Below are 72,089 nucleotides of genomic sequence, written 5' to 3'. Positions count from 1 at the left end.
TCATCCCCATCTAGATCTATATCGACTTTTCCTTGTTTTGTCTCCTCCTCACCGACAGAAGGACTAACACCATAGATGAAGGTTTTGATGTCATCCTCTGCTGGTAAGTCATTAAAGACTGTCCATGTTATAGGGATCCTGAGGTTTTGAAGGGCATAACCTTTCTTTTTAGAGGAAACTGGCCACCTTTTTACTTACAAACCAACTACCTCTTAACCTCTACAACCTTTGATCAAATTGTCGTGTGTGAAGCATGATTGTTCAGAGATCTTTGTTTAAGTTGGATGTATACCCCAGGAAGTTTGTACACCCCTCCATGCGGGTGGGTGTGGGGGGGACTTGTCCCCCCTGCGGGGGTCCAGGGGGGCCGATACTCCCCAGTTGGGGGGTTCGGGGGCCAGCGGTCCCCTGGCAGGAGCTCGGGGGTAGTGCCCCCGAAGCTAAAAACAGATGTAAAATTGCCTTGTAAAAGTATAGTAATTTCTAGTCAATCTGGGCCATTCATTAGGCGGATGACCTGATGGTAGAACTTATGTTTAGTTTAGGGTCTTTTGCCCTAGAAGGCAACCCCTCTCTTTGTATGAGGGTATTGTGTTTGAGGCTGTGTAATAGGTGTGTATTCTCTGAGCGAGAAGCAGAGAGGTGAGACTGTGAGAAAAAACAAATGATATTACAGCAGATCTGTTGTAGGTTGTATCTCTTCATTTTGTTGGATAATAGAAAGGAAGGACTAGCTGTTCTGGGTGGACGTAGCCCAAATTGGGTGAACCACGTATATCTGTGTCTCTCTTGTTTTATGTGTTCCATTGCTCTGTAATATATAATTTTCTAACAACTGGTATTAGAGTAGAAGGTCTATTTGGCTGATAAACTCGTAGGAAAGAACGGTTCCTCATTCAAGTGGGAGCAATGGCGGAAGATGGTAAGTTTAGGGTTGAGAAATTTAACGGCCAAAACTTCTCACTATGGAAGATGCAGATGGAATATTATCTGTATTAGAAAGATCTATAACTACCATTGGGTGGAAAAACAAAGATGCTGATGGGTATGACAGATGAAGAATGGAACCTTATCGATAGAAAGGCACTTGGAACAGTACGGTTGTGCCTCACAGCGTCGGTCACCTTCAACATTTCGAAGGAAACAATGACAGAGGGTTTGATTAAGGTGTTGGAGAAACTATATGAAAAACCCTCGGCCTCAAACATGGTATTTCTTATGAAACGGTTATTTAATATGAAGATGTTGGAAGGTGGATCTGTTGTAGACCATTTAAATTATTTTAATACTGTTACAAGTCAGTTATGTTCTGTAGGGGTAAAATTTGATGATGAAGTTAGAGCTCTTTTATTCTTATTCTCATTACCAGAAAGTTGGAATGGTTTAGTAATGGCTATTAGTAACTCTGTTTCTGGATCTAGTACTTTAAAGTTTGATGATGTTGTCGGTGCTATCCTTAGCGAGGAAATGCGACGGAAAAGCTTCGGTGAGACATTGGGTAATGCTTTGAGTGCAGAGTCTAGTGGAAGAAAATGGAAAGAGAAAAGAGCTCAGGATATCGTAGTAAATCAAGGAAAGACAGATCCAAGTCCAGATCGGGGATAGTCTGTTAGAAATGAGGAAAGAAGGGATGACTGTAGATCTTGGAAGGGAAAAGAAGGAGATGCACAGCAAGAAAACAATCATGAAGCGAATGTGACAGGTGAGGTTTTACAAGATGCTTTGATTCTTTCTTTCGAAAATATTACTAATTCTTGGGTGGTAGATTCAAGGGCCTCATTCCATGCCACACTTGATAAGAAATACTTTCATGACTATGTTCAAGGAGATTTTGGACAAGTCCGTTTGGGTGATGATAAACCCTGTAAAATTGTTGGAATGGGTAAGGTTCTTGTAAAACAGCAGAATGGAAACCAATGGCTACTAAAGGAGGTAAGGCATGTTCCAGATCTAAAGAAAAATATGATTTCAACAAGGCAGTTAGGCAGTGAAGGTTGTGTGACAACTTTCACAGATAAAGCTTAGAAGGTCACCAAAGGAGCCCTAGTAATAGCAAAAGGAGAAAAGGTTGGTACATTGTATTTATGCAATGGTATTTCTAACTCTGTTAATGCTTTAACTTCCAAAGGAGAAGATGCAGCATTGTGGCATCATAGGCTTGGACACATGAGTGAAAAGGGGATGAAGATTCTTCACTCAAGGAATTTGTTGCCGGGTTTGAAGAATGTTGATTTGGACTTCTGTGAGAATTGCATTTATGGAAAATAGAAGAGAGTCAGATTTCTCAGAGTTGGGAAAGAAAAGAAGAGCGAAAAACTAGAGCTTGTGCATACAGATGTATGGGGATCTGCTCAGGTATCATCTCTTGGTGGCTCTCATTATTATGTTACTTTTATTGATGATGCAACTAGAAAAGCTTGGATTTACTGTATTAAGAATAAATCTGATGTATTTGATACTTTCAAGAAATGGAAAGCTTTGGTTGAGATTGAGACAGGAAAGAAATTGAAGTGTCTTAGATCAGACAATGGAGGTGAATATTGCAGCAAAGAGTTTGATAGGTACTTTTCAAAGCATGGAATTCGTAGAGAGAAGACAGTTCCAAGAACACCACAAGAAAATGGTGTGTCAGAAAGGATGAACAGAACAATCATGGAGTGTGCAAGGTGCATGAGATTGCATGCAGGTTTGCCTTTACAGTTTTGGGCAGATGTTGTAGATACTGCTGTTTATCTAATAAACAGAGGGCCTTCAAGTTCCTTGGATGGTGGTGTTCCAGAGGAAGCATGGATAGGTAAAAAGGTAAACTACTCTTTTTTAAAGCCTTTTGGTTGTGAGGCCTTTGTCCATATTAATAAAGAAAATAGAAAAAAGCTTGAGGCAAAGTCAAAGAAATGTACCTCTATTGGATATGGTGTTAATGATTTTGGTTATCGCTTATATGATTATGAAAATCACAAAATCATTAGGAGCAGAGATGTAATATTCAATGAAAAAGTCTTGTATAAGAATAATTTGTAGGAAAATAAACAGGAAAAAGAAAACAAGGAATACGTAGTTCTTGATGAAATCACTGAAAAAGTAAAGGTGCCTGAAAATAATAATAATCAACAACCACAACAACAACAACCACCACAACAGCAACAGGCACCCCAAACACCTAAAAGTGGTGTTAGAAGATCTACCAGGATAAGTAGACCCCCTGAATGATACTCTCCTTCATTATATTATTTATTGTTGACTGATTCTGGTGAACCTAAATGTTATGAAGAAGCAATGCAGGTTGAAAGCAGGAAGAAGTGGGAGGTAGCCATGGAAGAAGAGATGGACTCCTTAATGCATAACCAGACTTAGGACTTAGTCAGGTTGCCTGCAAGAAAAACTACATTGAAGAATAAATGGGTTTACAGGCCGAAGGAAGAAGATGGAGGAAAACAGAGGTACAAAGCTAGACTTGTGGTGAAGGGGTTTGCACAGAAGAAAGGTATTGATTTTGATGAAATATTTTCTCCTGTTGTTAAAATGACTTCAATCAGAACTATTTTAAGTCTAGTAGCAGTTGAAGATTTGCATCTTGAGCAGTTAGATGTAAAGACATCCTTTCTCCATGGGGATTTGGAGGAAGAGATATATATGCAGCAGCCACAAGGATATGAGGTGAAAGGGAAGGAGAAACTGGTGTGCAGGTTGAAGAAGAGCTTGTATGGCTTAAAACAGGCTCCAAGGCAGTGGTATCTAAAGTTTGACAAGTTTATGTATGAACAAGGTTATACTAGATGTCACTCTGATCATTGTGTCTATCTAAAAAAGCAAAATGATGGCAACTATATTATATTGTTATTGTATGTGGATGACATGCTTGTTGTAGGGTCTAACATGCAGGAAATAAATGTGCTCAAAAGAAAATTGGCAAATTCATTTGCAATGAAGGATTTAGGAGCTGCAAAATAAATCCTTGGTATGAGAATCACTAGAGACAGGAAAAATCGCAAATTAACATTGTCTCAGAATGAGTACATACAAAAGGTGTTGAAAAGATTTAATATGCACAATGAAAAACCAGTTAGTACACCTTTTGCTAGCCATTTCAAACTTAGTAAGGAAATGTGCCCAGACATGGATTATATGTCTAAAGTTCCATATGCATCAGCATTTGGAAGCTTAATGTATGCAATGGTCTGCACAAGACCTGATATTGCACATGCAGTGGGAGTTGTAAGCAGGTACATGAACAATCTAGGAAAGGAACATTGGATGGCAGTGAAATGGATTCTCAGATATTTGAAAGGTACCACAAATCAAGCATTATGCTTTGGTGGTTCAAACATTTCTCTACAGGGATATGTTGATGTAGATATGGCAGGTGATAGAGATAACAGAAGGAGCACTACAGGATATGTATTTACTATAGGTGGAACAACTGTCAGTTGGGTTTCAAAAATCCAAAGTGTTGTTGCACTTTCAACAACAGAAGCAGAGTATGTTGCTGCTACAGAGGCTAGTAAAGAAATGATTTGGTTACAAAGGTTTATGGGTGAATTGGGTAAGGAGCATGATATGGGCACATTATACAGTGATAGCCAAAGTGCCATTCATCTTGCAAAGAACTCAGTATTTCATTCCAAGACTAAACACATACAACTCAAGTACCATTTCATATGATCAGTGTTGGAAGTTGGAGAGTTGAAGCTGGAAAAGATACACACTAGCCAGAATCCTGCAGATATGCTAACAAAAGTTGTAACTAGGGAGAAACTGAGAATATGCTCAGTTTCAATTGGTCTTCAAGGATGACGATGAAGATGAGAAATAGCCAGGTCCAAAGAGGAGTAATTGTCCAGTAAATGAAGCAGCGATGGAGTTGCTACAATCATTCTCCAAGTGGGAGATTGTTGTGTGTGGAGCATGATTGTTCAGAGGTCTTTGTTTCAGCCGGATGTATACCCCAGGAATTTTGTACACCCCTCCACGCAGGGGGGGTCTGGGGGGGCCGATCCCCCCCAGATGGGGGGTCCGGGAGCCAGCGGTAGAACTTATGTTTAGTTTAGGGTTTTTTTCCCTAGAAGGCAACCCCTCTCTTTGTGTGAGGGTATTGTATTTGAGGCTATGTAATAGGTGTGTATTCTCTGAGTGAGAAATAGTGTCAGGCCAGGGTAACTCCAGAAATTAATGAGCGCAAGAAAGAACTGATAATTTTATTCATTAGCCAACTATTATTTATACATACATAAAATGGATCAGTTCATCTTCTAGATGACTGTCCAGTTCACCCATCCGTTTCGGATTAGGTGTCAACATTCCCCCCCTTAATCTGAAGGGATGTTGGTGAGTCCAAGCATCGTTCTGAATCTTTCAAGTTTTTCTCTTCCAAGCGCTTTGGTGAAGATGTCTGCAATTTGCTCGTTTGTGGAACAATGACGGAGATGGATTGTTTTGGCCTCAACATGATGTCGGATCAGATGATATTTAGTATTGATGTGCTTAGTACGATCATGGAACTTTGGATTCTTGGCCAACTTTATTGCAGAGGTGTTATCAATCATGAGTGGAGTTGATTGTATTTGTTTTACTTGCAAATCTTCAAGAATTTTCCTGAGCCACACAATTTCTTTCATTGCTTCAGCTGCTGCCACATATTCTGCTTCTGTTTTGGAATCTGCTGGTACTGATTGTTTGCATGATCTCCAGGAGACAGCTCCTGATCCAAGACTCATAGCATATCCTGAAGTAGATACCCCAGTTTCTTTGTCTCCATCGAAGTCTGAATCAGAGTATCCAATCAAGTTGAAGTCGTCCACCTGTGTATACTTGATTCCAAGGTCTTGAGTTCCCTTCAAGTACCTTAGAACTCTTTTTGCAGCAGACCAATGTCCCTCATAAGGCTTTTGCATGAATCTGGAGAGGATTCCAACAACAAATGAAATGTCTGGTCTGGTAGTAGTGAGGTAGATGAGACTTCCTACAAGCTGTCTATACTTTGTTGCATCCTCAAATTCCTTTCCTTCAATAGATGTGAGCTTCAAGTTTTGTTCCATTGGAGTACAAAGGGGATTGCACTCTGTCATGCCAAATCTGTTTAAAAAATCTCCAATGTATTTCTTTTGAGAAAGAAATATGGACTTTGGATGTTGGGTTACTTCAATGCCAAGATAGTAATGAACATAGCCCAAATCAGTCATTTCAAAAAATTTTCCTAATTCTTTCTTTATGGATGCAATATAGCTTTCATTGTTCCCTGTCATTAAAAGATCATCTACATATACCACAAGATATACAACTGTTTTGCCAACTTTCTTGACAAATAAAGTTGCATCATCAAGATCAAAATGGTTGAAGTTGAGTTTCAGAAGATGCTCAGTTAGTTTTTCATACCAGGCTCGTGGTGCTTGTTTGAGGCCATACAAGGACTTCACAAGTTTGCATACTTTGTGTTCATGTCCTTTCACAGCAAATCCTTCAGGCTGGGACATAAAAACATTCTCTTTTAGGTCTCCATTCAAGAATGCAGTTTTTACATCCATTTGATGGACTTTCCAACCGTTCTGAGCAGCTAGTGCAAAGAGTGTCCGGATGGTGGCCCATTTTGCTGTGGGAGCAAAATTTTCCTCATAATCGACCCCTTCCTTCTGTGCAAAACTTTTTGCCACAAGCCTAGCTTTGTGCTTGTCAAGTGAGCCATCAGCTTTGTACTTGTTCTTGTAGACCCACTTGCAGCCAATTGGTTTGGTTCCAAATGGAGGATCAACCAGCTTCCAAGTGCCATTCTTTATGAGGGCATCATACTCCTTCTGCATTGCTTCTTTCCATTCATCATGAGAAGTAGCTTCTTTGAAGGAAGTTGGTTCAAAATCTGTAGACAAGTTCAATTCACAATCATAAGTAACATCCATATCAACAGGTGAATTAGAGTTATCTACATCACCTCCATCTTGTCGGTTTGTATTTCTGGTTCCTATTTTTCCAATTTCATCAGGATGAACACTTTCAAGTGTCTTTGTCAGCCACTTTGGGGGACCTTTCTGAGATGGTCCAGGCTGTTCTGTTGATTGAGTTGGGACTGAATCAAGATTAAGTCTCCCAATTCTATCAATTACATCACTTAAAGCATCATCCGTTGTTGGAGTGTCATGCAGGGGAGATTGTTCTTCAGAAGGAGATTCCACATGTTGATCTAGTATAGGAATCCCCCCTTCAAGATGTGGAATCTGATTATCAAACTCTTGGAATGATTTTGGTTTTGTGAATCTATCCAAGCGATCAAGTTGCCGCTCAACAACACTGTCAGATTTGGATGATTCAAGAAAAATGACATCTCTAGATAAAACAAACTTTTTATTTACTTCATCATAGAGGCGGTATGCTTTAGATGTGTTTGAATACCCCAGGAAGATACACTTACGACTTCTAGCACCAAGTTTGTTTCTATGTACCTTTGGTATTAAAGCATAACAGGTGGAACCAAAAATCCTGAGATGTTTTACCGAAGGAACATGTCCATACCACAATTCATAAGGAGTCTTGTTTCTTATAGCACTAGATGGACATCTATTCTTTATATATGCATCACATAGAACAGCATCAGCCCAAAACATTGTCTTTACATTTTTGAAGAAAATCATGGATCGTACCATATTCAAAATTGTTCTGTTCATTCTTTCAGCTACACCATTCTGTTGAGGTTTATAAGGCACAATTGTTTGATGTTTAATCCCATGTTGGCGAAGATAGTGTTCAAATTCATTTGATGTATATTCTTTTCCATTATCAGTGCGAATAGACCCAATATGAGATTGTGCATCATTTTCAATCCATTTATGAAAATTCTTGAATGTTTGAAAAGCATCAGATTTGTTCTTCAAAAAATAAACCCAACACATTCTGGTGTAATCATCAATAAATGTCATGATATATTTATTTCCATTTGCAGAAGGAACAGGCATTGGACCACATAAATCTGAATGAATAAGCTCAAGCTTCCTATGTGCTCTTAAATGTGAATCATGAAAAGACTGTTTGCTATGCTTTCCTAGAATGCAAGCATCCCATTGTTTATGTTTTCTAGGAATTGTAGGCAAACCAGCAACACCATTTTTCTTCAACAAGCGGAGACTATCATAGTTTAAATGTCCAAATCTAGCATGCCATAATAAACTTGATGGAAGTGCACCTTCTTCATGATGAGAAATATATGAGAAATGTTGTGCATGAGCAGAGGTTCCTTGCAGTTTAAGAAGTCTTTCTTCTTCTATACCCCTCATGACAAGTGAGTGGTCAGATGCCTTTCTTACCTCAAGCTTGCCATCAAACATGTGAATGGAGTGACCTTGCTGGCGGATGTGGACCAGGGACATCAAGTTTCTCTTGAGCTATGGGAGATATAGAACATGATCCAGAAGAAAGTCTGGAAGACCAGGCAGTTTAAGCCTGATTGTGCCAAGCCCTGATGGCTTGATTTTTGACTGATCTGCAAAGTATACTGCTCCATCAACATTGTCAGTGAAATCTTCAAAGAAATCTTTCCTATGAGTCATATGACAGGTTGATCCTGAATCAAGCAACCATTCATTTTTCGAAGAAGCAAGTGAAGCATTAAACAAATCTTCATTTACTCCAATGTTACATTGTGCCTCAATATAGTGAGCGGATTCAGGTGCTTTACCTTTGTCTGTGTCATCAGTTTTACCTTTCTGCTGATTTCTTCTCTGCTCAACTTTGTCCCATGGTAGCTTGCATGTAGAAGCATCATGTGATCCATTTCATTTGCAGCGAATGCAATGCAGATCTTCCTTTTCTGCTTGAAGATGTCTGCCCCCCCTGCCTCTGAAGTATCTTCCTCTTCCTCTTCGTCCACCTCTTCCTCTTGTAGAATCTTGAGCAGGATGCTTTTCTTTATGAGCAAGGCAAACAGTCTCTTCAGAAGATTCAGGGACTGTTTTCTTTCCAAAGGCTTTCTCTCTTTCAGCAAACTTTTTCACAAGAGAGTCAAAGGTTATATCTTTAAGATTTCCATTTGCTTGTAAAGACTCAAGATAATTGGAGTAGGTAGGATAGAGTGCTTTGAGAAACGCAATAAGAGAGATATCCAGCTCAACCTTAGTGGATTTAATATCATGCATTATAGACTTTATTTCAGATGCAAGAGCAAGAGGATCATTATTTTTCAGTTCAAGAGTGAAGAGTTTAATCATGAGCTCAACAACTTCAAGTGCAGAATGTGTATCATAGAGTTCTTTCAGCTTTTGTAAAGCTTCAAAGGCAGTGGAATAGGATGAAATATGACGACTTACTTCCTCATTTACAGATGCTGCGATCAATGCATAGGCTTTGCTATTCTTGTTTTCCCAAATGGCGAGTTCTTTGTCTGATGTAGGCTGCACTGGGTCTTTGTCTTCTTCTCCGACACACACTCCTTTCCACAACTCATTGTAGATGAGGGTGTGTTTTACCTTCCGGGACCATTCAGAATAGTTCTCCTTGCCAGTGAGAACTATTCCGACCATAGAGATGATTGAATGCATTCTGTAAAAATACTTCTGCTGATAAAAAAATCCTTACGTTACAGCCTTCAAATCCCTCTAATATTTGCTAAAAAAAAATATCAGCATTTCATCACTGCAATACTACTGTTTTGAAAAAAATGCGCAAGGCATCACTTTAATGTATTAATATATCACTTCAATATATCAATATATATCATGTAATACTATAGATGCTTTAGACCCAAAACTGCTCAACCAAAAACTACTATCATCGCATAAAACTGCTCAATCAAAAAGAGGCTGTGTAATATTTAAAGGCTCATGCTGCCAAATCAACAACTCATAAAAAACACAACGCTTACATATGTTGATGACAATACTCTGCTCATAAACCAACCAAACAGACATTATGTATAAACATTTGTATATACTGATGATAATACTCTGCTCATATACCAACCAAACAGACATTATGTATAAACATTTGTATATACTGATGACAATACTCTGCTCATATACCAACCATGTTACAGCAATTCCATGTCACGAAAGAGGTCATATTGTTATGAAGAAGATACAGAATTTTCGACTTCCAAGGAATTCCACCCTTCTAATTCGACACTCCATGTTTCTCCCATTAAGAGTCCCGCTCATCCAGATCCAAGAGCAATCCATCCATGGGTGTGTATAAGTACATAGAGGAGTTATGGAAGAAGAAGCAATCGAATGTGATGAGATTTCCGCAGAGGGTCAGGTGTTGAGAGTACAGGTAGCTCCCCGGCAGCGATGCCAGCGGCTAATCCAGTTAATGGTTGTCAATGGGTCGAGTTTCTTTTGCGAGAGATGCAGAGTTCACCAAATATGGATAATGCAAAATCACGTGTTTCAAAAATTAATGGAGGGACTTGAAAAGGCCATAGTTGATGGCACAGGAAGAGATTTCATTCATGCTGAAAACTTGCAAAAAAATGTGGTGCTGAAGCAGCAAGTCGAAAGTCTTTCATGTGATAATACTATTCTCAAACGAGCAGTAATCATACAACATCAACATCACAGTGAGCACGAGGAACGTGAATGGACTCACTAAATTCTCAGATCTAGGCACAAACACTTCTGCGTGAGGAGTCCGCAGAGTGAAAAAGATACAAAGAATTGATCAAAAATTCAATGCCAATACTTACGCATCTCTCTTGCAGCTCTGTGCAGATAGAGAAACGCAAATCCATGCAATGTGCTGCCGTTTGGAGGTGGAGGCGGAGAGGACAACAAAGCCCTCAGTTGCTGGCGCTTCTTCGTCCTTCCAGAGAGCAGATTTGTCAGGAGAGCAGAGATGTCAGGAGAGCAGAGAGCGTATGCAACGCTGGTGCGCCAGGGAGCAGAGGAGCAGAGGTGTGTCAGGCAAACATTTATACAAAAAAAAAATGCGCAGTCTCTCAGAGAAAACGGATGTGCAGTCTCTCAGGACAGAGGTTTCATGAGGCAGCAGAAACCTGGCAGAGGCAGGAGTTACAGCTATTTCTGGGACCTGTGCTCTGATACCATGTCAGGCCAGGGTAACTCCAAAAATTAATGAGCGCAAGAAAGAACTGATAATTTTATTCATTAGCCAACTATTATTTATACATACATAAAATGGATCAGTTCATCTTCTAGATGACTGTCCAATTCACCCATCCGTTTCGGATTAGGTGTCAACAAATAGAGAGGTGAGACTGTGAGAGAAAACAGAGGATATTATAGTGGATATGCTGTAGGTTGTGTCTCTTCATTTTGCTAGATAATAGAAAGGAAGGACTGGCTGTTTGGGGTGGACATAGCCCAAACTGGGTGAACCACGTATATCTATGTCTCTCTTGTTTTATGCGTTTTTTGTGTTTATATTTCTGCAATATTTTATGTGTTCCATTGCTTCGTAATATATAATTTTCTAACACAAACGATGCAGATGAGTGAGTGAGTAAAATACTTACCTATGGCCTTAATGCCATGCTGAAAGTGTCAAAGATCAGAGGTGCTGCTGATGGTCATTCTTCTTCCTCCTCTGCTGTCTGCTGATGGTGTCTGTGACTGTAGATCTGATGTTGCTGCTATGTAGTAATCTTTCTTCCTCCTCTACTGTCTGTTGATGGTGTCTGTGACTGCAGATATGATGTTGTTGCTGCTGTGTAGTCATCTTTCTTCCTCCCCTACTGTCTATTGATGGTGTTTGTGAGGATGTTGCAATGAATGGACAAAGGAAGTAGGAGTGTGTGTGGATGCAGGGATGATGGTCATGGATAGGGTGATTCTGTAGAAAACACAATCTTCACCTGAATTGAAGCAATGAAGTGAAAAACAATGGAACTGATGGATGGGTGCATGGTAAGGAGTGAAGGTGATGAGAGGCAAGATTTCATTTTGATCTTCTCTTTGCTTCCTGATTCATCCACCTGCAAAACAATTACTTTTGTTCTTTGATTATTATATTTTTTCAAAAACGCCTAGGCTTCCTCAGAGAGGTTTTCACCCTAGGTATCTGCCCTGGGCGCCTCAAGGAAGGTTTTCACCCAGGGATCTTCTTTTTTTTTTTCCATTTTTCTCATCCTTGGGCCACATCATGGATGTTTTCAACCCAAAGATGGGACTCAGGTGCCTCATGAAGGTTTTCACTTGAATCTTTTTTTCTTTTTTCTTTTCAGTGACCTGATGAGGGAGGAGCTGAAACTTGCTCCACCATCATCACTATCTTATTGATGCTGTCAGTGAACTCTTGTTTAGATGAAGGCCTCTTGTACATTTTCAGTCTGTGTCCATTAACTAGTAATGGAATGGCTTCTTCATCTATAGTTCTGATCTGCATTGAACCATTGTCATGGCATCTTTCCACCACATATGGTCCGAGCCATCTTGTTCTTAGCTTTCCCTTGAAGTCTTTGTACCTTGAATCATATAATAATGCCCAGTCTCCTTCTTGAAATAGCTTCTCCTTGATATGTCTGTCATGCCAGATCTTTCTCTGAAGCTGAATTATCTCTGTATGGAGGAGGGCCTGCATTCTGAATTCATCTAGGCCATTCAAATGGAACAACCTTTCTTTTTGTGCATGATTGAGATCTAAATCTAGTTGGGCTGCCATCCTCAATGTGTTATATTCAAATTCAATGGACAACAAAGCCTTTTTTCCATAGACCAACTCATAGGGTGTAAATCCAGTGGTGGTCTTCCATGTTGTATTATAGGCCCAGGTGGCCTCAACTAGTCTCTTAGCCTAGTCCTTTCTGCTGTTGTTCACTACCTTGGTCAGGATGTTCTCCAGTGCTCTGTTGGTCACCTCCACTTGCCCATTATCTTGTGGATGATAAGGAGTGGAGGTCCTATGCTTGATCTTGTGATGCTTGAGCAGTTCTTCAATCATGCTGGAGGTGAACTGGCTGCCTTGGTCTGTGACTAGTTCTCTAGGGTACCCAAATTTGTAGAATATATTTTCCCTTAGGAACTCAGCCACCTTTTCTTCTGTTGCTGCCTTGATTGCTTTGGTTTCTGCCCACTTAGTCAGATAATCAGTGCACACAATGATGTGTTGTTTTTGCTTTGAAGGAGGGTTGATAGGCCCAATGAAGTCCATGCCCCACTTGTCAAATGGCTCGAAAGTCACTTGAGGTTGTAGGGGCATTTCATCTCTTGGAGTTGGCTTTCCCATCCTCTGGCACCGATCACACTGACTAACATACTTCTTCACATCTTGATGAAGAATAGGCCAATAATAGCCCGCTTGTAAAACCTTGAATGTTGTCCTTTTTGCTACAAAGTGACCTCCACAAGGCCCATCATGACAGGTCAGAAGGATGTCAAAGACTTCCTCTTTCCTTACACATCTTCTCAAGATTTGATTTGGTTCAAGTTTGAACAGATTGCCCCTAATCTAGGTGAAGGGGGCACTTTTCCTTATTATCTTTCTTTTTTCTCTGGAGGGTAGGTTTGGTGGGAACTGTGCTGACACCAGATAATTTTATATATCAGCAAACCATGGGGAGAGCACTGAAATAGCAAACAAATGTTCATCTGCGAACTGATCATCCACCATTCCTTCTTCACTTGCAGGTAGATTCATTCTAGATAGAAAGTCAGCAACAACATTTTCCTTACCAGGCTTATCAACGATAGTTAGATCAAACTGCTGTAATAAAAGTAACCATCTTATGATTCTAGCATTTACATCTAGTTTGTTCATCAAATATTTAATGGCAACATGATCAGTATGCACAAATGTCTGATAGCCTATAATGTAATTCCTAAACTTGTTCAATGAATGCACAACAGCCAGGAGTTCTTTTTTTGTCACAGTATAGTTTAGTTTAGCCTTTGATAGGTTTTTACTGGTAAAGTAGATGGCATAAGGCAATTTCTCTTCTACCTGTCCTAAGGCTGCTCCTATGGCTTTATGTGAGGCATCAACATGAATGTGAAAATGGAGGGCCCAGTTTGGGCCTCTAAGGATTGGTGCAGTGGTTACCTTACCCTTTAGAATGTCTAGGGCCTCTTGACAGCTCTTTGACCATATAAATTCATAATCTTTGGCCAATAATCCAAACAAAGGAGAGGCTAACTTGTTGAAGTCTTTTATGAATCTTCTGTAATATCCAGCTATCCCTAAGAAACTCCTAACATCTATCAGCTTTTGTGGAGGTGGGGCCCTTTGAATGATTGCTACTTTGTTTGGGTCCACCTGTAGTCCTTGTTGAGATGTTGAGTGACCTAGCATAGTCCCTTCAATCATTAAGAATTCACATTTTTCTGGACTGCGAGGCAGGTTCGTCTCAATGCATTTATGTAATAATTTTCCCAGGTTAGGCAGGGCCTCTTGGAAATCATAGCCATAAGGTGTAAAATCATCCATGTAGATTTCCACTGCGTCATGAACTAATTTAACAAAGATACTTAGTACTGTTCTCTGGAAAGTGGCAGGAGCATTGCACAGGCCGAAAGGAAGGACCCTATAGGCAAAAGTACCCCAAGGATAGGTGAAAGTGGTCTTATCCTGGTCTTCTGGGTAGATTTGGATCTATTTGTACCCACTGAATCCATCTAGGAAAGAAAAGAACTTCTTCCCTGCCAGGCCATCTAACACTTGGTCAATGAAGGGTAAGGGAAAATGATCCTTCTTGGTGGCTTTGTTAAGCTCCCTATAATCGACACAAATCCTCCACTTCCCATTTTTCTTGGGAACTAACACTAAAGGAGAGACCCACTCACTATCAGAGATAGGGTAAATGAACCCTGCATCTAACAGTTTCTGCAGTTCTTCCTTGACTATGTCTTTGAGGGTTGGATTCATCCTCCTTTATGGTTGCCTAATTAGCTTGCAACCTTCCTTGATGTATATGTGGTGAGTACACACCGAGGGGTGTACTCCCTTCATTTCCTTGTAGCTCCAAGCAAAGGCTTCTAAGTTTTCTTTCAACAAGTTGCATAGTTGTTCCTCTTCTAAAGTAGAAAGAGATGAATTAATCTTCAAGGTTCTTTCTAGGCCAAATTCTATGGTTTTGACTCGGATTGGGTTGGAATCGGCCAAGCATAAGTCAATTGGATGACTGTTCAGTGTTTCCTTTACTTCTTCTTCTAGTGATAATGGACTAGGAGTTGGACTTTGGAGCAGGTGTTCAATTACATCATCCTCATCTTGCTGTCCTCCTCCTATGATGGCTTCCAAAGTATATAGTTTGGTAGAATAAAGCTCATCTTCTTCCTCCTCCTCCAACCATAAAGGTAAGTCATGTTCTAGGGAGGGTTGAGTAGGAGGGTATAGGACTAATTGTTTAGACATATGCCCATTCTTGATGGTCATATTCCCAGCTCTACAGCTAATGTAGGCATCAGTTGTGGCCAACCATGGCCTCCCAAGGATGAGAGGGTAACCAGTTAGCTTAACCTTAGGCTGGAGAACTAGGAAATCTATTGGGTACTCCCAAGAATCAATGGAGACCATCACATCCTCCACAATTCCCTCAAGGGTGACTGTGGAACGGTCTGCAAGTTGCAATACTGTTGTGGTCTTCCTTAATGACCCTTGGAGGTTAAGCTTGAGCATGGTGTCCTTGGTCATCACATTAATGGCAACCCCAAGATCAATCAGAGTGTGTGGGACAATGGTGCCATTGATGTGGACATCGACTACAGGGCTTCCAGGGTCTAAGTATTTTGGACATATTGCCTACCCTAGCATTAAGTCAGATAACTGCCCAATGACATTAATGGTAGGGGCATCCCTTTTTCTTCTTCCTGGATGCTTAAAGCACTTCTCCTTAATTAATTTATTGTAAATAGGCACATCTTTGATTGCCTGGAGAAGGGGAATCTTTACACATAGGTTTTCCAATTCTCCCAGAAGTTCAGTTTCTTCTGGGGTAGGCTAGTGTGGTTATGCTAATCTTTCAGGAAAGGGTGGATTTGCTTTAAGTTTGCTTTCCTCTCTTTTTTCCTCAACCTCCTTATGTGGAGAGGGAGGTTGGTTATCTAGGATAATTCTCCCAGATCTCAGGTTGATCTCCTGAATTTCAACAACATAAGCTGGGTATGATGTCTCTCCACCGTATGTTTGTTGGGCCTACCTATTTTTTGGGTTTGGATTTGGCTAGGCAGGCATCTAGGGTTGCCTAGGTGGAGTAGAGTGCAGGAGTTGCGGTTGGGTAGGTGATGGAGGCAATAGAGTTGGAACATTGTTGAATTGGGGCCTCCACCCCTGGGGTGGGGTATTCCACTGATGTTGTGGCTAATTGTAAGGTTGAAATGACTGGCTGGGTGGTTGGGAATGATATTGAGATGCATAGGACCAAGGAGGGGGTGTAGACCAGGAAGGATGAGTAGGGGGTCCCCAAGAAGGTGTAGCTGTGGTTTGGTTGGGTCTGTAATATGCATGGGATGATCCTTACATACCTTGTTGGTATGGTCTAGGCCTAGGAGGTCTCCTTTGGTTAATGTAGCAAAGATGCTCAATGACCCCTTTAGCTCTTTGATATACAGCTTTGAGTCCAGGTAAAGAAGGGCACTTGTCTATGGAGTGGTTTACTTCATAGACTGAGAAAATCTCAATATAGTTTAATAGGCATTCATTCCTAGGATGCCTCCTAGTGCACATAGGACAAAAGATGGCCAAGGCTCTCTCTGTTTCCTCTTGCTTCCATATGATATTCATGGTATCCAATTGCAAGGCAAGGGTTTGAAGCATCTCACTTTTGAAGTTCTCCAACATATTTCCAATTTCACCCTTGTTGGATGAGTTGGAAGATGGGGTACTGGCCATAGGTTGACTACTTCTACCCTTGTTTTCAGTTGCTCTAAAGACAGTCTTGATTTCCTCATAAGGTAGTTGGTAGATATCTCTTCCTGCTAACATATGTAAGGTGTCTAGGATATCCTCCCTTACTCCTCTAAGCAGGACCAACTTCAGCAACTCAAGGTCAAGTGTGCACTTGGCCCTTTTGTAACTACGTTGGAATCTCTCTTCGTAGTCTTCTAGGGATTCATCCTGGCATATGGTCATCCTGAAAATCTCATTTTTAGTGTCCTTTGACCTACAGTAGTCCCTATATTTGTTGTTAAAGGCCTGCTGCATCTGAGCCCAAGTTGTTATACTATCTCCAGGTAAACCCATGAACCAGCGTAATGCTGCATCCTTGAGGGTAGATGGAAACAATTTCAACTTTTACTCATCATCTGTATAGTCATAGGTTCGGAAAACAACAACAAACTCAAATAGGAAAGTGTTAGGGTCCTCTGTGGTCAAGCCATGGAAATGAGGTAGAGCAGAGGGGCTTATATTCTTCATTTTAGTGTCCCCATTGGTTTCCCTAATGGGGAAGGCACTCACAATTCTCCCTCTATCTCCTCTGTCATTTAAGTGTTCAGCCATTGGTTCAGTAGGAATGGGTTCTTCCTCTTCTTCTTCCCCTATAGGTTCCTCAAATATGTCAGGTTTCTCACCCAAAGGGGCTTCCAATTCACCGTCAATGAAGAAGAAAGAAGGTTGACTGTTGGATGAGGTGGGGGTATTTGGAAAGAATTTTCTTGAATTATCCCTAATCCTACGAGGCATGAAAGGAAATGTTTTTGGGTTTTTTGTGAGATTTTCTTTAAAGCTAGAAAGTACTCTATAGAAAGGAAATTGCTGATTAAATGAAAAACTACTAACATAATGGAAACTACTTGTTGAATTGAAATTGCTGACTGAATGAAAAGAAACTACCGACAGAAAGAAAACTACTTGCTAAATTGAAATTGCTGACTGAATGAAAAGAAACTACTGACAGAAAGAAAACTACTTGCAAAATGGAAAGGAAACTAGATTAACTTGTAGAATGGAAAGGAAAGCAGATAAATGACAAAATGAAAGAAAGAAACTAGATTACTTTTGCAGAAATAAACTAATGGAAGAAAGTTGGAAACTAGAAAATAGAAGAAAAGAACAGTAATCACTACTACTCTGACACCTCCCTGGCAACAGCGCCAAAAAGTGATGAGCCTAGGTATTGCAGCAAGAATGTTGCAACTCCCAGGGCTACCAACTTTACTTATCAACCCGAGGTTCGTACAAACTTGGAGGTGACTATGTTATATACACAAGTAGAAGTGAAGGTACTGCCTATTGTCACTACTCATCTGGCAAGAGACCCCAGGGGTTCCAAGCCAGACTTCTATAGGGTCAAAAGAAGCTTGATTTTGATGGAAGGAGAGCAAACCTAGTCTAAGGAGGAGCTATTCTATTGCAGAAATGAAGAAAGAAATCATGTAATGCTAATTTCCTAAGTTGCAGAAGTAAAAACATCAAAACTTAGACTAAGGGTTAAACAATGGAAAATAGGCTAGGTCTGTGTCTAAGTGGAAGAACGGTCGGAGATCAAAATGGTGGAAAGGGGATGTAATAAGCAACATTGCATAAGAACTGTTGGATCAGGCGAGTGGAAAGCGAATGAATGGTTGAGATCGGGTTGCAGGAGGGAACGTAGGCAGATGGCCGACCATGGTCAACTAATAGGATGGACAACTGAGATTATATCACGGAATCAATTGGCAGATGGACGACGAAGATTGTGGGCAAAAGGAACATGCAGAAATGGTATCGGGTGAAGCGACATCCATCAGATCAGGAGATAGATTGACGACAGAGATGGAAGCAGGCAAAAGAAAACGTGTGAAAATGGGAGAGCGGGTTTAGAGGGCGATAAGCAGAATATCATGCGCCCTCAAAGCTGTAAGTAGTTTTGTAGAATTTCACATGATTAGCCTCCCCGACCAACACGTAGCATGGGGAAACTGCTCATATCGCGTGCCCTCGGCCAGATAATGGTCAGATAGGAGATCCACGCGATATCGCGTGAAGGCTGTCGGATCTGGCAAGGCAGATCTACGGTGGGGAATGGACTGAGCAGGTTGGTGAGCGGGTGTGCGATAGCCATCGGATCAGCTGAGGCAGATCGACGGTGGGGATTTAAAGGTGAAAAGTCAAACGCAAAAAGGAATCTGACCGGTGATTGGTCAGTTTTGCTGTGTAAAGCGATTTACTGGCAAAAACCGTTTAAACATGAATTTAACAACTTCTGCTCAGGCGTTTCGTGCTGAAGGGGAATGACATGGGAATGTGAGTGAGGTCTGAATGACAGATATAGAGTGAATCGAGTTGATGACTATTAAAGGGGAAGAGTGACAATTAACTCAGTGACTGTGTTTAAACGACAAACCCTTTGTGAAAACAAAAAACCTGTGTTTTTGGGGTTGCTGCAAGGTTTCTTCCTCACATCATGGTCCCAAAGGGAGGAGGTGAGGCCGAGACACCTGTGAGCAACCTTGTGGATCTTTTCTTTGCTATCAGGATAATTGAAAGCATGAATGAAGCAAACTAAATCACAACTAATCTGTTCTGCACTACTGTAATGAGACTACAACTATTCAAGCAAATGAACAGAAAACAGGAAGCTGCTTAAGTACATGAACAGGAAAGACATAAATATGTGTTGAACCACTGTCATGAAAATGCATCTATTTAACCAAATGAACAGTTAAACCATGCATCTATGCTACTGCTGCAATGGAAATGAATTGCTTAAGTAAATGAATAGAAAACAGGAATCTAAGCTAGGATAACAATACAATAAAGAGGAGCTTTGGCTGCTAGGGTTGGGCCCTAACCCAAGAGCTTTAGTTCTCTGAGTTAACTCAGTGCTGGCTCAAATCAAAACTCATCTTCAATATAAAAGAAATGTATTACATCAAACTGTTACAAAGAAGATTTCCACAGTAAAAGTTCGAATCTTGACTACCTGACTGACTAAAAAAAAACCGAGGTCCTAAGCCTCTCTATTTATAAATCGAAGTCTCAACAACTTCCCTCAAAATTAGGGAGGTACAACTCCCAACTTAATGGTAACTTGTCCTTTCACTTTCACTAGCTCGACTGCCTTCTAGTAGGGAGGCTCCTCGTACTTCCACTTGCTTGGTTGTCTTTTAGTAGTCCTGAATTGGCTGTTTGTAATTTTAGTTGATGGAGGGATATTCAAATGAATGGGCAGTAAATGAGGAGGATTTACCTCCTGTAATTCCTCTTCCTTGTACCATCTGAGTTTTTACCAAGGTCTTTTACCATAGTTCTTTGCTTTTACCTTTTATCCCTACATTTCCCTTTCTTTTATACTTTATTCCTGCATTACATGCACATTAGAACACGAGGCAAAATATCCAACTCTAACTCATCTCATAAGCAAAATATAATCAAAAGTATGCAATAAGTTATGAGAATAGTTGGTTTGACTAAGCTAGGAGGTGAATTAAGGCCAATTAAGGCCCATATAATTACTCAATGATGAGACTCATCACTCATCCTCCCATCAAGAGTGGATCTCAAGCCTAGATTGGTAAAAGGATATGAATTCATGAAATACCTCCTTCACCTATATATTTACTTCCATCCATAGGCAAGGGGTTGGATTTTGGAGAGTGATTTTACCCTTATGTTGTTGTTGTGAGAGATATATTTCCATTCATTAGGGTGATTAGAGGTGGACTTTGTGACAAGCACAAGATAAGTCAACTTGGAGGATATCTTTTACAAGATCAACACCTATTTTTGGTTGTAACTCACTCCATTTCTATTAATGGAAATATAATTTTGTTTTCCTATATATGATGTTTTGGTTTCATATATTTCAATACCATGTTGATCTATTGAATAAAGTGATTAGATGATGCTACATAGATCTTGTATATCATTGGCTTGTGTTATCTAACTATGCAGGTTCTAATAATAGTGATTAGAGCTGGGATTGGAGCATTCAAGCCAAGGAAGGAGTGAAGCATATGACCGATTCTAGGTAGGCTTCATTTGATTATCTATTTACTTTAAGGAAAACATTAGTCCCTTTGTCTTTATGTTGTTCTAGGTCAGTCCACCAGGCATAGGGAAGATACTTATGTCCGCAGTTGTAGATTCTGCATAACATTGAGTATATTTTGAAGACCGTGAAAAATGCTTAGATTGTAATGTTGAGTTACAAAAGTTATAGTTTTGAAATTATTGTCATTTCAATCACTATATTTGGGCTATTACTCCTTAAGTTGCATGAGACTTGCATTCATGATTTTCATCCAATACTTGTGAATTTTTTTGTCACAAGGATCAATTTTACAATATCATATTGTCAGATGTTTCAATGAACTAGGGGTGCATTTGTTTTTTGGTTTAGAGATGATGCTACCTTTTTGAAGATTCGTTGTTATGATGGCTAATAGTATATATGGGATGAGATGTTCTAGTGTGCTCATGTTGATGTAATTGATGATAGCATGCACCTAATGGTTAAAACTCTTAATGATGTAGTGCACCCTGATAATTTGGTGGTGTTAGCTATGTTTGTTGAATTTTGGCTTGCAATTGTTTGACACTTATGGTATTTCATGGATTGAAAACCCATCAACTTATGGTCTCCCTAAGTTTCAAAGTGTTAATAATTTCTCCTTCATGGGATGGCTAGGTTAAAGAGTGTTTTACCATGGTTTGCACCTTATATGGTGGATATTACTCTTTTATGAAGCCCTTCTCCCCTTTCACATGGTTTAAATAATTTTAATGACATAATTGAAGGAGTTGATTTTTTCAAACTTAATGAGATAATTACACATTGGAGGAAGTTTTCACCTTGTTGCACATGTATTGCAACATGTCACATTATTTGCTTAAGTAGAAGGGATATCCCCTTGGTCTTAGAATTCATTGGGTGGATTTTGTCAAACTTAACAAGGTGGAGTAGGGAAGGTTTATATTCATTGTATATATCCACTTACATATATTTTGAAGAGGTTTTAACCACCTTGGAGCATATTTTAATATTATTTGGAGGGGTCAGTTTTTTGAAATGTAATAAGATGATTGCACATTATTTTTGAGAACTTTTTGAAGGTCACTAAAACATTTGACTTATCATGCATGTGAACCATTCCACCTACTTGGAAATTTGCATGTTTCTCTAGGTCATTCTCCTTTTGTGCATATGGTTTTAAAAATCAATCAAAGTTTTTGGCTTATGGTTTGATAAACCACATTGGCACTTTTTATAGGGTGCACTCTTCTTGGAGGTTATTATTTTATTAGTTGAAGGAAATTCTAACTAAAAGTTCACACTTATCAAGGCACACCTGATGCATAGGCTATTCATTATTTGGTAGCAATATCAAGGCTTCCAAAGGCACATGCTTCAAGAGTATACACCTCAGGATAAATATTGGCTTGGTCAAGGTGGTTATCATTGTACATCTTTCAAGGTTGTCTCTCCTACACAAATTTATTATATTATTAGCTTGGTGAAGGTTGTTTCTCATGCACATGCCTCAAGAAAAGTTGGTTAGAATTTGGTTACAGCCACATGTGTGGATTGTCTCTCTTAAAGGGTGCACTTATAGAGGATAAATTTATCATTTTTTAAAAGTGATGTCTCAGTATCACTTGAATACCTAAAGGAAGCATCCCACCTTATTGGCTATTTTTGAAGGTGGTTTCCAACTAACTCATTATTTTACTATTGTTCAATTTTCTTATGAAGTTAGTTAAATGAGAATATTATTATGTTATTTCCCTTGGAGATAAAGATATATATTTTTTTGTTTCTTTTAGGATAGGAAAGTGGATCCCAACAACTCATGACTACTTTTAATAAGGAGCTTGTTGAGGAGGATAGAAATGTAACATTTTATTATATTTCATGGAGAAATAATGAATATAAGAAAACAATTAATTGCTTATTTTAAAAAGAGTTAAGCTCAAGCCTATATACGGGGTTTCTCTCTCCATTTGAGAGCATAGTTGGAGATGGAGATTTTTCCCCTGAGCATTTGTTGAATATATCAAAGGATATGGAAAGCTTGGTGCATGTACTTATTTTTTGGATATTAATTTGTTGAACATGGAAGCTGAAAATACAATTTCTTCAAGTGTGTCATGATGTTTAAATGTGGTAACTATATTCTTTATCTAGAGAAATGTGAAAGAGTTAATTGTGGCCATTCCTTTAGAACTATTTGTGTTAAATGTTGGAAATTGTTAATGAATGCTATCACTTCTTAATTAGATCTTGCTGAAATTTACATTTTCTTAGTTGTAAACATACCTCCATGCTCATTTATTAGTGGTCCTTCATTAAGTACTTTCAATTCAAATTTATTCATTCATAAACAACCATATAAGAATGTTGTAATTTGTTCATTCCATCTCTAACATTGCCTTATTATTTGATATTATAGCCCATAAGTCATGACCTTATAAAGTCCATATACATAATCGATAGGTGTTGAGCTTTATCTACCCATTATCTCTTTAATTTTCTATACTAAAACACTTATTTCTTTAGCAATCCTACTTTAGGGAAACCCCCTTGAGTTAGAGAAAAGTCAACCTAAAATGTGAAGAGGGTTGGTGAGATGACATAGGCCTCCCTCTTAATTTCCTATAAACCAATACCAAACTTTTCAACTTCAATCTATAAACCAATACCAAACTTTTATACTTTAATGTAAAAATGCCAATTTATAAGATAAAAATACCAAAAACAAACTAAAAAACACTTTTGAAACTATATATTTTAATAAATGTTTATTCTAGGTCAATTGCGATTCAATATTCTCAACTAGTTATATGCAAAATTCAAAATATACTAAAATTTAGCAATAAATATATTATAATTATGTATTTAATAATATATATATAAATTAAAGATTTAATTGTTATAGAAACTCTACATAAATATTTACCTTAATTTATATAATATTAAATGCATCAATGTTCACTGCTTGATTTTACTATGAGTGGATATTTTTTCTTTGTGTGAAAAAGTAATAAATGATTGGTTGTTTTTTTATTATTATTGAATTGGTAATTTGTAGTTGGGACAAGGCTTCAAATCAAAAATATCCTTTGCATTATTCACATTTCTGTCACTATTTTTTTTAAATATTATTTTACTAGCAATTGTCCCAAAAGGTACAAAGAGAGGCCGATAGGATTATTAAATTGGAATTGTTGAATTTTTTTAGAAGAGTTAATTCGTTTGTGGAAAACCTTATTTTCTTGGACTGGATCATTGTGCAATTACTTTTCTTTAGATGTTTTGTTTATATCTATATTACAAGGAACACATTGAATGTCTTATTTCATTTTAGAGTAAGTTAATTACCCAAAATCAAGAAACCTCTATAGATGGCCAAGCATATACGAAGCTTGCTAGTGACCAAGGCAATAACCACCATGACTATCCCCTACCAATATATTTCATTGAAAACCATAATTGTATATTGCATTTAGAAAGTCAAAACATAATATTAGAAAACATGTTGATATATTGCTATTAAAAAGTTAATTCCATTAGAAACCATGATATTATTATTATATTTTATAAAGAATAATATACATATATAGAATGATACTACATTGAAAACCATAATTGTATATTGCGATTAGAAAGTCAAAATATAATATTTGAAACCATGCTAAATATGACATTACAAACCTTAAATGTCAAAGGGAGAACTTAGAAGTTGGAAATTAAATGACCACAGCCATTCCGAAGACCATGTCTATAGAGACGTTAAAAAACCATGGTCAATGCCAAATTAGGAGGCCGGAAGGCAAAAACAAAAATAAGAATATACCAAATCATTGCTAACATTACATGTAGAAAGGATAAAATAAGCACTTCTTCCCCATGGATGCCTTCCTGATTGTGATCTCACGCTCGCCTAAAGATGACCATCTAAACATGAACACGCACGCTCGCTTGAAGACAACCATGCCTGAAGACGACCATCTAAACATGAACATGCATGCTTGAAAGGAGGAACAACACACCGAACACTATTCAGATCAGCTAATGAAGTATTATAAATTCTTGAAAATTTTGGAAGAGTTTATAATGATGGTTTTGATCTTGTTGGAGACTGGTTCATAGCACATGCTATTGTGTTAATAATATTTGACTAAATTAAATGTCACACAACAAGAATCAATCATTATCTGCATGCATAATGAAACACCATGGCAAATTATGCAGTGCGGTCAAAAAAGAACAGCATGCAGTTTTCAATAAAAAAATTGTTTTATATTGTCTGCATACAAGAAATGATCCAATGGGTGTAGCAAGACCTCTACAAAAACTTTAAATAGAAAACTTGGGTCAGCTAGCATGTGGTTGCGTAAAGCAGCGCTTCCTCGAATGGCTATCCCTAGAGGCCACGCCGCTTCCTATACAATCGAATCAGAATATAGCTGAGAAAAAAAAAGGCATCATTATGCTAGTAATAAAGGCAAAATAAATCCAAGTACCACAAATATAATATTAAGTATGATTTAAACACACGAGCATACTTGTAAATCCAAGTATCTAGAAAGGAGCAATTGGCATAAACCAACAGCTTTGGCAGCTTCTGCCATATCAGATGGAAGAACAGCCCCTCGAGCCTCTGCCTTTTCGAATACTTCCTCTGCATTTAAAATGGGTCCAAATTCATCTTCACCATCATTCCCACCTTGATCACCCTCATTGTCCCTACCACCACCTTTTCCCCCTTCTCCTCCTCTAAAGTTTCCATTGTCATTCCCTCCAAAGCATCCTCCGTCACCACCATTATCAGCATTTGAACCATCTTCTTTAATATCTGCACTGTTTCCTATTCTTGACTGAGATAGGCTTAGATCTCCTCCAACCATTTTCAAAGGAGCAGTGACAACTTCAGGATCTTTAACTGATTCAGAATCAAAATCCATCTGGCATTTAACCCTGAAAGGCCTACCTGCCTTAAATCTTCCTATTGGAAAGTTTATAATTAACTCTATTGTATTTTTCTCTCCTCTACAACGATTAAATCTTTCGGTTCCAAATATGAGGGGCCTTTGAATTTCAAAACTGAGGGCATTTGAAACTCCATTTTTGCTTGAATTTCCAAATTTAGCTTGACTTGTAAAAAGTGAAAGGCTTGCAGCCTCCATGCAAGTACTAAAAAGACAGCCAGGCATATTTAAACTCCACAATATGAAATAACGGGGAAATGAAAAAGAAAGACAATCCACCACTCTGAATATCACAATTTATTCCAAACTCTTAGCCTCCTCGAAGTCTATAGTTCTAGACCTTAAGCTAGGGGTGAAATTTATTTGAGCACCAACTTCAATAGCCTTGAAGTGTTTTGTTGGAGTACACAAGATTTACAAGGGCCCTATCATACCGCCAAAGACAGCTTCTCCCGAAAAGGAATACAACGAATCCGACTTTGGCCTTGTGAAATAAATGCACGAATACACCTGCAACTCGACACTCAACTCTGAGTAGAAAAATAAGGGATTTGATGCGCATAAAGTCACTGACTATCCCGTGTCGACTCGAAAGTGCTGAAAACTTTTTAACAAAACGATGCGTGATACTATAATTTAAATGTGCAGATTAGCTGGGCTTTGCTTCCTCTCAAACAACCTGAAATTCGAGATTTTGCCTAAAATGAGACATTCAAATCCAAAATTTGAGAAATGCTCTATTAGTTTAGTTCAAATACGATAATGAACGACCCATGCAACTATAGAGCTTAAAAGCACAAATTTCTTATTTTTCATTATTTAAAACTTCAATGATGCTACAAAGTAAAGCTCAAGGAAAAAAGCTACCAGATGTCTCAGGAATGATGTGGAGAGAAGAATTGGACCTCTCTTATGCAGAATCACTCCAAAATGCTTTCCACCTTAGAGATTTTGAAGGCGCATGGGAGGGCACAACTGACTGCCTGTCAAACTCAAACCATGCTTTACACAATTGTTTCTGAAGGATGGAAAATGAAGTTGGGAAGGCCACAGATTTGATCGATCGCTCGCTAACGCCGCAGCATTGCCTCGATTGTCTCCTCTACAAGCCCAGCCTCTCGAGGCAAATCAGAGAATGGAAGTCAAATTTTGAAAAGCTCTTTACAGAGCTTCAAACCGACATTTCTGTGTTTTAGAATGCTCGAGGGATTGTTACGTCGGCACCGCATCAGAAAGAGCTATTACTTCAAGATGCACCAGATCACGGCTTTGGGGGTTTGGGGATTAAGTCTGTGGAGATACAGCTAAAGAGTTGGCCGCAGGTAGTTTTAATTGGTGTATGGGGTATATAATTTAATACTAATCAGTGCTTGCCAAAAGCCAGGGAAGAAGAATAGTGCTTGCCAAAAGCCAGGGAAGAAGAACAGCAACAACAACTGGCAGACCAAAGAAACGATTAACTTTGAGGCCAAGAGTGACATAAAAGAATGGGAAAAAGCAGTAAAAATATCTTGCATTGCCAAGAAGGCAACTCAACCGATATTTGGAAAAAGCATTCACACTTCAAATCAATGGTTGAAAGTGTCTCAGCTGATCGAACGGAGTAGGGTAAAAGTGTTGATGATTGTTGATGCATAGGGAGGCCTATCAGCCTAAATATAAAAATAAATTTAACAATTAAATCGTGTAATATTAAAATATAATATTCTATTTTTAATATTTTAAAACCCCTAAAACTAATAATTTTATAATACAATTTAGCTTCTTTCCATTTTCAACTACTATATACAGCTTCTTTCCATTTTCAAATTCAATATAATTTTTGGAATATTGCATATTTGTGTTTAAACCATTATTGCTTAATTTGTGTTTAATTTCCATTTGTTGAAAATACAAGACACATTTAGGATCTTTATATCTTCTGCCCCTGAGAATGAGACCGAGGCATGGTCTCAACACACTGTAAGTTTCAAATTCTTAATATCTTGCTCTATACTTAAATAAAAAATTATATACACACAAAATTTATATATGGTTCACACTATTACGCTCTTATAATCAAGAATTTGACATTACATTTTATACTTTAGGCAAAGAGTATTACATGCATTGTATTCAATGATTTGACCTTTATTATTAAGGCCTTACATTTGACACTCCTTGAAGTTAGGGTATGCCATTTTTAATTTTTAGGGGAACATTGAGGTGATTCAAGGGATAAGTAGAGAAAAATGCATCTTATATTTTATCCACCATCTTTTCATAGTGCTAATTGGAATTCAAAATCATAATCACGATAGTGGCAACAAAGATGTTATGTTAGCCTATTAGATTGATTTTTTTTATTTGATTTTTTCAATTAATATTCATGGCTTAATGATTTGTCATCTTACATATTTATGGCTTAATGTTTCTTAATTTGTTAAGTAGGTTGAATTACAATTTGTCTATTATCACGTTTGTTGTTTGTTGTTGTTTACTTGTTTCAGGTGCTTGAAGAAGGAAGTGAGAGATAGCTGGAGTGAGCAAGCGAGGATATCATCAAACAAGATAAGCGGATTAAGAGGTAGGCCCTCTTAATTGGTTCTAACCTAAGGAAATATTCCATAGAATGTACCTGTTGTGGCTAGACCCATCATCGAGCTAGAGGAATTTGTTTGTGTCCGCACTTATAATTTTACTTCACCACAAATTGGCGACTCCACTGGGGAGTCCCAACCTTTTGTTTGTCTTAGATTTCATGGTTTTGTGAGAACTTTTCTAGTTCCACTTTTTCCCTTTGGTTGTGTCTTTCCTCTTGCTTACCGGTTTGAGTCTAAAATTCATAGTAGCAGATTTGGTCCCTGTTTCAAAATTTTTTATTTTTTTCCTTAGCTTCCTCGATCAGCGCGCTTAATTTGTTGACTGTCACGCAGATCAACGTGAGTTGCTGAGAAATAGTCACGTTGACCAGCCTCTGGCGCTTGTTGTCAGTTAGGTAGTCGCGTCGATGCTTATAAGTGAAGATTAGGGCCTGACCCCAATCTTGGTCAGTGTGTTCTGCTCTTGTGGTTTTGACCACATAAACCTTTTGGACTGTTTTCTCCCTGATTAGAAAGCTACTTTTCATTTGGTTTTGTTTTCTTGTTGGCTTATCATATTTTTGCTTGATTGATTGAGTCATTGAGTGGCCAGCGACACTAGGGCATCTAGTTGGTCGTCCATTCAGCAGTTTGTGAACTTAGTAAGTCGGGTTGTTGGTGTACTTACTCTTTGCATTTTGTTTTTGGTCCTTCTATGACTTTGACCTCTTTTACACAAGTTTGAAAATTTTAGTTTGCTTGCCTAAACGTTTTGTTTCTGGCATGGATTACGTTGCTTGTCTTGTGGTTGGTAAAGTTGGTGTTTCATTAGTCTGAATGAGTTTCTCTTTTCATGTGTTCATCTGCTTGAAGAGCTTATTGTCTCGAGAAATTTTTCACTTAAATATTATATGAGAAAAGTTTGTTTCATTGTTTCATGAAAAAGTATGAAATTCTAGCTTGTTGCATCATTATGTTATGATAACTTGCATCATTAAAAGACTAGAATTGCATCGACATTTGAAAAAAGAAGAGAACTCTTTTGCTTTTTAAAGGACTTATAGATAAGTGCTTGTCAGGAATTAGGAATTGGAATGCATTTTTCATTAGTTTTTTTTTTGAAAAGTAAGGTAGTGAAAGATCATTTCATTTTCAGTTGCTTGATTGTTTGCATTTGATTGAGTAGTTTCTACCCTCTCTAGTGTAGGCATTTCATCGAATTGAAAGGGTCTTGTCTCATTTAGTTGCATTTAAGGTTTTTCGAGTCGCATTATGAAGACTTGAAAACTAAAACATAACTCAAGATCAACTTTAAAATTAATTCAATTAACCTAAGGCGCATTTGACATTAACGATCATATCTAGAAGGTCTAGGCTAGAGATGTGTTCAGGCATCTTTAAACCTAGCAACTTTCATTAGATTTGGCATTAGACAACACTAGTACAGATTTGTGCTCCCCATACCATCAAGTATATAACGGGAGACCCCTCTAGGCTGCAATCCTTTTATCCCTAGGAATCCAAGTCAGCTGCCTTGCAAACATGATACACCGAACACATCATTCGGGGAGATTGCCTACTCGTGCTTCTTGGTTCAGTGGGAGGTATTCTCCAGTTCACGATTGCCTGGTAATCCTATTTACCTAGATCATCTAGATTAGTCATTTGATATTTTCGACTCGTTAAACTTAAAATATCATTTAAGCACTTGTCCTTTTGAGTTCGTTTCTAATCGAAAGCGATGGAGTCATCTATGTTTCTTTCTCAACTCTTAAAAAATGAAAGAGCACCAGTGTTTTATGTGTCTTAATAATTGATTGCCCACGATCCAATACACCCTGTTAGTCTTTTTCTGAGACCAAACCACGAGTTTCCCTTAAAAGAACATTTTAAAGCCTTGAAGTTAATTTTTCTGTCGACTAAGACAAGGTCATCGTGGCGTAACCATCTGGTTCACCCAATTCCTCTTCCTCTCCTCCGTTTGAAAGATTGTCTGAGGAGTCGTTTCCTCAGTTATCAGAGTCATTTGAGGACCAAGATGTTGAACTCACAATTTTTCTGAGCATTCAACCTTTGTCATCTTGTCCTCCGCCTACTTTCGATACTGGGTCATCTGTTGATCTTGGCCCAGAATCTCCGGACAATCCCATTCAAACTCTAGAGAACTCGCCGATCACTGACGTTCAACTTGGATTGGTTACCTACCCTCCAAACCCTTTGTTTAACCCTATTGTGATATCGTTACAGCGTCCTTACAGTTCGTACGACCAACCGAGTGTTCCTTTCAAACTATCCCCTCGTACTCGTTCGGCCACTAACCCATGTCTGAATAGAGGAGCTAGACCAAGTCTAATTGCTCCAAAATGTAAGTAATGAAACCTTCCTTCCTTAGCATACTTTTTAAACTTTCTTATCTCATCCTCAGAAAATAAATTTAAACCAACTATCTGTACAAATGGACCTTTAATTCGTAGCTTGAGCTCTACTTCTTTAAAATAATATTTCTTTGAGAGTTTGAACATGAGAGGAACTGGATAGACTTCTTTAGTATCCAAAGCAGGAGGGTTCCAGCTTTCAGGGTCTTCTACTTGTTCATGTTCATTTATGTCTGACTCAACAGATCTACTTTCTACTTCAGATATTGATTTTTTGTCAATGGTAGAAAAAGATCTCAAAAATCTAGCCATAATGGACTGATACAATTCTATTCCAGAAATCGACTGAAGGAGCTTTTATCTACTCGACACAATGTAAAACAAAGATGTCTTTCGAAGGCTTCCTGGCTTTCTTCAGATTCTGTCTATAGAATGTATTTTGTCACAGATATATGACCAGGGAATATCAAACCCAAAAGAATATCAAACCCAAAGAGGCCTTTCAGAAAATACAGATTTTTGAAGAAAAGGAACAAGCCCAGAAACAACAATTGTTGTTTCATTTGTAAAAAGGAAGGACACTTTGCTAGAAAGTGCCCCCTAAAATCATCTAGTAAACTCAAAGCTTGTGTAGATATTGAAGAGTTTCAAGATGACTGGTCTGTTGTAGAATCAGATGATGAAATTTCCGATGTATATATTCTTACAGAAGTTTCAGATGTTGAAGATGAAAATGATAATGTACAAAAGATGAATGTATGTACATCTTGTTCAGAATATTCTAGTGAACAGCATTACAGTGATATAGAGAGTTCTTCAGCTCTTGAATCGACAAGCGAGACAGAAGATGCTTCAGATGATTCAGATGATGAATCAGAGAGCATAGCGTTAGCTAGCAGAGATAAAGGTAAGCAACCTGCAACGCCTGTATCTCAATTTAATTCATGACTTCAGAGCCATATCCCGTTCCCTGGTCATATATCTATGACGAAATACATTCTATAGACAGAATCTGAAGAAAGCCAGGAAGCCTTCGAAATACATCTTTGTTTTACATTATGTCGAGTAGATAAAAGCTCCCTCAGTCGATTTCTGGAATAGAATTGTATCAGTCCATTATGGCTATATTTTTGAGATCTTTTTCTACCATTGACAAAAAATCAATGCTATCCTGAAATAAGGACATCTTTCTTTCTGACAGAACAATTCCATGCTTTTTAACCTCTTCAAGAAAAATCTCTAAATGCTTTAAATGAGTCTGTACATCAGGACTATATATCAAAATATCATCTATATAGGTGACGTCATCGTTTATTTGCAGACATGCAACCCGAAGGCGGTGCTCTAGTCACATCTCCAGATGAGTCCGAAGTTTCTACTCCACACGCTGTTGAGGGGGAAGAATTGCCTTTTCCTCCTGAGGGTTTCCCCTTTCCAGGAGGTATTCCCACTAGTTTGCCACCCAACTATGTGTCTTTGGCACAGTTGGTCTCAAGGACACCTAGTGCCTCATCACTTTACCATAACCGTGTTTGGGCGTTAGGCACCATGCCTACATCAGGCCTGTTCATGATGAACACGACTTCCCAATAGGCTGTTACCTTAGTCTCGGTGCAACCCACCATTCCAAATACCCTTGTATCATCAATCCCAGTTACTCGTCAGGCACAACTGACAGTTTCAAAGAATGTCTCTGTCAATTCCTCCTTCCCTCTAGTAAGTGGCTAGGATGTGCCACCGCCTCGGGGGTTGAACCTGAAGGTTTCTATGGTGTTAGGTGCCACTAATGTGAGTGGCTCACAAGCTCACATGCTTGGTATAAACCAACCTTTTTCTGGTATTATTCATAACCCTGCTGATCCTACTAGATCAAGCAATTACCAATACTAGCAGGTTCAGAATCCCGTAGGTCCATCTGGATCAAGTAATGTTCAGTATTAGCAGTCCTATGGGGCTCAGGTCCAATACCAAAATCCTTACATTCCATATGGTTCTCAAGGAATGGTTAATCAACCTTACACCCTCCAATTTGGGCAGTACATCCAGCCTGGCTATGGCCAGATTCAGTTTAGAAAATTTTCGGGCACTATTCAAGTACCCTTGTAGTAGCAAGGAAAACCGTTACAACAACAAGGGCAGCCTTTGTTACTGCAAGGGAAACCTCTATTGCAGCAAGGGCTCTCTACGCGACAACAAGGGCAAATGATCCCATAGCAAGGTCAACTGCAACAACCGCAAGGTCAACCCTTGCAACGGTTGTAGCAAACCACATAGTAGCATATGCAATATGCTCCTCGCACCTCTCAACCCATATCCTCTCAGGGCCAACAACTACAACCCAAAGGACAAATTTTGCAACCGCAGGGTCAACCCTTCCAACAACAAATCCAACTAGGGTAGTAGCAACCCTTGTATACATATCAACAAGGTTAACCCTTGTAGGGGCAGGGTCAAGATCAAGTCCTGCAATAGCAGGCTCAAAATCCTCATGTCCTAAGTCAACAGGTTCATAATCCTATCAGCCAAGGGCACCAGGTACAGAATCCCTATGTCCAAGAGCAACAAGTGTATCGACCTTATGCCCAAGGATAGCAGGTCCAAAACCCTCTTGTCCAGGGACAACAGGTTCATCACTCGTATGTTCAAGGGCAATAGGTCCCATATCCATATGTCCAAGGTCAATAACCTCAACAACCTTTTAACCTGTACGTTGCTTACCAGCAACCTATGGCCGGATAGTTCTAAGGTATTCAAGGTCAAAATCCTCCCTATGGTCAAGGTAATCCGTAATAGGGGCAACCTCAGATGCCATATGGCCAAAATCCCCCACTGTGGGGCCAAAATCCTTACTAGCAAGGATGGGCTCCTCCGTATGGGCCCGCTTACCGACCTCCCATGCCTTTTAACACCCAATTACCATTCTTGGCTACACTTGAGTTTCCATATGTATCTCGCCTTACGAATGATTCAATCCTTCATTCGTCGTATTCGCCTCCGATGTCGCTAAAAATACGAAGCGATTGTCCAAATTTTGATGGGAAAGCTAAAGAAGATCCTCAGGCCCATCTGATGACATATCACCTCTGGTGCTTGTCGAACTCATACTTGGACGATTCCATTCGTCTCCATCTTTTCCAATGAACCCTCACGGGTGCTGCAGCGAAGTGGTACATCGAGTTACCTCGGAGTACTTACCATGACTTTAATTCTTTAGCCATGGCTTTCCTCACGCATTTTCAGTTGTCAGTTCGCTATGAAACTGGAACCTATTTGATCACATCGCTTAAGCAAGATAATACAACACACATCTCTGATCACATCCATGAAAGGAGACGTAGATGTCGCCTGATCAAATTCGAGATTGCTGATCAGTTGCTCACTGAATGGTTCACCAAACCATTTGTGGCTCCAATTGCTCGCGATATAGCTACGGATGGATGTGTCACTGAAGAACAGGCCATTGCTCATGCCCAGTACATGAATCTAGTTTACTCTCAGTCTAGCACTTTGTATGAGTTATTACCCAATGCTCCACAGCCATCATCCGATCCTTCAGCATCAAAGTCACTAGCTGTACCTCTCATTGATGGAGTTATTGGTTCATTATCCCAGGCCCCTGCTAAGTCTTCTTCCAAACAGAAGTCGGTCTCAAAAGTTGTTCATAATAGTTCATCCTAGAATCCACTTGGCCCTGGTAAACCCTCAGAGGTCCATGTTGTCTAGTCTACCGCAGCGGACAAATCCTCGAAAGGAAAGAAGAAAGGCAAAGGCAAAGCTAAAGTTGATGCCCCAAAACAGGGTCCTCCCAAATCATCTACTGGTGAACCTTCACAATGGAAACCTAAGTATCCCTGCCTCATTTTCGAGGAAGATCACTACACTAAGGATTGTCCCCGACGATCTAAAGTTAGTCGCTTGCTCAAAGGGACCCCCACCATCCTCAAAGAGTTTTTTCCATCTCAGCATACCCAAATGGTAGACCAACCCCAATCTGCTTCCTCCAGATCTCAAGTGTTCATGATGAGTACACCTATTAATGTGGCTACTAGATCGAAAGACTATCAAAATCCTGCTTCAGTAGTTGGGAAAGAGAAAGAAGCTACACTTTATTCTTCTACCCTGAGTTCTGGCCCTCTTCATATTGAGCGCCCTAACCCTAATTCTGCTATGCGGCCACCCTCTCGAGGTGTGCTGCGGGAATGCTCGTATGATCCTAATGCCCCAGCTGCTCAGCATTACAATATTGTTGAGGATTTGGCTTAGGCGCCATCAACAATGTCGGCTCTCGAGGTACTCCAAAGCTGCCAATCGCAGTGGAAATCTTTGTTGTCAGTTATCGGGGGCATCGATCCCACCGATTCCAATTTGATATGTTTTGATCTAGAGAACCATGTTCTGCAGATCCCTCATCAGATTGCCTTTCTTATTCAGGTAATCATCAATGAGAAGAACATCCACCAGACTGTCATTGATGAAGGTGCTTCCACCTGCATCATGTCGACCACATGTTGGAAGGCTATTGGTTCTCCTGCATTGAACCAATATTCAAACACTTTGGAAGCTTTCGATGGGCGTGATTCACGACCCTTCGGTGTCTTACCTAACCTTGCCATCACCTTGGAAGGCAAGACAGTGCAAGTCAAAGTAGAAATTGTTAACGCCAATCTCAATTATAATCTTCTACTTGGCTGAAGTTGTATCCATGCCATGCATGTCGTGGCCTCCTCTTTATTTCACATGATTCGTTTTCCCCATCAAGGGAAGATTGTCACCATCCACCAGCTATATTTCTTTGCCTCTTCCTCCTTAGATGGCAATGTTCCGTACGTCAAGTACACTAGTGCTCCCTATGAGAGCATGGGGGCAGGTATCTTCAAAGATTCTGCCTTAATGGGAATTTTTCCACTCCCACCTCCTCATGTTGCCTCTGTCAACATGATCTATGTAAAATTGGATCCTTAGGTCATACCTGCACTAGATCTTGTTGATACCTGGGGCGAGGTTATGCCGCTTAGTCTCGCCAAAGTCAATTACGTGGAAATTGTTTTGGCTTCGAACTCTACATCCTCTGATTCTTTTATGTCAAAGACCTCTTTCGATACGTACTCTCAATCCCCATGGCTTGGCACTTTGGAATTGCCTGATCCCTTAGCCGAGACCTTCCTTGCTGATGAAGGCATCATGGAAGTCATGTCTCTCGAGGAACCACCTTGGATCGATACTCATCATCGCTCCTCATTCCTACCTCGCTCAGCAGTCGCGTCTACCATTTTCGAAGAGTCCTCTTCTCCGTTTCTGCCACCGATTTTTACTCATGAAGTATGGTCAGAAGGAAATATGGGTAATATTACCCAAACGATGCCGATTGACATATCTATCAAACCCGGTATCGTTTAACACGTTCATATTGGGGTATCTTATTCTCCGGATGAGATCAAGACATATAATTTTCTATTTTAGGAATTCCGTGATGTGTTTGTGTGGTCCTATGAAGAAATGTCAGGCATTGATCCTAGCATTATAGTGCATGAAATACCAATGTATCTGCACGCAAAGCTCGTTCGCCAATGGCTTCGCCTGGTGCACCCTAGGAAGGCTACCGCTATTAAGGGTGAAGTTGAAAAGCTTCTCAAATCTAGGTTCATCTATCCCATCCCCCTTACAGACTCAATGTCCAATATTTTCCTGGCGACTAAAAAACAAGGCACAATCCATGCTTGTGTTGATTATTGAGATCTCAATCGTGCATGTCCTAAACACAACTATCCTACTCCCTTCATTGATCAAATCATTGATGAATGTGCAGGGAGTGAGATATTTTCCTTTATGGACGATTTTTCTCATTATAACTAGATCAACATCGCACTGGTCGATCAAGAAAAGACAACCTTTATCTATCCATGGGGTACGTTTGCATACAAGAAGCTCCCTTTCGGCCTCAAAAATTCTGGAGCCACGTTTCAATGGGCAATGTCCTATGCATTTCATGATATTCGCAACATTGTCTAGCCTTACTTGGATGACCTTCCCACTCATTCTCGTAAGTGCCAAGATCACCCAGACCATCTTTGGTAGATTTTTCTATGCTACAGACACTATAACATTCGGTTAAACTTGCACAAATGTGTTTTCTACGTAGAATCAGGACGACTCCTCGGCTTCATCATTTCCAAGGACGGTATTCGCCTAGATCCACTAAAATTTGAGGCCATTGTAAATTTACCCCCTCCATCCTCACTGCACCAACTCTAGAGCCTGCAAGGAAAGGCCAACTTTCTCTGTCGTTTTATACCCAACTATGCCGGGCTAGCCACAGGATTTACCCGATTGCTAAAACAAGGAATGCCCTTTGTTTGGGACAAGGTGGCCCAAAAATCTTTTGACGATCTCAAGGCTGTCCTCGTAAATGCTCCTCTGTTGCACCCGCCGGACTATTATCGAGATTACTTCCTTTACCTAGCCGCGACCCCTAGCACCATTGCTATGGTCTTGGTCCAAGATGATGACGAAGGCAATGAACATGTAATCTACTACCTCAGTCAGAATCTCCTTGACACTGAAACGCATTATGCACATGCCAAGAAGTTGGCTTTAGCTGCCGTCCAGGTTGTTCAACACTTTTGGCACTACATCCTTTTGCGCATGACTACAGTGATTTCTGAATTCAACCCCATGATCTATATCCTGACTCATCACTTTCTGTGGGGCAAGTATTCTAAATGGATCATAATCCTGCAAGAATTAGATTTGGTATTCACTACAGCCAAATCTAAGAAGTCACTTGTTTTCGCAAAATTGATTTGTTCCCTTCCCTTTAAGTCTCTCCCTACTGATGTAGATGAACAACTTCCAAATGAGACCCTTTTCCTGATTAGCACCCTCAATCCATGGTACGGTGATATCATCATGTATCTTCGGACATCCATGTTTCGGTTTGCGTTAACCAAGGATGATCGCCGAAGGATTCAGCATCACTCCCAACCCTACTGTATTATTGGCGATACTTTACACCATGTCGGTGTCGATTTAATCCTTCGTTGATGCCTTACGATCGAGGAAGCTGAAAGAGTCCTCAATGATTTCTCATATGTCTGGTTACGCTACAACTCAAACAATCCTTCACGCTGGTTATTTCTGGACTTCTATCTTTAAAGACTGCATTCTTGCTATTCGCAAGTGTCACGAATGCCAAATTTACCAACACAAGATGTGTGCCCAACCTGCTCACCTACACCCCATCATTACCATTGGTCCTTTTGCCAAATGGGGCATCAATTATATTACATGTAACCCTCGTTTGGTGGGGGGCATGGCTATATTATCATCGCTATGGATTATTTCACCAAATGGGTCGAAGCGATGCCTACATATTCTACAGATGGTAAGACGATGGCTCAATTCCTTTTCAACCATGTTATTTCCAGGTTTGGCATACCCCAAGCCATTATCACAGACCATGGCTCCCATTTTAGAGATTACATGATGGCTGAGCTGACATCTGCATTGGGCTTGCACCACGATGGCTCGACCCCATATTACCCTCAGGCCAACGGCCAAGTTGAAGCCGTGAACAAAGTCTTGGTCACCATGCTTCAATGCATTATTGGGATGCACAAGTCAAATTGGCATCTCATGCTCTTTTCAACTCTGTGGGCCTACCGAACCTCAACCAAAGACACAACTAGTTTCACACCATTCTAGCTAGTCTATGGTTTGGAAGCAACATTTCCAATCGAATGCGAGATTCCTTCACTCAACTTAGCTGTTGAACTCCTCACCGAAACGTCACCTCAAGAGGAATGCCTCTTATATTTAGAATGACTGGATGAGACTAGTCGTCTCGCCACCTTGGTCATCGAAGCACAAAAGAAACGGGTCAACTCCCATTTCGATCAGTCGGTCTCCCCTCACGCGTTCTCTGAAGGTGATTTGGCCTTACTATATGACCAAGCTAACAATAAGTTGGGGGTAGGCAAGTTCGAACCTATGTGGCATGGGCCCTACATCGTGAAACATGTTTTGTAGAAAGGAGCCTATGAGCTTATTGATTATGAAGGAAACCCTCTCGATAAGCCCCGAAACGGGCTTTACCTCAAGAAGTACTATGCTTAGATCATCTTTCATGGTTACTTGTGTACATTAGTGTGTCATTCATTTTTGTGCAGCGTGGTTTTGTGTGATAGTTTTCAAACAACTTTCCTATTTACTATGCTTTTCTTGCTTTGCAGATGTCTGCGACTCCCCACATTGGTTTCGTTGATGGTGCTTGCCGTAGTACTCGGAACCTGTCATCCGCGGCATGGGCTATTTATGACCCTAACGGTGAGTTGATTGACCTTCAAGGTATCTGTCTAGGTCGCACAACCAATAGCATCGTTGAATACAGTGTGGTCATCGAACTATTGTCAGAAGCCATCGCTCTGGGAATCAGGGAACTGGTTGTCAACCTGGATTCACAACTTGTCGTCCTTCAACTCAATAGGAAATATTCCATTATAAACCCTCAAATATTGAGAATGTATCTCTGTATCCATCTATTGGAAAGGCATTTTGATTATATTACATATCATCATATTCCTAGATGCATGAATACATTGACAGATGCATTAGCTAATCATGTGTTGGATAGACATTTACGAAACATGTAAAAGATAAAACAAACCATTTGTATCATAGTAGATAGGAAAATACAACATATATATATATATATATATATATATATATATATATATATATATATATATATATATATATATATATATATATATATATATATATGGTGATAATGTTTGATACATCAGAACCCCAAAAAATTATGTGTGTCTAAAATAACATTGGCGGCTCGCAGGCCTCATATATCCATGGCACGCGGCCTAAAAAAATATGTAAGTGCTAGACCTAGGAACTAATCAGCATGGTGATCATGGTAGCACGATACGGCTCATGCAACATGAGTTAGCAATCAATGGATCCACTCTGAGACTCCCACCGTGTGTCTCTGGGATTGACGAGGAATGTCTCCTACCCGAGCATACTCCGGGATACCACGAGTCAACCCCTCAAGGTTCCTCGCAATCTCCTCCTCATTGTCACTCCCTTCTTGATAAGGAGTGACAACATCAATAGGGTGGGGGACATGCCTGGTTATTGAGGACATCCCAGCAGGCCACTCTAGTCCAACGATTGCATTAACAAGAGAAATGTTATAAGCACATATATACCAAAAACAATTAAAAAATATCAAAATTAAAAATTTGATTGTTTGCCTTCATCATCGAAGTCCTCTCCATCTGGTAAGGGAATATCTGGATCTCCACGAAAATCAGTGCCGCTGTAAGTGATCCAGGTGGATATTGGTGGCCACCTGCCAAGTCCACCTGGACCCCCACCATTGTCTTTCTCAGCATTTTCAGTTTCCTTAATTGTAGCACAACTTACTATTTTTAGCAGTTTTTCGGGTCCTGAACTTCCGGAGCCGTTTTGAGGCCCTAGACGACGTTTTTTGGGGAATCCGGGGGCAACATGGGTCCATGGAATGGACCGATGTTTCCCGTTCGAACAATGATAGTGCTCGGATAGATCTTTCTAATGAGCTATTGTACGCGTCAAACGGAGATCATATGCCAAAGTTACGACCCCGGGAAGTTGGTGTACCAATTTACCCCAAACGGGGCCCACAGTTTGGGCGTTTCATCTCCTAGGGTTAGGTTTTGGAATGTTAAGGGTTTTTCCATTGTTTCTCAACAATAAATAGGCCTTTGAGCCTCATTGTAAGACAGTTCAGAGGCATGTAGCCATCACATCTCTTCTCAGAGATAAGCTACCATCGCCCTAGCTGGTTTATGTCCATTTCTGGTTGTAAGCATATTTCAGTATTTTCCATTAATGAAATGAAGTATTATTTCCGCTGCATCTTTGTGTATATGGTTATCTCTGTAATTTGTTGCGTTCCTGTTTAAATCCGGATCAGTGGTATCAGAGCGGTCTGCTTTTTCTCTGTTTTTCTTTGCATGTCCCCAACAAGGTCGGGATATAAGGAGTTAGGGCTTGAACTGGTTGAACCTTTGAAAGACCAGCCTCGCAAATCCCGACGGCCTCCCATGGCGGACGAGAAGAAAGACGAGGGGGCAGGAGATCCCATCAAAATCTTGCTCGAAGAAGCCCTCGAGCGACAACGGAACGCGATGATGGACAGCTTTGCCCAGATCCTTCAGCGGCTACCCAAAAGCGGCGCATCGGCTTCCAGCAGCTCCTCTGGAAACGCCACACCCTTTAAGGTACAAGTTAATTTTGAAATCCCCATATTCGAGGGTTAGATAGACGCCGCTGCCGTAGATAAATGGTTAAATCTGCTAGAGGGTTATTTTTCTGTTCATGAATTTTCGAGTCGGGAAAAGATTGTTTTTGCTCTTCTCAAAGCAGCCCCCCACGTCAAGGACTGGTGGGAAACCTACTGCGAGCAGAAGGATGAAAGTACTGGCTCACTATTTTCAGCCGCACCCACCTGGGATTCGTTCCGGGATGCCATCAAGGAGCAGTACTACCCTGTCGGAAGCTATGAGGATGAATACATAAAGTGGACCACGCTGCGGCAGGGAAGGGACCAAGACGTGCCGGAGTTCACCAATCTTTTCCATACCCTTCGCACAAAGTTGGGTATCAAGGATTCGGAGCAGCTTTTGATACTCAAATACCGTGGCTGCCTGCACAAGTACATCCAGGAAGAAATACAATTCCTAAACATCCCCTCGCTCGGCGCAGCATACCGATATGCCGTCAAGGTCGAGCAGAAGTTTAAACAAAAGAAGCGAGACTTTGGATCTGCGAATCCAAAGCAGGGGAAAGGTGCCCCTAAACCACATAACAAAGGACAGAGCCAAGGCAGGACAGCCCAAGACAACCAGCCAAAGCTGCAAGCAAAGAACAACGCCGCGAAGCCGAGAAAGGACACTGGAAAATGGTGCGAGTTCCATAAGAGCTCTACTCACAACACAAGTGAGTGTCGGGCCAAGCAGTCACTGGTGGCTGAGCTAAAGGTTTCAGAATCAGATGCATGTTCCAACTCTGAGTCAGAACTTGATAAGGGGTATGAAAAAGGGAAGCAGATCATTGATGCGGATCCCAGCACTACTGTTGCTACCGCAAAGATCCAGAAAAATGAACCCGAAGATCCAGAGGAGGAGGAGCGTCTCTTCCACTCCCAGATGTGGGTAAAGGGCTCCCCGATACAGTTCATTGTTGATAGCGGGAGTCAAAAGAACCTCATTTCGGCAGAGGTCGTGAAGTGGTTGGGCTTACCGACCATAGCACATCCACAACCATACACCATTGGGTGGCTTCACCAAGGGCGAGATCTTCGCGTGAGCCAGCAGTGTCGCCTTCCATACAACATCAAGCCCTTCACGGATGAGGTATTGTGTGACATTGCTCCCCTTGAAGTTTGTGATGTATTACTAGAACAACCATACTTGTGGAAGCGACATGCTGTGTATGAATCAAGGCCTCGTGCTGTTATTATTACATTGGGAAATAAGTTGTTCAGGATACCAGAGGTAGCACCACCTGCCGCCATCTCTTTGACTACTGCAAAACAATGCAGTAAGATCATTTCCAAAACCAGGAAATTTGTTTTCCTAATGATACGCCCTCAAGGGAAGAAGAAGACAGTGGCCGCGGCCTCCAAACGGGGTCCCTCTGCACGACAACTACAGATGGACAAGATTGTGGAGGAGTACGAAGACATCTTCACCTCCCCGACAGGGGTTCCTCTGCACTGTCAAGTCAAGCACTCCATCGATCTGACCCCAGGTGTGACGCTACCCAATGGACCAATTTATCGGCGCTCCGTTCTGGAGAAAAATGAAATCAAGAGGCAGATTTAGGAGCTCCTGCAGAAAGGTCACATCCGTCCGAGTTCATCGCCCTGTGGGAGCCTGATCGTGTTGGTACAGAAGAAGGATGGGATGTGGAGACTCTGTATTGACTATCGGGCGCTGAACAAGATCACTGTCCGTAATAGGTACCCGATCCCGCGGATTGATGACCTCCTAGACCAACTAAAGGGGGCGAAATATTTCAGCAAGATCGATCTGAAGTCAGGATATCACCAGGTACCAATCGAACCCTCAGATGTGTGGAAGACTGCCTTCAAATCCAAGGAGGGCCTCTTCGAATGGTTGGTCATGCCTTGCGGATTGATGAATGCTCCTACAACCTTTATGAGGCTAATGGATGACATCTTGCAGCCATTCACCAACTCCTTTGTAGTAGTATACTTGGATGACATTCTGATCTTCAGCCAGAGTTGGGAAGAGCACCTCCACCACATCCGACAGGTTCTCTAAACACTGCGGCAACACAAGCTATGTGCCAATTTGGAGAAATGCACTTTTGGCATGACCGAGGTTTAGTATCTGGGATACATCATTGATGAACAGGGGGTGCATGTCGATCCAGGAAAGGTCCAAGTCATTCGGGATTGGCCCTCTCCAACCACTCTAACAGAGCTCCGCAGCTTTCTAGGTCTTGCCAACTTCTACCGCAGGTTTGTGCTGGGGTTTTCTCATATTTCTTGGCCCTTGAGTCAAGTCACCAAGGGAGGGGCGAAAGCAAAATTCTTTTGGTTTGAATCTCAACAGAAGGCATTCAGGGAGTTGAAGGATCGCCTCTGCACGGCACCAGTGCTCGCGTTACCAGATTCACAACAACCATTTGAGGTCAAGACAGATGCCTCTGACTATGCTATTGGGGCAGTCCTTACTCAACATGGACATCCAGTGGCATATCACAGTGAAACGCTTTCAGACACAGTCCGGAAGTACCCCACTTATGATAAAGAGATGTATTCCATTGTACAGGCCTGCCGACAATGGAAGCATTATATTTTGGGGAAGGAAACGGTCATCCACACAAACCACCGACCCCTGTAGTTCATACAGACCCAAGGGAAATTGCAGAATGATCGCCATCAGAAGTGGTCTACATACCTGCAACAGTTTCACTTGAATATCAAGTATAAAAAGGGCAGCACCAATAATGTTGCAGATTGCCTAAGTCGACCACCGATCATGGCGCTGACCACCGTGCTCAACTCTTGTGGGCACGAGACTTCTGATTGGCCACTTCTCTACAAAAGCGACCTAGAATTCGGCCACACATACCAGACACTCTTGGAGGGTCGGCATGTTGCAGATTTTCACCTCCAGGATGCCCTATTATGCCACCTCGGTCACCTTTGTGTTCCTTCAAGCGAGCGTGCCAAGATGATTTGGGAAGCACACTATAGTCGGGCTGCTGGGCATTTCGGGGTCGAGAAAACAGTGGCAGTACTGCAAAATTATTTCTATTGGCCGAATCTTCGACAGGATGTTGGGAAGTACATCCGATCATGTACTGTCTGTGCCATTGCCAAACCGACCATTAAGAAGCAAGGCCTCTATACCCCGTTGCCTACCCCTAGTCGACCTTGGGAATCCATCTCCATGGATTACATGTCAGGCCTTCCTTCCACTAAGCATGGAAATGACTGTGTTTTTGTGGTCGTCGACAGGTTCTCGAAGATGGCCAATATGGTGGCCTGCAAGAAGAATATCACAGCAGAAGCCACTGCTAAACTCTTCTTTGAACGAGTGTGGGTGCACTTTGGGATCCCACGGTCTATCATCTCAGATCGGGACAGTCAGTTTCTCAACACATTTTGGTCCAGTCTCTGGTCAATGCTGGACACCAAACTCACAAAGTCCACAGCCTTCCATCCTCAAACTGATGGCCAGACAAAGGTTGTCAATAGGATGATTGTGCACATTCTGCACATATAACTCAAAGCATCCACGCACATGGGACGAGAGCCTCCCGTATGTTCAGCACAGCTACAACCGAGCTCTTCACAGCTCCACTGGCCATAGCCCTTTTCAGGTGGGTTTGGGATTCCAGCCACTATGCCCCATTGATGTGGCCATGCCACTTGCAGCTACTCACATGAATTCAGCTCATGTCCAGTCCGAAACAGATAAGGCCACCAGCTTCATTGAGCGCATCCAACATATTCGCCAGCAGGTCCATGACAATCTTGAGAAATCAAATGCCAAGTACAAGCAGCGACATGATCAACATCGGGTGCCACACAAGTTTCAGGTGGGCGACAAAGTCTGGTTGCATTTGCAAAAGGAACGCCTTACTAGAGCCTATCGGAAATTGAGACCACTCCGATATGGTCCTTACACCATTACTAAGGCTATGGGAGACAATGCATTTGAGCTCAGCATTCCCCCATTCCTTGGCCTGCACCCAGTGTTCAATGTGGACCGCCTTCGGCCATACTTTCCACCATTGCTAGACACATCCGACATTGCAGAACAGCTCAAACCCACAGAATTAAATCCAGATTGCATGGAACAAGCTACAACTGATCGAATCATGGACACACATATCAAGAACACTCACCAACAGAATATCCTACTATATCGAGTTGTCAAAGCAGGCCAACTCCTTCAGCAGGGCAAGTGGCTCACCAGGGAACAAGTTCAGCAGAAGTTTCCTCATCTCATGGAGGAGCTCAACGCAATGGGGACCATTGCTTCCTAAGGGGGGAGGAATGATCCAGGTGGATATTGGTGGCCACCTACCAAGTCCACCTGGACCCCCACCATTGTCTTTCTCAGCATTTTCAGTTTCCTTAATTGTAGCACAACTTACTATTTTTAGCAGTTTTTCGGGTCCTAAACTTCTGGAGCCGTTTTGAGGCCCTAAACGACGTTTTTTGGGGAATCCGAGGGCAACATGGGTCCATGGAATGGACCGATGTTGCCTATTCCAACAATGATAGTGCTCGGATAGATCTTTCTAATGAGCTATTGTACGCGTCAAACGGAGATCATATGCCAAAGTTACGACCCCGGGAAGTTGGTGTACCAATTTACCCCAAACGGGCCCACAGTTTGGGCGTTTCATCTCCTAGGGTTAGGTTTTGGAATGTTAAGGGTTTTTCCATTGTTTCTCAACAATAAATAGGCCTTCGAGCCTCATTGTAAGACAGTTCAGAGGCATGTAGCCATCACATCTCTTCTCAGAGATAAGCTACCATCGCCCTAGCTGGTTTATGTCCATTTCTGGTTGTAAGCATATTTCAGTATTTTCCATTAATGAAATGAAGTATTATTTCCGCTGCATCTTTGTGTATATGGTTATCTTTGTAATTTGTTGCATTCCTGTTTAAATCCGGATCAGTAAGGCCAGTCCTCCATGATGATCTTTTGTCGTTATAGCCATGAAAAGAATGCAGGTCGGTATGACATGTGCTAACCCCTAGTGATCCTGGGCATCAAACGGCTCCAGCGGGCCATCCGCGGATCGCGTGGCATAGGAGGATCTACCTTAGTCAACTGATACTAGAACAGTGGTACTCGTTCCAAGAAGAAGGTCACAAGTACAGATCCAAAGAAAAATTGCTTCAGATTTCCCTCCTTGGATTTGGACAGCTGGCGCTTGATGTTCATCTTCATGGCCTCTACCCAGTTGAAGATCATAGGAGTTGTGCAGTCAATAGCATAAAGGAACTTCGACTTGTTAGTCTCATGTTCCGCTTGGGACCCCGCCACTCTTTTGATAGTCAATAGAAGCATCCTTAGTGTCAGATCCTGAACACTGGAAATCTCTATCTTCCCACTTTTGGATTTTAGGGCCTCAAGGCAGTGTTAAGCAAGCAAGGAAGATATGCTTTCCCCAATCAATCATGACCCATACAATTTCACTGGTTCCCCTCTGCGAGATAGTCCAGTGATGAAGTATATATCTGCAGTTTCCAACTCTAGCTCCTGGTTGCCAATGACAAAAATCTCCCGACTAATGTCCCAAAGACTAATTAGGTATTGAAGCAAATCAGGCTGGGCTCGCATCCCTGGCATAAGAAGGAATTTGAGGAGCTTGCAAGCCCTCAAAGCTTCCAGGCAATTTGCGTCATTCATTACCTGGGTGTCAAGATCTTCATGTTCCCGTTCTCTCTAGTCCACCATTTTCAGTGATTCTTCCTTGCAAAAGCCATTAATTTGAGTCAACAATCATCCTTGACCCATAAAATTTGAGTTTAAAGGATCAATTTTTGAGAAATAGGGTTTTGCCCTATCCACGACGTCGGTGCACTTGTTTTAAAAATAGTTGCGCTGATCGGCACGGATTTCTTTATTTATCACCCCCGGCCGGCGCGATTTTGTGCCCGGAAATCACGCCGGCCGAGGGAAAAAAAGTTTAAAATTAGAAATAAAGAACATGAAAATGGAGCTCAGGGCTTTGGTTATTACTTGGAACTGGCGGATCGTCGACTGACCTCCCAGATCTCCCGCAATCTTCTCTGGAACAATTAGGGCAAAAGTGAGTAAAAAGTCTTCATAGCAAAGGTAAAATGGTAAATGGTAAAAATATATTTACTTTTCCCTTTTTATTCATTTTTTCATGAAAATGTCAGGTTTTTGTAAATATTTTGACCTATTTTGCATCAAGAACTCGATAATACACTTTACCTTATTTGTGCAGCGACAGGTGATGGATGTTTGATGATGATGACAAATCATGTTTCAACTCTTCTCTCGACTCGTTAAACTCATATGAAAAGATTACCGAGTATTTTTCCATTTTGACTCGTAAAAGAAAATAAAATGGGGGGTCTTCTTTCAGCTCTTTTTCGACCCTTTAAAAGCAAAAATATGGCCGAGTCCTTGTTGTTTTGAACTCGTTAATGGATGTGAAACGTCGTGTGTCCAATATAAGTTTACCCCTTTTTCAGGTTGGGAGGCACTACTTATGAAAAAGGTACTCCTTGACTAAAATGGTCAAGCGGTTCTCTCAAGAATTGTTTTCTACTTTTTCGGGCTCAAGAGACACAAACATACGAAAAATGACCATGTGGAGTTTTCTTTTACGTGTCTTTTTCAAACTCTCTAAACATGAAAAAGATACCGAGTTACACCTTTGTCGGACTCGTTAAACTATTAAATGACAACATATTTGTCACCATGACGAACATGAGCTTCTCCTTCCTAGGGCTCGTTAAACTTACTAGGTCGGATTCATCCGAAGGATGAACTTACTGTCACACGGAATGAGTCGTTCTTGTGGACAAGACCGACCTCCCTAGTATCTAATGATATCTAGCAACAAGAAAACCAATCAAATTCTATCTTTCTCTAAATATGCAATTTATAAACAAAGGCAAACAAGTGTTTTAGGCCTACCTTGGGTCCAATGCAAGTTTGTGGAAGCCTCGCTCCGTTGATCCAAATGAGCTCCCTTGTAGAGAATCTGCAAACACAAACAAGCACACAAATTAAATAGCACCTGAAAAGCCAATATAATAAAGCATACTTATCATGATGATCAAGGAATTCATGAAACAAATCACATAAGACAATTTGTTGAGAAAAATGAATCTGATTGTATTAATTTAAATCAAAGAAGAACTTTACAACCTGTGCCTTGATGTTGTACAAGCTCCTCCCAGGGTCCAGCAAGAAGTCTCCTCTACTTTGACAAGTTTCACTCTCTTCCCAATGAAGCCAAAAGGTATGTGATCTCTCCTCTCAAGCTTAACTAGGAAGTCTCAATTCCACCAGCATTTACCCTAAAAAATGTTCAGCTTCTAACCTCCCTAGCAACCAGCCCAATGCCTTAATTTATAGTGCAATGGAGGGAAGTTACTAGGTCCACCTTCAAATGGATAAAACCCTCCTTCAAAGGGATAAGCTCCTCTCATCAAGGGATTAGCTCCTTCTCTTTTGGGATACATGAACCACCTAGGAGCGAACCATCCACGTCAAGATTCCTTCTAGAATCATCTAGAATTAACCCAAAGTGAGTTTTTAAGAATAAACTTGTGCCTTTTTTACTTTCATAGGGGTCCGCACCCACTCCTTTAGAGACAGAGCGGGCAGGTCCGCAGGTAACATGAACAGGGGGTGCGGGACCGCAGGCAACAGTGAGAGAAAGTGTGGAACCAGAGCTTTATTGATTTTTAAAGTCTTTCTCTCATTTTCAAAGCTTGACATGAAGAGTTGAGGTTTGAGACTTGCTTAGGAGGACAGTATGAATGATGATAGACCCATACTGACTGCAAATAGTCATGGTGACAATATTTTGTGTAACAGATTGCCCCCTAAAGTGCAAAGTCTGTAGTAGATGAGGATTTCATTTATTATCTAGGAAGAGTGAAGTACTTTATCATTTCGAGGATTATCTTGTGGAGAGCCCGTTGGAACCTGTAAAAACATTCAATGCAAAATATATATATGAGATCATGTCATCGCTGAGGTAGGCATTCCCATACTCAGATCAAAACTGACTAGAAAACTAACTACTGCTCTGATATAGGAATGATCTTGTAATACATCACAAGTATAGACACATGTAGACACAGTATGGACACAACCATCTGTTTATGAATAGTCCACTGTATAATGAATACAAAATTCCTCGCAGCCTGAATGGTGGAAACTACATCCAGGGTCTTGATTTCTACTTCCCGAAATAGTACGATTCTAACCATGTGAATGAATGTGTCGAAGTCGAACATGGTAGAAACCACTTGATTACCAGTCAATGATGTAAACTGTTAACAAGTGTGAGAGAAACCACCAGTAATGTCAATGGCTCTCAAAGTACTCAGTACAATCCATGAAATGTGAATAAATGTGTTGATGTCGAGCATATCACGGAATCCTTTGATCGAAGGTCAATGATGCAACCTATCATCGAAGGTGAGAAACCTGCCATTGAGGCATGCAGATCCCAAGGTACTGACGATTTCTAGATCATCTTTCTAGATAATGAGCTGAAGTCGATAGAAAGCGATCCGTCGTAGGCAAGCCCACAACACGAAATCATAGATCAAGTTTGAAGAAATTTAGTTGCAAGGACTGACTCAGGAATGGTCAAGATGGATGACAGATATTTTGCAAATGAATGGCTTATTTGCACTGACCTCTTGAACACATAACGACACATCAGATGGTTTGGTGACAATTGACCCAAAGTTAATACCCAGAAATTGGCTGAAGACTTTCAATATGGTTTGATCAACTGTTAGGCAAAGGATTTCCCAACCCAGGTGAATAAAAGTGTCGTGTTCAAGAGTGGTTACAAAGTATGACAAACAGGCTCATTTTTCTCTCTTTTCCCCCACCATTTCTGGCAAGTACCTCTTTATGTTTGACAAGCTTGAGGAGGATAACATTTTCTTGATTATAAGCTCATCCTTCGGATGAGTCCAACTTAGTTTAAATTCGAACCGTAAGAAGGAGTGGTCCGTTCCTGTTTGTAATTGAACAGGTCCTTTACTGTTAAATTTTAACGAGTCCAGTATAGGAGAAACTCAGCGTTTTTCAATTTTAGAGAGTTTGAAAAACTTAAGAAGAACCCATGGTTTGTCTCCCAAGCCCAAAAAAGTATAAAATAATACTTGAGAGAACTGCTTGATCATTACGACCAAGGAGTACTTTTCGTAATTAATGCCTCTGATCCGAAAAAGTAAAAAAGCAATCAACGACACGTCATTTTATAAACAATATCGAATTTGAAACGACAAAAATCCAGCAATATTTTCATGTTTTCACTGTCAAAAAAGAGCTGTAAGTGGATTGTCTTTTTAGTTCCGTTTTAACGAGTTTAAAAAGAAAAACTCGGCAATCTTTTCATGTTTTAGGAGTCAGAAAAGAGCTTAAAGGTGACTCTAATGTTTTTTCGTCGAAAATGACCGATTTTGCCTGAAAAATTCGTTATCTTGCACAAAAACTCAAACATTACTCATACCTGTTTAAAATGGATAAAAATGCTTCAAAAGTTACCTCTTTAAAGTGAAACATAAACAAATTAAAAACTCATTTATTCAAAAAACTTATAAAAAGGGCTTTTGTAAATTCATTTTTACCGTTTGAGTTCTGGGTGAGAAAATAGAGCTTTTGGTCAGAAACTTCCCGCGAATATTGTGGAAAATCCGTCCGTTGGAATTGAACGCCGTCTCCTCCAGGTAATCTACATCATCCTACTATTTCATTTCATCCGTTTCAAAGTTGTTTTTAGGTTTTGATTTCATTTTTTAAGGGATTTTTAGGATAGAAACCCGCACGTGGGGGTCCGCAGGCATAGCACAGGTAACTTGTGGACCCCGAATTTTTCGTAAAGGGGAAAAAGTCAGGGGTCTGCACTGTCTCTAATAGAGAGGGTGCGGTCCCCGCAGCAAGGGTTTTTAAACCTAAATTTCTCAAATTTCACCCAAAAATTTTGCTTTTAGATATTCTAATTTGCCTTTTTGTTGAATGTAGAGTATACATCATGCTTGATTGGCGAGAATGGGAGCATGAGGATGTAGATCTCGCCGTGATAAATCATCAACCTTCGATTGATGCATTGAAGGCATGCGGCTTATACAAATTCTGGGCCATACCTGGCATGAGGGCCCAGGTGGACTTTTTGCAGTGGCTGGTAGACAGGTGGAGCATACAGGACCAGTGCTTCTTCATTGGTGGTCACCAGCTCGAAATGGAGCCAGAAGACATTTAATTTTTGACCAGTTTTCCTAAGAGAGGTGAACACTTGACTCTATTCGAGACTAGGGCAGGTGGTCAGTCTGTCGATAGCCTCCGGCTAGAGTTCTGTAATAACCAGACTAGAGACAAAGGGATAGATATCAAAACCATATCCCTTCCTGAACTCAAGGTAATTGCGTTTACTGTTACCAGTCTCTGCGGGAGTGCAGCACTACATGTAGCCACTGGATCCCAAATGCGGATGGCAGTAGACTGCTTTCGAGGCACCATCTTCAACTGGTGCGATGATGTGTTGGCTAATATAAAAGGCCAATTGACTAGAGCAAAGAACAAACAACTGAAGACCTTTGGATATGGTGCTTTAGTCGTGAGCTTTGGTCTGAAGAGGGTTCCAATGTTGGTCCCACAACATCTCACTGTTGGAGTTGGACTTCCCCGAGAGCCCAAACTGATGCGATGGGTTGTAGTTATGGCCCGTCATCCTGAGGAGGGGGCAGAAGTCGTTTGATTCACTCCTGGGTATTTCCATTGGTTGGAGAACCATGTTTTTGCTATTCAAGACTTTCCTTATGCTGGGGTAGATTTTCGTGGTGACCCAGACATGGCTCTTCCACCAGGAGAGCAATGGGATGACTCAAGTAAAATCATTTTCAACATTTTCTAATTTAATTTTTATTTTATTTTTATTTTTATTTTTATTTATTTATTTATTTTTTATCTCATCCCAAAATTGATAGTAAAAGTTTCAAATGCAGATGTAGGTCCATGACGACCAGCTGCTCTTCGGCCCTATGAGAGAAAACAACTAGCTGCAACAGCACCAGCCCCACAGGACGAATCAGCAGAGACCTTGGCTGAATTGGAGAGCCATCTAGAGCGATTAACAACAGACATTCCAGAGACTAGCATAGATGACATTCCTCTTAGGCTACAGCGCTATGTGATTGGGGTCCCAGGACCTTTCAGGAGGTTCCTTTGCAGGGTGGCCCGTACAGTGGTTTCTTATCGAGATCATCACCAGTGATAGGATGATCGCCTGTTGTAGACACATATGACATTTTTTGCTTTTTGTACTATCATTTTTGTCGATCATAAGGTGTTTTTCAACCTATGATCGAAGACGATGTATATTTGACACACTCCTATGTTATACTATATCACTATTACTAGCTTATCTTGTAAAACATGTTATGGAATGTTTTTAAATTTACTTGTATGATTATTGCAAATGTCTACTTAACATTCGAGAAGCAATTGCATCTGCTAATGTATTTAAATATATTGGAATATGCTGATATTCAATATAGTCAAATTCACGTTCCAAGAGACGAACTCTCAAAAATAATCTCAATAACACTGGATTTCTAATGGCATATACTCTATTTAGCTGTGATACAACGAGTTCAGAATCTAACCTCACTATCAAACTCCGAATCCCAAATGAAATAGATTCAGATAATAACTCAATCACTGCACTATACTCGACAATGTTGTTTGTTTTTTGACTGAGGCTTACCCCATGCATAGATATCAACTCGTCAGAGGGTGAATAGATAACCCAAGCTGCAGAAGAAATGTTCCGTGTATTACGACGAGCACCATCAGCAAAACCAATGTTTGTTTGGAGAGGCGTCGACATCTGCAATATCAAGAGTAAAACCAAGATAAGCAGGAATAATGAAAAAAAACACTCTCTAAGCTAAGCACACTTTTTAATCTAAAACACACCAGCTAGAAAGAAAACTAACCTAACTAAAACTCTCCACACCCATTTTTAAGCATAATACCTCTTCAGGTAAAGACCATTTCTGGGTTTACCTAAAGAGACCCCGTCAAAGTCTACCAATTCATAGGCTCCTTTTGCCAGCTTTCGCTTGAAAACATAAGGACCATGCCACATGGGTACGAATTTTCCAGTGCCTAATTTATCATTTGCTTGATCGTACAATAAGACTAGGTCTCCTTCCGAAAAATTTCGAGGGGTCACATTTCGATCATACTGAGCTTTAATACGTTTGGCATGAGTCTCGATTGCTAATGCAGCATCACGTCGATTCTCATCTAGCTAAGCCAAGTATAACAAATGTTTTTCCTCTTCGGAAGTGGCTGGAAGTAATTCGATGGCAATTTGCAATGATGATATTTCGCATTCAACAGGTAACACAACTTCCAGACCATAAACTAGTTGAAAAGGAGTGAAACCGGTTGACGTTTTTACTGAGGTTCGATACACCCAAAGCGCTAAAAATAGCATGTTATGCCAATTCGACCTATGAATCCCAATGATTCGTCGGATCATGATGACTAGAACTTTGTTGATGGCTTCAACCAGACCATTAGCCTGTGGATAATATGGAGTTGAACTATCGTGACGCAAGCCAAGTTGGTCTGTAAGTTCAGTCATCATAATGTTTCGAAAATGACACCCATGATCAGTGATAATCGCTTGTGGAACACCAAACCTAGCAATTATATGATTGAACACGAAAATCACAGCAGTTTTGTTGTCTGCCTCAAATGTAGGCATCGCCTCGGCCCACTTGGTAAAATAATCTACCGCAAGGATGATATACACATGCCCCCCGGCTGAGTGAGGGTTACATGTAATAAAATCGATACCCCATTTCGCAAAAGGACCGATGGCAATTATAGGGTGGAGAGGAGCAGGTGGAGCGCGCATCTTTAGATAAAAAATTTGGCAGTTGTGGCACTTTCGGACTGCGTTGATACAATCTTTAAACAAAGACGGCCAGAAATAGCCAGCGCGCAATATCTTTTGGGCTGTGGCAAACCCAGACATATGACCGCCACACACTCCAGAGTGACAGTCATTTAGAACCCTTTCAGCTTCCTCATGAGTTAAACAACGTTGAAAAACAGAGTCCGCCCCACGATGATAAAGTGTATCTCCAATAATTTTGAATTGTTGGGACTGGAATCGTATTTTCTGACGTTCTGACCTTGAAATTTCTGGCCGAAAGGATTGGGTCTGGAGATAAACTATGATATCCCCATACCATGGATCTAAAGTGTTGATTAGAAACAAGGATTCGTCCGCAATGGGCTCCTCCGCCACAATTTCCGTGTCAGCACGCGGGAAGTCACACATTAACTCCACAAAAACTAAAGATTTCTTCGACTTAGACTTTTCAAATTCCAAGTCGAACTCCTGCAGGATCACAATCCATTTGGAGTACTTGACCCCTAGTAATTGTTTGGTCAAAATATAGATCATAGGGTTGCAATCAGAAATTACTGTAGTTTTGCATAGTAAAATGTAATGACAAAAACGTTGGACACCTTGAACAGCTGCCAATGCCAATTTCTCCACATGTGAGTATTTTAGCTCAGTTGGGTTTAAAGTGCGACTAAGGTAATATATCATATGTTCAGTACCAAATTCATCTTCCTGAACTAACACCATTCCAATGGTGGAATGCGAGGCGGCGAGATATAAGAAGTAGTCCTAGTCGTAGTTGGGAGGATGCAATAACGGTGCATAGGTCAATGCGTGTTTTAGTGCATCAAAAGATTTATCAGCTATCTCATCCCAAAAGAATGGAGTATTCTGTTTCAACAACCGGGTAAAACCCTTTGTGATCTCGGCGTAGTTAGGAATGAATCGACGTAAAAAGTTTGCTTTCCCTTGCAAACTTTGGAGTTGGCGAAGACTCAAAGGAGGAGGCAATTTGACAATAGCTTCAACCTTCGAGGGATCGACGCGAATGCCGGCTTTCGAAACAACAAACCCCAGTAACTGACCCGTTTCTATACAGAAAACACACTTGTGTGGATTCAACCTAATTCGATAATGCCTACACCTCATAAAGATTGCTCGTAAATGGATGAGATGATCAGCTCGATGTAATGAATGAGCAGGTAAATCATCGAGATAGGGTTGCACAATGTGCTTGATGTCATGAAACGCGTAAGACATGGCTCTTTGAAAAGTTGCCCCGGCGTTCTTGAACCCAAAAGGTAATTTGCAATAAGAAAATGTCCCCCATGGACAAATGAAAGCCGTTTTTGGTTGATCAACAAGTAGAATATTTATTTGATTGTAACCGGAAAAACCATCCATGAAGGAGAATATTTCACTGCCGGCACAATCATCAATGATTTGATCGATATAGGGAGTTGGGTAATTGTCTTTTGGACAGGCTCGATTAATGTCCCTATAGTCGATACATATTCTTATTGTTCCTTGCTTTTTGTTAACAGGAACAATATTTGATACCCAATCCGTTAACGGAATTGGATAAATGAAACTTGCTTTGAGTAATTTTTCAACTTCTGCTTTAATGGCAGCAGCTTTCACGGGTGGATCTAACGCAAACGTTGCCGGACGGGTTTAGCATCCAGGTAAGTTTTGATTTCATGAACAACAATTGCTGGGTCAATTCCTGGGATTTCCTCATATGACCAGGCAAACACATCATGGAATTCTTGAAATAGGGCCTTGTATGTTTGAATTTCATCTTCTGTACAAGAGGCACCTATATGAATGTTTTCAACAATTCCAGGCTTAACCGAAATATTAATAGGAATAGTTCGAGAAATATTTCCCAAATTTAACTCTGAATCAGGATTTTTCATTGGATTTTGAGGTTCCTTGACATATTCAGCCGTAAAAATAGATGAAAAATCATTTTCAAAGTGATCAATCTCAGGTAAAAATGAAGATCTATGATGAAGATCTTCCCATGGTAAATCATCCACACACAGGATTTCGCGAATTTGCTCATCAGCGTGAACAAGTTTAGAAAACATTATTGAGCCTGAGTTTGATGTTGAAAATGATTCCTCATGGACCACATTCATTAAGTCAATTTTGGTTGAAGAAGGGTCGGAAAACGACTGCACGGCCTGATACACAATTTCATATGGACTCAAAGGCATAACATCACCAAATGAGTCTATCTCAGATTCGGAAGGTACGATCCAAGGATCATCATAAACAATAGTGTCTGACGAAATCATATGAATGGTTGCAATAGAAGATGATGTGTTGATAGGAGGAAAAGGAAAAGTTCCTAGTAAACCAGAATCTTTAACTAGTCCTACTCCAACATCCTTATACGGGATAGTTGTTTTGCCAACATGCTGAATACTTTCAGAAGAGGCTGGGTCGGATGAAAAGTAAGTCATCTGGTCTATAGTTACGATCTTTCAATTATGAGGGAACTTTATAAGCCGAAAGACCGATGAAACGACAGCTGTCATAGCGTAAGACAAACTACGACCCAAGAGAAGGTTGTAATCTACAGGGGCATCAACCACCTCCACATCTAGATTAACAGTTTTGCCTTCAACCCCTATAGGTAAATCCTGTAGAATGCCAAAAGGATGAAACCCACGGACATCAAAGGCCTTTAGAATCATCGGGGATTGATTTAGCGTAGGAGAACCAAGCGATCTACAACACTGTATCGACATAATACACATTGAGTCTCCCTCATCAATCACAGTCCTATAACAAGGTCTGTTTTTGACTAACACTAGGATCTGGAAAGCCATTTGATGAGGTAAGCGCGGTGTACTATTTTCTAGATCGAAAATTATAAGGTTCGAGTCCTGAATGTCAACAGCTCCTATAGCCGACAATAGCAATTTGCGCTGCGCTGGATATGATTGCAGCACTTCCAAAGCCGACATTGCTGAAGGTGAAATAGGAAAATCTTCAACAATGTTATAGTTCTGAGCCGCTCTCGCATGTGGATTGAAAGCTAACTTTCGAAGTATACTCTTGGCGGGCGATTTGATTACTAAGTCTAGGTTATGTTTCTCGATCTATAGTGGACTGGAACCGAGAGTTGAAGTTGATGGGTTCGAATTAGAAGATTCTGGTTCCTTACCACCAACAGGACTTTTACTTCCATAATCTTGCGATCGAGTCGTAATCTTAACATGGGACATCATCATTATGGGTTCTTCTGAGGCATTTGAGGAAGAACCTATCATCTTACTGTCTTGACTAGGAAAAGGATCCTTCAAAACAACGGGCGTTTGGGAACCTTTGACAATTTTCGCAACCTCTACACGATGAGGGTAGTCTCTTGTAAAATGCTCTTCGTCACAAATGAGACAAGGATAACGAGGTTTGCGTTTCTCATCAGTTGATTCCATTTTTTCTGGTTTCTCTTTCGAATTTTTATCTGTTTTATTTTTCTTCTTCCCTTTCTTCTTACCGCCAGATTTTGATTTGGCTGTAGATGACTCTACAACATGAATATCGACGGAAATTTCCGCGGAAGAATCTCCTGTCGGGGAATCTGGCAAGGTTATGATAGGAGAAGAATTCTTGGAAGATTTCTTCTTACTTTTGGTATTAACCGTACCAATCATACCATCAGCGGCATGAGACCCTGAAGGAGCTGCAGTTATTTGATTTTGTTTAGGAAGGTCGGGGATTTTTTCGTGTAATGTACCTGACTGCGTATAAACTAAGTCAAGTTACTGAGCTTGAGAAATTACTTTCTCTTCAGTAACGACTCCTGCCTTAGCCACATCCTCAGTGATCTTCGGTAATAAAGATTTTACAAACCATTCAGCTAAGATTTGATCCGGGACAAAAACTTTCACTAAACGTCATCGACGTATCCATTCATGAATGTGATCAGAAATGTAGGTAGAAGTTGACTGTTTTAATGAAGGTAATAATTCCGTGCCATTGTCAGATCTGACTGGCAACTGAAAATGAGTTAAAAACGAAGTATCTAACTGACTAAAGTTATAAAAAGTGGCTCGCAGTAACTCAATGTACCACTTGGCCGCAAGACCAATTAGAGTGTGTTGGAAAAGCCTTAAACGGATTGAATCATCTGAAATGGAATTAGACGCACACCAGAGGTGATAAGTCATCACATGGTTCGACGGGTCCTCTCCTGATTTGCCTTCAAACTTAGGAATATCACTAGGCAACTTATTCAGCATTGGCGGCCAAAACGGAAGATAGTTAATTGGATCATTCGTAAGGCGCAACAAGTCAGGCAAGTCCAAAGTTGCAATGAATGGTAACTGACGATTAGGGTCCCTGAAACCCTGGGTCATGAGACCAGCCCCAGGAGGAGGATATCCAGGATAACTAGGAATTGGAATTGCATTTGGGATATTATATCCTTTCGGAAAACCAGGATTAACCGGACCATACTGGGGTTGCTGAGGTTGTTGATATGTATACCCAGGGTACGGTTGATACTGATAGACTGGCTGCTGCACAATAGGACCGAATTGGTACTGTCCCTGGTACGGTTGATAAGTAAATTGAGGTTGACTTGTGACAACCGTACTTGGACCAGGTTGTCCTACAGGCATTTGAACCGAAGTCTGAATTATGGATCCAGATTGAGGTAAAGATGTCTGAGGAGTTGATACAGGAACAGTAGAAACCGGAGTTGTCGATACTCCAGAAGTAGGTGGGGTAGATTGAACAGATGTTGCAGCAGTTGCAGCAGTCGTTTGAGGCAGAGTACGAGGCGTACTAGGCCCAGACTGAGAAACTACAGAAGGTGCAGAAGTTTGAATAGTAGACTGGACAGGTTGCTGGGGTGAACCAGAAACCAAGGGTTGTCCAGATTGAGATGACAACTGCACATTCGGTTGCAAGATCTGTTGAGATTGAGATGGATCCCACACTAAGTTCATTCCGGGGTATGGACCCATAACAGGTTGAGAATATTGAGGACCATAACCGGGTTGAGGGTAGGGTTGATAATTCAAAGGTACATTTCCAGCTCCTTGGACAAATGATTGACCGGAAGGTGGTTGGAAACCTTGGGTTGGGTACTGACCTTGAGGTTGATAACCTTGAGGCACGTACTGATACTGGGGTTGACCTTGAGGTACATATTGATACTAGGGTTGACCTTGAGGTACATACTGAGTCTGGGGTTGACCTTGAGGAAAGTACTGTTCCGTAGGTATGTACTATCCTTGAGGTTGCCCCCCAGGCGGAAATTGGGTACCTTGAGGTTGACCCGCAGGCGATACTTGAGGACTTTGAGGCTGCCCCCCAGGCGGTAACTGGCCACCTTGAGGTTGAGGATTAGGAATAGTACCTGACATCATAAGAATATCTTCTACACTCAACGGCTTAGTTCCATTATTTCCAGTTAATAACCCTTGTTAAATAGGTTGAGGAGATGCTCCCGAAAAAGTACCAGTAAGTGACTGATACCCAGAGGGAATAGAAGGACCGCCGTATAAAAAGGTTTCTGGAGATTGAGAAAACATGGACGACCGTCTTGACATATTTAATGGAGGATAATAACCCCTAGGTGTTGGGTGAAAATTAATGTGATGTGGTGAAAAACTTAGTCCCGGGTTTTCCAAAAGATTGGTCAATGAAAGATACCAAGCGTTTCTCCTAGGTGGACTGTAAAAGATCGATTCACGCTCCCTAAGTTCTATAACCGGTTGATTTTCAGGGATAGGGATACCTTCTTCTTCCGGAGTAGCAAGTTCTTCAATAGCTATAAGTCCAGAAGGAAGATTTTGGGTAATTATTCTTTCTACCCTGGGTGAACCAGGACCACTAGAAGTTGGAGATGCAAATCCCGATGTTGGAGTAGCAACAAATTCAGTTTCAGGTTCAGATATTTCAGGTTCCTCACCTAAATCACTAGTAGACGAAAAACTACCAGTAACTTCGGAAACAGAAACAGATTGTGGATTATAATTTGCTACTAGAGCTTGATAATCAGGATGTACAACCAATGAAGACTCTCCTTCTTCAGGTGATCCAACTCTACTATCTCTAGGAGTTACAAGGGCTCGTAACCCTTCAGGCTGGCTTGGTGAAAACTCAGGAGGTTGGCCCCAAAGTCTACGGGACTTCCTCGGTAATTCAACCACGATTAAATATTTTAACTACTTCACACAGAAACAAAGAAAAATCTCAATGAAAACCACCTAAAGCCTCTAAAGAACCAAACAATTTTGAATCACACGCCTAAAGAATCTAGGAGATCAAACCACACACAAAAAGTAACTTTCCGTACTGAAAACACTATTTGGTGATGAAATCCAACGCCACAGAGTTCAATACAGAAATGGCGATTGGAACAGTTACCCCGGCAACCTGCTTAATGAATAGACTGGCACAAGTTTCTCCACTAAACTGTCTCGAGTGAAGAGAACCCCCCAGAAAATCCAAGTGAGTCTAGCCGACGTCTGCTCTAGGTACAGTGGGATCTTCCCTCCACCGTCACCTTAGGAAAGAATCCTATAGAATATGGTCACTATGGTTACCAACGGAAACAAATATACCTGGGGGAACAGTCTACGATCCGATACGCACGCAAGGGCAGAGTAACAAGCTCAATCCCCTTGAAGGCTCCTTGACATAATCCAAGGTTTACCAACAAGTGACCCCAGGCTCCTCGACAATGGTCAATTCAAGGTTTATCGTTTTTAATACGTGAATATCTTGTATCGTTCCCAATGAGGAAGGATTGATTCCCACACTGGTTCAGATATGATCTCGTGCTTCTCCTTTAAGAGGAGCTTTCCCAGAGCATAGATGTAACAATTGGATTTTATCTCCTACCGCAAGATACAGCTACTTGTTTGTTTTACTATCTTGGAGAGTTAATTACTCCCTACTCCAAGATACTAGCCTAAGCTATGTTGGTGATATAGAGCCCTAGAAATAAAAAGATTACTAGATAGATTTTACTTTAAGCGTTATTTTTATTGGTTTTTCTTTAAGTCAAGAGGTGCGGAGATGAAACTTATGGTGTGAAGACTCGACTCAAAATCACTAAAAAATGCACTTAAGATGATAAGCAATCTTTTCCCTTCAATGAATTTCTAGCTAGGAAAGAGTTGAGAATGCAAATGCTTGTAAAAACAAATCTTTCTTAACAAACAAATCAAAAGAAGAGCTTTTTGTCTTTTCCAATACACTCAAAAATGAGACAACTAGTTATGCTCATGAAAATTTCCCTTTTCTTTCAAACACTCAAATACTACAAAAACAAACTTTTTCAAAAGAGATTTTTTTTATTATTTTCATAAAACACTCAAAACTATGGAAAAAATCTAATCTTGAGATCTATAATTTCTAAGAACTATTTGAAGTAAAATCTTACAAGATTTCTTTTCAAGGATGTTTTACTTAGCTATAAGCAAACTAAGGACTAATTTGTCCAGAGTCACAAATCAGTCAAAAAACAACCAATTTTTGTTTTCTTTTCTAAAAATGAAATCCAAAACTTTTAATCACAAGTCCTTTCGAAGTTTCGTAAAGAGAAAAAACAAGATGGATTCCTCAACAAAGGCAGATTTTGCAAACGGTCAGACTCATAAGAAGGCCAGTAAAAACCAAGGTGATCTGAGGCTTCTAAGGCTTCTAATCTCTGAGCTACTACAAGACCGACATGAAAATCAAGCCCGGCAACCAAAACTTCTAGGAATTTCACCTAAAACCCTAATGCTAATGGAATTAACCTAAGAAAAGTTCCTGACAAGTCATATGCAGGTCTGGGCAGGGGCAAAAAACACATAAACAAATCCTAAGCTGACTGAAAGAGAAAATCTTAAGTTTTTCAAAATTTTGACAAGGTCTGCAGGCCCGCAGTCCACACAGGTGCGGTACCGCTTTGTGTGTAAAGAAAAAGTGCGGATAGGTCCACACTGTGTTACAAGCAGAGGGTGCAGTCCTCTCCCAAAAGTATGAAAAACAAAAAATAATTCAAGATTAACTAAACCTACCCAATCCCACACACATCAAGCCAAAAACAGAAACAAAAACACAGTTTCTCAAGTCAAAGTAAAGCAAATCAAAAAATCAAGTCCCCAACGGAGTCGCCATTTTGTCACACGGAATGAGTCATTCTTGCGGACAAGACCGACCTCCCTAGTATCTAATGATATCTAGCGACAAGCAAACCAATCAAATTTTATCTTTCTCTAAATATGCAATTTATAAACAAAGGCAAACAAGTGTTTCAGGCCTACCTTGGGTCCAATGCAAGTTTGTGGAAGCCTAGCTCCGTTGATCCAAATGAGCTCCCTTGTAGAGAATCTGCAAACACAAACAAGCACACAAATTAAATAGCACCTGAAAAGCCAATATAATAAAGCATACTTATCATGATGATCAAGGAATTCATGAAACAAATCACATAAGACAATTTGTTAAGAAAAATGAATCTGATTGTATTAATTTAAATCAAAGAAGAACTTTACAACCTGTGCCTTGATGTTGTACAAGCTCCTCCCAGGGTCCAGCAAGAAGTCTCCTCTACTTTGACAAGTTTCACTCTCTTCCCAATGAAGCCAAAAGGTATGTGATCTCTCCTCTCAAGCTTAACTAGGAAGTCTCAATTCCACTAGCATTTACCCTAAAAAATGTTCAGCTTCTAACCTCCCTAGCAACCAGCCCAATGCCTTAATTTATAGTGCAATGGAGGGAAGTTACTAGGTCCACCTTCAAAGGGATAAAGCCCTCCTTCAAAGGGATAAGCTCCTCTCATCAAGGGATTAGCTCCTTCTCTTTTGGGATACATGAACCACCTAGGAGCGAACCATCCACGTCAAGATTCCTTCTAGAATCATCTAGAATTAACCCAAAGTGAGTTTTTAAGAATAAACTTGCGCCTTTTTGACTTTCACAGGGGTCTGCACCCACTCCTTTAGAGACAGAGCAGGCATGTCTGCAGGTAACATGAACAGGGGGTGCGGGACCGTAGGCAACAGTGAGAGAAAGTGCGGAACCAGAGATTTATTGATTTTTAAAGTCTTTCTCTCATTTTCAAAGCTTGACATGAAGAGCTGAGGTTTGAGACTTGCTTAGGAGGACAGTATGAATGATGATAGACCCATACTGACTGCAAATAGTCATGGTGACAATATTTTTTGTAACACTTACAGTGCAAGCATATGCTATCCCCTTCAATCTTGCGATTAAAAAAATAATTGGGGTACCCGCCAGAAATGGTGGGAAAATTTGGAAATATATTAGTTATGTCGACAACTCACTCTTGAACATTACACTATTTGCTTTGTGTTGGGCTGGGACATCATCCTTTGTATCGTTGAACTTCCTGGGTTGGGACATTCATTTTTGCTTTCCATGTGATCTCTGCCATGTCATCATAACCACCGATTCTATGGATCCAGAAGCTGCCAAACTTCCAGTCATTTTGCTGATATGTTCAAGAGTTGTCCTTCTGCAGTTACATTTACCTTTAATTCTCAGTATCATCCAAACTCATTTTGCATCCTCTCATCTCGCGTCGATGATGTGGGAAACATTATGGCCCTCCTTCAACATGATCGCTTTCCATCAACTTCAACTCATTATCCGAGAAGTTGACCGAGAGACTCCCTTCCTGTACCTTAGAGCTTGCATGCCCTAATGGCAAGTTCTTCACACTCGACGACAAGTTCACATCATTGGCTTTCGATCAAGTGATTTCACGTGTGTTCGACTTCAGTTCCTCTATTCACATTCTGTGGATTTGTGCTGATAGTACCTTGAGGACCATTGTCATTATTGGTGGTTCCTCTCGCGCTTGTTAACAGTTTACATCATTTATTGGTAATCACGCGACTTTCTAGCGTGTTCGACATCAACACATCTATTCACATGTTAGAATCTGTACTTTTATTGGGTCGTGTTGGAGCGTAAGACCCTGGACTCAGATCACACAAGTCCATGTTGTGAAGTGGTGTGACATGGTTATGATGATATGCATGTCTCTTTTAGATGGTTGGCTGCGACCAGGCCATGAATTATCATATGTGATCCTTCTCATTATTAGATGGCTACGACCATACCTTGGTTTCATTGTGATCCTCTTTGACGGATGGTTGCGCCCATACCTGGATCCATTTATATGATCATTCTCTGGATGGCTGCGTCCATGCCACGATTCATGTATCATTTGACAGAGATCTCAGTTATGTATATGTATATGTACTTGCTTGCAGGTTTTCTGGCAGAAGACTGGTTCCCCACACTGATTCATAAAGCATTTCATCCCTCACTCCAACTCAGCCTTCATGCTTTATGGGGCATCTGTTACACAACATTCTGTCACTGTCCCTATACTCCCCGTTCCTTGATCCTAGAGGACCTCTACAATGAACCCCACATGCTTTGCCTTCATGAAGAAACTTCCATTGTGTCCCTCTTCTTGAGCAGATCAATTCCCTTTTGCACCATTTCCCCTAAAACTCCTGTTTTGCCCAGTTTACAAGACCGATGCTAATGACCTTTGCATCCCCCATGCCGATGTGTAGAGATTAGCACTATCCCTCGCGTCGACCAGAGTGACTGAGCTATGTTCCAGTCACACCGGTCCTGTTATGGATTTTTTTTTTAAATTAGGAGCCGAAGCTTCCAGCTCTAGAAGCTTCGTAACGAAAGTCTAGTAAATGGTTTTGCTGGATGGGGTTGAGGATGTCAGTTTGGGATCCTTTCCCCTATAATGATGGAACTACCTAAATAGATAAGCTCCTTTCCCATGAGAAGAGGATCCATCTCCCATCCATTTTTCCTATATAAACCTTCCTTCTTCCGAAGCACAAGCTAGTGTTGATATTGGTGTGCTAATGCTATTTTGGTTTGGAGTAGACAACAAGCTATTACTAGTTGTAGCTATCTAGTTGTGTGAGGGAGAAGTGTGATTTGGTTTGGAGTGAAGCCTAAAGGGAAGAACCTTAAAACTATTATTGATTGAGGCCATCATGGAATGCTAACAGAAGTGTGTGGGAACCTGGTCTTGTCAAAGGAGGACTGCAACGTCAAGACAAATGGTTGTAATCTCTCTTTGATATTAATATATGCAACTATCAATTGATTTCCTACATGATTTTTCATCTTACATATTCATGGCTTAATGTTTCTTGACTTGTTAAGTAGGTTGAATTACAATTTGTCTATTATCACGTTTGTTGTTTGCTGTTGTTTACTTGTTTCAGGTGCTTGAAGAAGGAAGCGAGAGACAGTTGGAGCGAGCAAGTGAGGATATCATCAAACAGGATAAGTGGACTAAGAGGTAGGCCCTCTTAATTGGTTCTAACCTAAGGAAATCTTCCATAGAATGTACCTGTTGTGGCTAGACCCATCATCGCGCTAGAGGAATTCGTTTGTGTCCACACTTATAATTTTACTTCACCACAATGCCAAGTCACCCCAAGAACACTCACCCTAGAAGTAACTCTTGCTTCTCTCCTCGCTCCATCTGTTGGAAAATAAAAGTAGATGTAGATTATTGTTGATTCTCGTTCACATGATAGTTACTTGTGAATTTTGTTAGTTTCTTATTAAATTATTTGTTTTCCTTTTCATCAATCAATTATCAAAATATAAACATGAAGATCACAAGAGACAATAGACACAAGATATAGGCTCTAGGCTAGGGGAAAAACACACAACTTGGGGAAAACCCAAACAATCTCCCTCTTATTGAACCAGATAAAAATGAGACATCCAATACCCAAAGTTTAAAGTCAAACCTCCTCCAAGTATCAACTAATCCAACCAAAAGATCATTTCCCGAAGAGTCCAATTTTTCCATAGTCAACGAAAGTTAAATTCCATCCAATTTTCATAAGTCAGAGTTTCTGCTTGATTTGAGTCTACAGCTTGGTTTGCAGTCTTCGATCCTGTAACTTGCATAAATTTCTAGACTTTCTCATAAGTCAAAGTTTCGGCCTCTTGATTTAAGTCTACAACTCTATTTGTAGTCTTTGGTCCTGTAACTCACATATATTTCCAATATTTCTCATACGTGTGGATTGATTGAGTCAAACTTCTTATTCGCTTGGTCTCTTCTTGTTACTTCGTCCTTTTTCTATGTGATCTTCTTCTAGTTTTTCATTCATAACAGATCAAATTGCTTGCATCTACATCTCCCAAATGAGTCAAGGTTCTTTCTTACTTATATCCTTCACAATAAGTCGAATAGCCCTTCACTTTAGGTCAAATTGATCTTGTCTTGGGACCAACTTATGCTTGGAGGTTCCCTTGACTTCTAGATTCAAAAATCAAATTTTTTATATAAATATGCCCAAATGGGTCTTATACAAATTAATATTTTGACTCATGACAATGACAAAATTCTAGAAGCATGAAGAACATGCTTAACCTAGGTGACCAATCAAAAGAAGCATAAAATTCATGCTTGAAAATAATAATTTTTATTTTTACAATTTACAATAAGTATACCATGACATATGTATAATGAAAATATGAAGACTGAACCTAGTCACATATTTCAACACTCCCTCTTGACTAGGGAGGTATTCATATATTTGGTACAAGGATATTATCAAATTGAAATGTTCTAAGAAGAGTGTTACAATCAGCATATGCAATGCTAGAGATCTTGATACCATATAGGCTAACTGCCAAGGTATCCACCCATCAAGGGATCTAGGTACCATCTAGGATACCTACCAAGGTACCAACCCAATAGGGATCTAGTGTCATATAGGCTACCTTCCAAGACACCAACTCAACAAGGATCCAAGTGTCATCTTGGCTACCTGCCAAGGCACCAACTCTACAAGGATCCACGTGTCATCTTAGCTACCTACTATGACGCCAACTCAACAAGGATCCATGTGTCATTTAGGATACCTTCCAGACATGAACTCAATAAGGATACAAGTGTTATGTAGGCTACCTACCAAGACACCAACTCAACAAGGATCCAGGTGTCATCTAAGCTACCTACCAAGACACTAACTCAACAAGGATTTGGTTTCATCTAGGTTACCTACCAAGACACCAACTCTACAAGGATCCACGTGTCATCTAGGCTACCTACCAAGATACCAACTCAACAAGGGTCCACGCGTCATTTAGGCTACCTTCTAAGACACCAACTCAACAAGGATCTAGGTGTCATCTAGGCTACCTGCTGTTGGATACCTATAGTAATAGGTTTCATATTTCATGATTGACTATAGAAAATCCAAATATGCTCTGCTCTGGTATCCCAAAGATCCCATATTTCCTAGAAAGCAAGAGCTGGGTAAAGTGTTTCAAGTATTGAGGACCTTATTTCAAATTTTGTGGATGATTCAACAGTCTAAACTGGATCATGCCATGTTTCAATTTTGAGTTGTAGAATAGAGAAAGAAGTCTGTCCAAACAGCCTAATCTTGGCAGACAAATAGTTTAGGTAGAGAAGCAAAGGTTCCCAACAGTTTAATCTGGGACCTTGGAAGAGATAAGGGTAGAAATAGATAGAGAAAAGAATAAGGAAAAAAGCCAAAGAAAAGAAAAGGCAAAAAGGGTTTGCAAGTTCAAGTGCACCCTCCAAGGAGAAACAAAAAATGCTAGGTAAGCAGCTGGGTAGGTAGTTGGGGTCGCAGAAAGTGAGTCCTATCATTGCAGAAATGGTGATGATGGGCAGCAAAGTAAAAGACTACAGCAGGAGCATGACTAACTTCCCTCTTCCCCTTTATTCCATTACTAACACTCCCTTTCTTTCAGCTGAGATTTATGGAGAGAGATCATGGTTTTATGGTGGTTCTAGTTCATTCAGAATCCACATTTCTTGTCTAAGATATTTTCATTTTGATCTACTCTCAAAACCAAGTCAATTTCAGATAAACTCAGTAAAATCCCTTTCATTTGCCCCCTTCATTCATATTAACCTCTAATTTTACTATATAACCTCCCCTATCTTACCCCCACCCCTAATAATACTAACACTAAGGTGTATAAAACCCCAAATCTTATGTATATTCCCTCCCCTAGGCATAATAGCCGTGTATTTTTCAAAAGGGACCAAAATGGCATCTGGCCACTTTGGTGAACCTATTCCACCCTGTTCCCCCTTTGCTGCAAGTTAATTTACCCTCAAATCACCTCTGCATTGATAAAACCCCCTCTCCAAACCCCTTTTGCCTATAAAAACCTTTGCAAAGGTTAATACCCGCCTCTGGCACGTTCCCCAATCCTACCACATTATTGGTTAAGCGAAAACATTTGAAAAACCCATAAAAACCCACAAACTTTAATCTTTTCCGCCCGCAGTATGAAGCGCGCATCTTTCTCCTCCGCCAGCCGTCGGATCAAGCCCATCAGATCCGACGGTCCACATTAGTATCGGAGCGCATCCTATGGCGGCACTTTAACCTCCGAGAAAGTGACGTTGCGCCTTGTCACGCCTCCTCCACGCGTCAATCGATTAACCATCTTGGAGCCGAGTCTGACAGCTTCTGCGCCGTACCTAAACTGCCCCGAGAAACCGCGGCGGTTAAGGCCTTAACCGTGACCGCTGCGGTTTGACTGCCACCTACCCGTCGCTGACTCGCCGCCACGTCCTTATCTGCTCGTACCTGCCTTTGTTATTGGTCCACCTCACTGCTGACTGGGTTGCCACCTCACCGCCCCTTTGACCAGTCACCCACTGCCACGTCGCCCGATGACGTCAGCAGAAAAAAAAAAAAAAGCGCCAAATTGGTAAAATAACCCATATTTACCAATTTTCCCCTGTTTTTTACCACTTTCACTGTTATTACTGTTGGACGCTCTGCATGACCGTTTGCACTCTAATTTTCGCCAACCAGTCTATTAGCCCGGGCGACCTCCTCAAGCAGCAACTGTGCACCTTTGCTTCAACCTCTGCTCATCGAATTACAGGTATTTAGACCGTTTCACCCTCCATACGACCTTCATTAAGCTTGAAATTGCTCAGAGGGATAGTAGAACCATAAAAACGCTATTTGCACCGTTCATTTCCATTTGTTCATCCACCATTGTCATTGTGAGGGCCAAGAAGTACCTGCAGAGCTTTAGAAACCTGCAATTCACATAAAACCACTGTAATTCTGCGTTTTCCCGGCAGAGTTCCTAATAGATATAATTCACCCGATTGGAGAGTTCAGTTAGACCACAGAGAAGTTCTGTCACTAGACTCCAGTAGTATTTCAATTGCTATTGAGAGAATTCCCCTTGGATACTCAAAACATCAACTGTTTCCACAGAGAACTGCCTCCAGACTGTGTTTTTACCATTCCACCTGTCCACCTGCAATTCTTGCAACTTGAAGAGCTATGGAGACCCCTATTGCACTGAATATTAAGCCCATCAATGCTCCTCACCAGGAATTAGCATGGAAAGCCCTGGGAGACATGGACTACCAAATGCTGGATTGGTTCCCCATGGGAACCAAGTACAATATTCAAATGTTGAATGAATTAAGAGCCCAGCACCTCAGTGGGGCAGATATCTTGGGGATTTGGGAGTCAAATTTGCCCATATACAACCTTCCCCAAGTCAATCCTATGCCAAAGCTCATTTATAGCTGCCAGGAATGCTATGACCCCAGCCAAAGAGCAGTCATGAGCCCCACAGGCCTAGTCCTGTTCCAGATCACCCCAGAGAGCATAAACCAGATGCTGCGCTTCAAAGCAGCCAAGAAATTGACCCCTCTATCCATGCAGAATCTGATTAACAGAGGGATCAAGCTGTCCAGTGACCAGATTGTCAAAATCAACCAACTGTTTGTCACACCAGGCTCTGAAACAGTCAGAACCCCTCCTATTGGGTACCAATATCTAAATGAGTTGGGCAGAATGTTGGTGGATCTAATTGGCTATGTCCTAGGATTCAGGGGGTTGGAAGATGTAGATGACAGCATAATGGCAATGCTGTCTATATTTGCCCCTGGTAAGCCTCCAGCTGTGCAGTATGATTATGCAACTTACATAGCAGAGAAAATCCATGAGCAGTTCATGAATTTGAAAAGGGAGAGACTGTTCAGGTACACCTCCTATATATATCACTTATTCCTTTTCAACCAGCCAGCTACCTTCTCTGTTCCTTTGAGGCCACTCAATGCCCAAGGAAGCCCAAGATCAGTTGTTTTCTGGACCTCTGTTTTTCATTCTACCTCAGTATCACCCTATACATACTGTGAGTTTATTGATTTATTTGTTCATCCAGCCCTAACAGCGCTGCAAGGTACTCCTCCTCCTAGATTAACCGATGATATGAAGAGGATTCTACATTTGAACAAATCTTACAATATTGGCAACTGGTACTTCTACCAGAACCACACAGTCATTAGGATATATGGCTGTGAATTGAACCCATTTAGGTTGCCAAGGTATGTCCCCATGAGGCTTTTTGCCTTAGAATATTTCAGGCAGTTTGGGAACTCAGATTACCTTCACTTTCAGAGTAGAAACAAGAAGTCACAATTGAAGGTAAGAAACCAGCTAGGTTCCTTCCTATATAACAGGAAAGAGGAAGGGTGGAAAGAGGCAGACAGCATCCTGGAAGGCCTCAGATTGCAGACTAGTTTTGAATGGATTCCCTATGACCCCAATCATTCTATCTCCCTCAGGAGAATTAGATACAAATTGGGCAACTATGCACATAAAAGACAACCTGAAATTGAACAGTATGCCAATGCACTAGATTGGGAAGAGGGTACACTAGTAGAACAAGTCACTAAGGAAGAATTACTTGAGAAAGAAGCTAGGAATGTGCAAAAAGAAGCTGACTTGGAAACTTGTGGACAGGTGCCCCTCTCCTACAGAAAGCAAATTGGAACAGCTGCTAAATCTTCAGCAGCACAGCAGCAAACTACTGAGAAGACATCCCAGGCAGCAAGCAAAGACAAAGGAAAACAGGTGGAACAGCCACCTATATTGACAGAAGAACAAGTTGACACCTTGCTACAGCAGCAAGAAGAAATGGAACAGCAAGAACTGGGGCAGCAACAAGAAGAAGCACAGTCCAGTGAACAGCAGCCCTCGCAGCAGAAAAAGGGGACAGATCTACCTAGTCACACTGAGCAGCAGCCCCAAACAGAGGTGCCTCCCAGGACAGACACCAATGTAGACACCTCAGTCCTCCAAACACCACAGAAGGAGGACTTGACCAGGAAAAGGGAGAGAGAGACCCCCCACACCTCATCCTTCATCAGAGGAGAGAAGAGACAAAGACTGAATGACTCCCAAGAGGAGGACATAGCAGTAAGGCAAGCCATGGGCATGGGCCCACTCAGTGGAGAACTTTCGGCCAGCTCATCTCAGCGTGGACATGACATGACTATGGGAGGAGAGGTCAGCTCCTCCGGTCAACATAGAGAAGGGCAGTCAAGTATAAAGCAGCAATTCATTGACATCAAAAGGAGGAGTGATCCCATAAAAGTGCAGCTGTATAATCACTTGTTAAACCTAGCTCCTAGCAACCAGCAGAGACTCATGTCTGCTTTCGATGTGAGCGAAGGCAAAATGATAATGAGCCACTTCATGCCCACAATTTTGCATCCTCAGTCCACCTCGGACTATCTAAGAACCAACATGGAGGTTCTTGCCAAAGACATACACCCTATGGACAAGATTGAATTACATAAACAAACTGGTGAAATGGTGTATGCCTGCCTGGCAGATGAGACATTGGAGAACTACAAACTAAAGAGCAGCCTGGATAACACAGCTTCTCAGCTGGAATTAGAAAGAGCATCATCACAAGCCAAGGACAATAGAATCAAGTCCTTGGAAGAGGTAATTATAGATATAGGGCATGATCCTAAAGATGTCAAAGGCATCCAAGAACTCCTGAAGATAAGGGATGCAGACATGGCGGCCCTAAGAAAGAAAATCAAACTCCCGGCCACCATCCATCCACAAACAGATGAAGTTGCCCAGCAAAGGCAAGAAAAGGATACTACAGACCTGCTGGTATCCCTATACAAAGAGCTGGTTAGGACTCAAGACCAGCTAGGACAAACTGAAGCTGCAAAGGCAGCACTACAAGAAGCACTGAAGCAAAGAGAAGAGGGCCAACCCTCCCAGCCTCCTCCTGTGATAATAAATCTTGAGGAAGTCCCTCCAAAGACTACTCCTCCTCCTCAGCAAACAGA

Source organism: Pinus tabuliformis, chromosome 7 (assembly GCF_031772625.1).
Source record: "Pinus tabuliformis cultivar Carrire ecotype Pingquan chromosome 7, CPIR1, whole genome shotgun sequence".
NCBI classification, from domain to species: domain Eukaryota; kingdom Viridiplantae; phylum Streptophyta; class Pinopsida; order Pinales; family Pinaceae; genus Pinus; species Pinus tabuliformis.
The sequence above is the reverse complement of the archived record's forward strand: the minus strand, read 5'-3'. Positions refer to the sequence as shown.